Source organism: Pistacia vera, unplaced genomic scaffold (genome assembly GCF_008641045.1).
Source record: "Pistacia vera cultivar Batoury unplaced genomic scaffold, PisVer_v2 Contig225, whole genome shotgun sequence".
NCBI classification, from domain to species: domain Eukaryota; kingdom Viridiplantae; phylum Streptophyta; class Magnoliopsida; order Sapindales; family Anacardiaceae; genus Pistacia; species Pistacia vera.
The window spans coordinates 1,394,184-1,466,272 of NW_022196030.1; the positions used below are offsets into that span (position 1 = coordinate 1,394,184).

The 72,089-nt window shown below is 37.8% G+C and overlaps 1 protein-coding gene and 1 non-coding gene across 2 annotated transcripts; one reads left to right on the forward strand and one right to left on the reverse strand.

Annotated features, from left to right (window-relative positions):
- The first annotated feature begins 30,079 nt into the window (after positions 1–30,079).
- On the forward strand, positions 30,080–32,981 carry LOC116130738 (G-type lectin S-receptor-like serine/threonine-protein kinase At5g35370). The gene has a single exon (XM_031416450.1). It carries the CDS (start codon positions 30,214–30,216, stop codon positions 32,818–32,820), a length of 2,607 nt encoding a protein of 868 aa, XP_031272310.1. The 5' UTR covers positions 30,080–30,213; the 3' UTR covers positions 32,821–32,981.
- Positions 32,982–61,466: 28,485 nt separating this feature from the next.
- Positions 61,467–61,573, reverse strand: LOC116130900. The gene has a single exon (XR_004128146.1). It is a non-coding gene; the product is annotated as a small nucleolar RNA R71 (small nucleolar RNA).
- Positions 61,574–72,089: the final 10,516 nt, after the last annotated feature.

Genomic DNA, 72,089 nt, shown 5'->3' on the forward strand with positions numbered 1-72,089 from the left:
CTTCGACCTTGGAACATCAAGTATGATCCCTTACCACCTTTGTCTAAGACGACACAACCGAGGTCAATTGAGTCTCCACCAGTCTTAGAGTTGAAGGCCTTGCTTGATACTCTAAAGTATGTTTTCCTAGGACCCAACAAGACCTTACCCGTGATCATTGCCGCCAACTTAGATAGTGAGCAAGAGGAGAGATTAGTGGCGGTTTTGACAACACATAAGGAAGCAATCGGTTGGTCGGTAGCTGATTTGCGAGGGATTAGCTCTTCTTTGTGCATGCATCGCATATTTTATGAGGAGAATGCTAAACCGGTGCATGAAGCTCAAAGAAGGTTAAACCCGAACATGAAGGAGGTGGTGAAGAAAGAGGTGATCAAATGGCTTGATGCGGGTATCATTTACGTTATATCCGACAGCCAATGGGTGAGTCCAACCCATGTTGTACCTAAGAGGAGTGGCCTCACCATTGTTGAAAATGAAAGAGGTGAGCGAATTCCTACTCGTACTCCCACAGGATGAAGAGTTTGCATTGACTATAGGAAGCTCAACCTAGCCACTAGAAACGATCATTTCCTGCTCCCATTTATTGACCAAATCCTAGAAAAACTTGCAGAGCAAGCTTTCTATTATTTTCTGGATGGCTATTCCGAATATAACCAAGTACCAATTGCCCCCAAAGACCAGGAAAAGACCATGTATACATGTCCTTTTGGTACGTTTGCCTTTCGTCGCATGCCCTTCGGGTTGTGCAATGCACCGGCAACATTTCAAAGGTGCATGTTATCAATATTTTCTGACATGGTGGTTCAATTCCTTGAAGTCTTCATGGATGATTTTTCTGTGTTTGATGCATCTTTTGATGATTGTCTCGAAAAACTTGAGTTGGTGTTAAAACGTTGCAAAGAGACAAATCTTGTTCTTAGTTGGGAAAAGAGCCATTTCATGGCTCAAGAGGGAATTGTCTTAGGTCATGTAGTTTCCAAGGAGGGGATAGCAGTGGATAAGGCAAAGGTCGGTCAAACAAATTAGATCTTTCCTAGGCCATGTAGGATTTTATAGGCGTTTCATCCAGAATTTTAGCAAGATCTCCAAGCCTTTGTGTGATTTGCTTCCTAAAGATGTGCCATTTGCTTTTGATGACTCTTGTATGATTTCCTTTACCATTTTAAAGGAAGCATTGACCATAGCACCCATCATGCAACCTCTTGATTGGAACCTACCTTTTGAAGTGATGTGTGACACGTCAGACTATGCCATTGGTGCAGTCCTTGGCCAACGGGGGAATAAAAAACCCGTTATGATCTACTATGCAAGCAAGACCCTCTCCGATGCTCAATGTAATTACACCACTACGGAGAAAGAGTTGCTTGCAGTAGTGTTTTCCCTTGATAAGTTCCGGTCTTATCTTCTTGGGTCTAGGATAGTTGTCTTTACAGACCACGTTGCAGTTAGGTATTTGTTAGCCAAGAAAGACACTACAAGCCTGACTATTCGATGGATTTTTTTGTTGCAAGAGTTTGATCTAGAAATCAAAGATAAAAAGGGTAGTGATATGTGTCACCGACCCTTGTCTAGACTTTTATAGAGTATGTCCCTGGTCAATGTTTGAATGAATCTTTCTCGGATGACAACTGTTTCGATATCCCAATCCAAAGCACCTTGGTATGCCCATATATTCAATTACTTGGCCGTAGGACAATTACCATTAGGGTGGACCAAAACTCAGAAAGATCATTTCTTTGCAACCATCAACATTATTTTTGGAAACCCAGACCTTTTCAGGGTGTGTGCAGACCAGATAGTTAGAGATGTGTTCTCGACCATGAGTTAGTAGTGTACTTGCATTTTGTCATTCTTATGCTTGTGGTGGTCATTATAGTGGCAAGAGGACCGCTTTAAAGGTCCTTCAGTGCGTTTCTATTAGCCCTCTCTTTTTCGTGATGCATTCTTTTATTGTCGTGCTTGTACTTCATGTCAAAAGTAGGGAATATTGGTAGACGAGATATGATGCCATTGAATCCTATTTTGATTATGGAAGTGTTTGATGTGTGGGGTATTGATTTCATGGGTCCATTTCCCTCATCTTTTGGCTTTAAATATCTCTTGCTTGCAGTAGATTATGTGTCTATGGGTAGAAGCCATTGCCACTAGGACCAATGATCATAAGGTGGTCGTCAACTTTGTTCAATCGCACATCTTTAGCCATTTCGGACATCCGCGTGCCATCATCAGTGATGGTGCTCACATTTCACCAATAGGCACTTTGGTCACTATTGAAGTACCCAATCACCCATCGAGTTTGCCACACCTTATCACCCTCAAACTAGTGGACAAGTGGAACGTACTATAGGGAAATTAAGACTATCTTAGAGAAAATGGTACGCCTGATTGTAAGGATTGGTCAATGTGTATGAATGATGCACTTTGGGCTATCGAACCGCATATCGTACCCCTATTGGCATGTCCCCTTATTGTTAGTTTTTTGGGAAAGCATGCCATTTACCTGTAGAACTTGAACATAAGCATATGGCCACAAGAAATTCAATTTTGATATGACCACGGCCTGTGACAATAGGAAACTCCAACTTTTGGAGTTAGATGAGCTAAGACACAAGCTTATGAGAACTCTGACATCTCTAAGAGAAAACTAAGCTTTTCATGATAAACACATTGTTAGGAGTCATTCTCACCTAATCAAAAAGTGTGGCTCTTTAACTCTAAGCTTCGCCTCTTTTTGGGGAAGCTTCGGTCATGATGGGATGACCCTTTTATTGTTTCTATGTTTTCCCTCATGGAGCTGTTGAAATCCAACCCAAAAACGGGACAAGTTTTTAGGTGAATGGCCAAAGACTTAAACCTTATGTCGATGGCATTAATGAGGGAGAGGTGATTGAGGAGTGTTCTTTATTAGAATCACTTAGCCATTTAGTGTACTGAGTCCGGCTGAAGACTTAAACTTAGCGCTTGTGGGAGGCAACCCACCTTGTAAATATGTTTTTACTGCTTTTTGTTTTTGTTGTTTTTGTCTTCGCAGGATTGTCATGTTTGGAAACTCATTAACTAGTCCAGCTACGCTTATGCATGCTCCACAAACCTGTTGCCGATAGCCCCACCATTGTTCCTTAGGTTGTATCTCTCCACCTTACATGCTTTATTGTTAGATTTCTTGTTTCTCAATATGTTGGACAATTTTAATGTTATTGATCATATTGCCATTTGAGATCATTTGATGCTAAGTTGGGGAGGATATTTGTAGTTGTGGTCATTGAGGACAATGAAATTTTAGTTGGGGAGTGTTGATTTGATTTTATTTTTTGTGAAGCGTTGTTGATGATGCTTTTGTGGAGATTGTGATATTTTTGGAAGTTTGTTGATGATGCTTTTGTGGAGATTGTGATAGCTTTGTGAAGCGTTGTTGATGATGCTTTTGTGGAGATTGTGATATTTTTGTGAAGTGTTGTTGATGATGCTTTTGTGGAGATTGTGATACTTTGTGAAGTGTTGTTGATGAGACTTTTGTGGAGATTTGCTTAAATTTTTGTGGCATGATGATGTTTTTGTTGAAAATATGTTGAATCTTATTCTTGTAAGTCCAAAAGTGGTTAAAGTGAACTAAAGTGAGTTATTTTTAAAAATTTTCATGAATTCATGCATAATCACCATTTTAGAAGCAATTAAAGTGCTAGTTGAAAGTTTTGTGAGGTTTTTGAAAATTTTTTGTGCAACATGGTTTTAACATTGAACTATTGGTTCTGTTTTGTGCTAGTTTGTCCATAATTGTGGTTAGACACTGTTTTGTGTAAATGTCATGTGTTTTAGTGTTTATGCAAGTCTCCTACATACTTTACATGCCCATGGAGCAAAGTTTCATTTTTATCTTTTGTGTGTTAAAATTGCTTAAATGTTGCTTGTTGATGTTGGTTTTGATTTGTAGCCTAGTTGACTCGTGAGTATGCCCGAGGGGTGTTCTATACCTAATCCCCTAAAGCTATCTAGCTTGGGAGTGGTTGGCCTAAAGCTCGTTACAGGGTCCTCTAGAAAGCTTAAGAAGTCATTACATAGATCACGAGCTTTATGAAAAAAGAAATAAGAAATAAAGTCTTGACTTGTAGCCTAGTTGTTCGGTGAATAAGTTCGAGGAGTGTTCTACACTTAGTGTCCTATAGCCATCTAGTTTGGGAGTCATTGACCTATGGCCCTTTACATGGACCTTCCAGAAAGCTATAGAGTTAAGATAAAAAAAAAAAAAATACAAGTGATGAATGAAAAGAAATTATATGTCAAAATCTTGTGTGGAAAATGAGCATTATGTTGATGTACATAAGTTGGGGAGCTTTGCATGACATTTTAACTTTGTGATATGAATATGAAATGTGTGTTTGAGAAGCTTGAATGGAGATAGGCAAATCTTGATAGAAACCTTAGTTCTTTATTTAGGATTGTGTTGTTTGCTTGTTATGTTCAAATTCTTCACTTTACCTTTTGATGAATATCTTGGTTGTTGATGAATATGATTGTGTATGGTTTTGTGAGAATGTTGAAAGAGTTCTTTTAACTTTACTCGAGGACGAGCAAAGAGTAAGTTGGGGAGTGTGTTAGAGTCATGAAAGTGACTCTAGTTTGGTGATAAAAATTCTCCACGTGTGATTAAATTGAAGTATATTGAGACAATTAAAGAATTTATGAATTTATTCACGAAAATCGCTTCCTCATATTTTTCTTATGAATTTAACGTGTTTGGAATGATTTTGGAAAGTATATGAGTTGATATTAGGTTGTGGTTTATGGATTGGGGGTGATTTTGTCTCATTTATGCTGTTTAGGGGGTAAAATGTCATGTTTTAAGGGGCTAATTTTGTCACTTTTCAATTGTGTAGGGACTAAAGTGATATTTTGTAATTTGTTCTATAAAAGAAAACAAAATTTCGCGTGAGCCAGGGGGCGCTGTTCAACCATTTTCCAGAGACTCTTCGTCTTCCATTTCTGGCGACCTCCGGCGACTCCTCGTCTTCCTCGTGCACAGAGCTTCAACTTTCCGTCAACTCCACCGCAAGCCACCACCGCAAATCAAGGAAACGCAGCCGCGACGCTTCATCTTCCACTACTGTGACGTTTCATCTTCCAGGCCAGTTTTGGCCGTTTTTCGACGACGTTTTAGCTCCCCAAGAGTCGATCTTCATTCCCCACGGCTGGATCTACAGTTCCCAAGCTTCAGCCGCCGCGAAAACAGTCAAAATCCGCTCCTTTGCCGCCGCGCCTCTTCATCTTCCAGCCCAGATCTTGCTCATTTCCGATGACTTCTCACCTCCCCAGGACCTGATCTGAACTCCCCATCACTAGAGCTTTCCATCAGTACCTTCGGATCCCATTTCTGCCACCGTTTTCCGGAAGACCCGTCGAAAAATTAATGTTTTCCGATGAGTGTGGCTGTTCGTATTCCAGGCTGTCCGTTGGTCGTTTTCACCCCTTCTTCACATCATATCGATGTCGGTTACCTCTTCTCCGCCATGGTCAGCTTCGTTTCCACCATTTCGGCCTTCATCATCACCACCATGAGCGGCTAAGTTCCCGGTTGTCTATTACGACATAGGCGAGATCGAGATTGACTCCGCGACTCTCCTCATCAGCTCTCGACTAGTTGGATGAGCCTGATTATAGGACATTTGGTAGTATTGTGCTTCGGATTATATTTGTTTCCGTTTCATGTTTGATTTCAATACTTTAATATGATTTGAGCATAACTTGTGATGAATACTATTGTCCATTATGATTTAATGTTTTCATAGAACTTGCTGAATGATAAACGTTGGTTTGAAATAATTAAATGATGAATAATGCTTTTCATTACTTTGCATCGATTGTAATTGAGTTGTGTTCGGATTTAATTTAATTTCTATTATTGTTGCGTTTATTGTGAAGTTGGTTGATTGGATTATATGTGTTGACAAATTGTATTTATTAATCGCATACCAACTAGTGGTATTGCCTTGTAGCGTTTATCGGTGTTCAATGATAGTCTTTAACCAATCGAACTTGAGTGATCGGGTGAGACAGGATAGATTATACCTAGAGTGTCGGGAAGCCATTTCATTGATTTACCTTGCCTTGTAGGTTTAGGGGATCGTAGAGGGTAGAGAAGAATTGTGTGAGTCGGTCTCGTGTTGAACCAAAACCGTAATGGCAACATTTTTATTATAAAGTCTTTATTAGTTTTAATTTCACTATTTCATTATTTGCATTTAGTCTATTTAGTTTCATTAATCAATTGCTAATTTCATTTCCGCTACTCAAAATACATTAGGTTGTTAGTCTTGCTCCCTGTGGATTCGATCCTACTTACCGCTAACTACGGTATTTAGGTTTAATTTTGTGACTGTGACGACTGGTCTAACAACCACATAACTCTGGCCATCATTTTTATCATCATCATGCCCCTCTAGACTACAATAAACCTCATCATCCTCTTCTCCTCGTTCCACAACATGGATTGCTTTTCTAAGAGGACAATCGCTCGATCTATGACCAAGTTGGTTACATTTGAAACATTTCCCAGGGATCGGTTTCGCATAGGGATTTGCAGCTTTCTGCCCTTCCTTCCTTTTCTTCTCTGAATCGATCATTGCATGCAGGAACATCCTAACTTGCCTTATTCTTTTCATTGTTTGTTCTATAATTCTCCCTGTTATAATTCTTGCGTGAATAGTTTGGTCTACTCTTCTCTTGCAACAACAGTTCAGCCTTTAATGCAAAGTTTCGTGCCTCCGCTAAATTCCGCATTACCTGCACCCCTATTTTGTCTTTGATAACTGTTTTCAAACCCTCTAAATATCTTGCAACCTGCCGGCCTTCAGTCTCCCTCAAGTCATTCCTTTCCACCAACCTCATAAACTCTGCGGTATATTCATGCACAGATTTTTGTCCTTGATGACATCTCTGGTACTACTAGAACAAGATCTGTTTGTAATTAGGAGAAAGAAAATCCTTTTGTAACAGTTGCATCATTCTATACCATGTTCTAATTGGTGCTCTTCCCTCACGAAATCTTTTGGCCTATAATCTTTCCCACTATGCAGAAGCTCCTCCTTTCAATCTACATGCGACTAGTTTTACCCTTCTTTCCTCTAGGATCTCCATATATTAAAAAAACCTATCTACTTCTGCCAACCAATCCAAAAATGCTTCAATATTTAAATTACCATTAAAGCAAGGAATATCTACCTTTAATCTGAATTCGTTGGGTTCTCTGTCACCATACTGATTTCTGCCATACCCAACGTTCCTTTCAGGCTCTCCATAATGATCATCTTCTTCGTCTGACTCTTCCACGTAAATTGGCTATCTACATCTATTTGCAAAAATAGGTATGCCAATAGGCCGTCCGTGAGTGGCATCATCCCTTATACGTTGCCTTTCGTCATTCCTATTTCTGTTAGCATCTACGCTCAAAGCATCAAGTCGATCTACAATTTCTTCAAAGCATCGTTCCAAACGTTGGAATTTGAGATCCATTCGTTGCTCCAAAGCTCTCAATGCCACCCCTTGCGAGTTCTCAGCTCTTTGATCTTCGTCATGAGAACCGCCGCCGCCTACAACTTTTTCACCTGCCATTAGATTAGAAGAATTTTGCCTGCTCTGATACCAACTAACGCAGCAAGTTAGCATGAATAAACAAGGGTAGCACTCAACTATAGCTTTAGAACTAATAAACAAGTCTCAATCCAGAAACTTAAACTGTGAAATCTGAAGAAAAATCTGAATATTGCATTGAATATTCTCCAAAACGAAAAATAAGTTTATGTAGGGTGACAACCAACCCTAATAAGACTCCTAATTACAAAGGAAACAAAAACTAAATCAATTAAAGCAAGAAAATCCGAAATAAAATAGGAAAAAATGCGCAAATAACTAAAATAGCCCCAAAACACACCAAAATGGTGGAATTTGACCTCAAAAATGACCTATAATCGGCTGAATCTAGTTTCCATGTTGACAGGAATGAAATAAGCTTTCCAACGATATCTTAAAGGCCCCGTAACTCTTCCCGGATAAAAAGTTATGACCGTTTGAACGGGGCTTGCTTATTTAAGCCCTTTGGGCTTTACGCATGGACTTCTGACATTCAGCTCGCCGCATGAATTCATCCGCCAGACGTTCTACGTTAGTTTGAGCCCAAGAAATATTATGCTTCAGTTCCTATCATGACTGCAGTAACTTCACTCCACTCAATTCATCGGTTTCAATCATTCTGGACAAATCAACAGAAACTAATATGCTCGGAGAGCTAGAACCCATGAAGTAACCCTTGTCTAAAATGAATGGCAAGAAATCATGACTTTACCACAGAGTGTCAAGCTCTTAAGCAAGCAATTGAAGACCTCATCCAGAAAGGGCACTTCAAAGAGTATATGAATGGTCCAACTCTCTTGAGAGAGAAAGACCAAGATGACGGCAGGGAAAGGCATAGAGGTCACAAGGGTCTCTACTTGGTAGGGACCATCATAAGGGCACCTCATATCGTAGGGACCTCTCGGCATGCATAAGATAAGTATGCCCGAGGAGCCCGATATGAGCCCTTCAATGTGCTTTATCTGGAACCGCGACCAAGCAAGCTACGTAGAGAAAAGGAGATTACCTTCTCTGAGAAAGATGCGAAACAAGTGCACCACACTCATGAGGATGTACTTGTTGGCGTGGCTAATATAGGAAGGTGTGAATTCCATAGGATGCCGGTAGACAATGTGAGTGTCGTGAATATCTTATTTCAGTGAGCTTTTGAGAAGATGAAGTTAGAAGATATATACTTGAAGCCTGTAGTTGCTCCTCTTTATGGTTTTACCGGGGACCATCTAACTACCCGAGGAATGATTTCTCTTCCACTCACTTTGGGAGATCCTCACGAAGTGACCAAGATGATAGAATTTCTAGTAGTGGATTGTCCTTTAGCAATCAATGGCATTCTCGGACAACCTCTACTATGAAACTTCAAGGCTGTCACCTCCATCTAGCATCAGAAGATGAAGTTCTTCACTTCGACAAGGTGTGGGAAAGTTAGGGGATCACAACGTGAATCTCACAAATGCTATAATAGGGCAGTCTAGATGGCATGTAAAAGGAAAGGGAAGCTCGAGGGCAACCTCAAACAGGTAAAGGTGATCAACAGTGGGCCGGTTGAGACTTTGTTTGAGGTACCTGTAGATGAGCATGGGCCAACTCGTGTGTTGAGAATCAGAAGTAACCTCAGCTCTCAGTTCATAGCCAATTTAGTGAGCTTCCTTAGACAAAATATCATTTTCTTTTGTATGGATGCATGCTGACATGATCGGGATCAACCCCGATGTCATATGTCATGCCTTTAACATCAACAATGAGTTCAAGCCAGTTTGCCAGAAAAGAATTGCTACAGACCTAGAGCGTTATGCAACTCTTAAAATTGAGGTGGACAAGCTCCTCTCAACTGGGTTCATTCGGAAAGCTAATTACCCTAGTTGGGTCTCCAATTCTGTTTTGGTGAAAAAACTCAATGGTAAATATCGAACTTGCATTAATTTCACAGATCTCAACAAAGCCTGCCCAAAAGACAGTTTCCTTCTGCCTAGAATAGACCAACTTATTGATGCCATTCTGGGCACGAGCTATAAGCTTCATAGATTCCTATTCGAGATACAATCAGATCTCAATGTTCACGTCTGATGAGGAACACACCTCATTCATCACAAATTAGGGGCTTTATTACTACAAAGTTATGCCCTTCAGTGTAAAAAACACAAGGGCAACCTACCAACGTCTAGTTAACCGTATTTTTTTCGAGCAAATAGGGAAACAATAGAGGTCTATGTTGATGACATGTTGGTTAAGTCATATGTCACTTCAGATCACATAGCCCACCTCATAGAAATGTTCAATATACTTCATAAATACAAAAGGAAACTTAATCCTCTTAAATGTTCATTCGAAGAAGCTTCAGGTAAATTCCTAGGGTGCATGGTTAACCATCAAGGAATTGAAGTCAACCTCGAGAAAACCCAAGCTCTCCTAGTTATGAAGAGTCTCCCAAATTGTAAGCATGTCAGAGCTTGAATGGGAGAATAGCGACTTTTAGTCGCTCCACATTGAGAGCTACAGATCACTGTTTGTCGTTCTTCAATATACTAAAGGCCAACAAGAAATTTGAATGGACTTTAGAGTTTGAGCAAGCTTTTTAGAGCATAAAAGAGAATCTTGGATAGTCACATCTTCTATCCAAGAGACTTCCCAAAGAAATTTTATTTCTCTACCTGTCAATTTTTCAGTATGTGGTCAGCACCACTCTTATTCAAGAAGAAAAAATAATTCAATAGCCTATGTATTACACTAATAAATAGTTACTGGATGCCGAGTCAAGGTATCCAAAGATGGAGTGACTAGCTTTTGCCTTAGTAGTCATCTCCAGGAAGTTGTGACCTTATTTCATGCCTATATCGTCCATGTTTTAACCAATTACCCACTCAGACAGGTCCTTTAAAAACCATACGCCTCAAGAAAATTGCTTAAATCGGCCATGGAATTAAGTCAGTTTGATCTGCCTTATAGACCGAAAGTAGCAATCAAAGGGCAAGTTGTGGCTGACTTTATATCAGAGTTCTCCTATAAGCCAGTCTTCTACTCATCATTCTTGAGGGTACTTGCATCTATGGAGCCCTTAGGTTTGGATTCAAAGCCACTAATAATGAGGTCGAGTATGAAGCACTATTTATTGGTCTGCAACTAGCAAGAGAGATGGGGTTTGAAATGATCGACATCAATAATGACTCCCAACTGGTAGTCAACCAGATATTGGGAGAGTATCAAGCCAAGGCTACACTCGAGCCTTTCAAGTACTATACGATCAAGGCAATCCTAAGAGATAGCAACTTTATTGGTAATGTTTTGGTGAAGATAGCTTCATCACTGGACTCCAATGTGCTGGATAGTATCCTGGTCAAATACATCAAAGTTCCCAAAATCAACTCACCTGACCAGACAGTGGCTACAACTGAATCTGTGTCTTGGATGACTCCCATCATTCAGTATCTCAAAGAAGGGGTTCTTCTTAATAGCAAGACTGAGGCAAGACTCCTACAAACTGGAGCTGCTCGTTACACCCTAATCGGAGATTAATTATACAAACAAGGATTTAGCACTCCTCTTCTCTGATATGTGACAGATGAAGATGAGAGGATCTGTGGTAATCACATTGCCGCATGATCTCTCACCAATAAAATTATCCGTCAGGGATATTATTGGTCTTTGCTTCACCAAGACACCAATTGTGAAGAAGTGTGACAAATGCCAGAGATTTGCGAACGTACTGATAATCCTAGGATTATACTATTTTATCTAGGCTTTTTGGTCGGATTTTGGATACTTCTTCTTTCGTTTGTGCCTGAATTGCAACTTGATTTCATATATTTTATGTTTCAGGCTAAAACGTGCAGTTAGAGCAAATACTAAGTGGAATTGAGTTTCTGGATCCATAAGCAAGCGAATCTTAGGATTCTGGGAAGTTCTGATACGGATTCGAAGCACTATGACACTTGTTCCTATTGAAGATCACTAAAGATTGAAAATTCAAGCAAGGAAGCTAGCGGAGGGCAGTTTCGTAATTTTAGAATAGTTCAGAAAAGTTTTCCGCAGCGAAATTCTTTCTTCGCTACGGCGATAAACTCTCAGGTCAAATAGTGAATTAGAAGCCAACTCGATGCCGTGGCGAAGTTTAATCTTCGCCTTGGCGAAGTCTGCAATTTTCAGTTATTAAAATCGTGTGTTTTAATTGTATTGAGAGAGTCTTAGGGTTGAGGGATCGACTATAGAAGTGGGACTTAGTCATTTTAGAAGGGTTCGACTTTGTTTTGCAAAAAAGAGGAGAGAAATTGAAGATTAGACGTTTTGGGTTCATCAAATAAGGAAGATTCACTCTCTTTTCATTATTCCATCATGTTGAATTCTTTGTTTACAGCTTTTATTTTGATTTGCTTTAATTTTAGTATGAACTAACTCACTCTTGGGTTAGGGTTTTGATGTAATTGGGATTTTAATGTCTAATCAATAAATTGATGTTGCTTTAACATTCTATTGCATGGATTGTGTAATTACTCTTGTTTTTATTGAAATTACTTGTTGAGCATGATGAGACTAAAAAGTGAATCATGTATTAGCTTCTTAGGGTAATTGCCATTGATTTATTGAACGCTAGAGATAGGTTTTAGAATCAATGAAATCGATTTAGGATTCCTTTTAGCTTAACGGACTTGGAACTATTAACCTTCAATTTGTTGGGTGCGGAAGCTTAATAGGTATAAGTAGGAAAAAATGGCCTGAGAAGGTATGTTTTACATGTTAAGGTGTCCGATTTATAATCCGTGCATGTGAATGTAGAAGTAACAGAATTCGTAGATTAATTCATAAAATCCTAGTGAAGTCAAAACCTAACCGCTTTGTCTTAATTGATATTTTTCTTGAATTAATATTGTTTTCATTATTTAGATTTTAAATTACATAGTGAGTTTTGTTTTAATCTTAGCTTAATTGTCTCCCACAAATCTAACCATTTTTCGTTGCTCCAACTTGATACAATACTAGGAAAATCAGTGCTTAACATGCAATCCTCGTAGGAATGATACTCTACTTATCACTTTATTGCTTTTTGCGACTAGTGCACTTGCTAAACATTGCATGTTGTAAATTCAATGCATTAAGTTTTTGTCGTACCGTGAGCTCCTTCCCACCAATTGACAACGATGACCAGTCCTTGGCCATTCGTTATGTGGGGAATTAATCTCATCGGTCCTATGCCAACCGGTAAAGGTGGCATCAAATATGTTGTGGTTGCAGTAAATTATTTCACTACGTGGGTCAAGGCAAAACCTTTGGCCGCGATCACCATAAAGAAGCTCAAAGACTTCGTCTTCAAGAATGTAGTATGTCGCTATGAAATTCCTCATACACTTATCTCAGATAATGGAAAACAGTTTGACAATAAGGAGTTCAAGCAATTTTACGAAGAGTTATGGATTCGTAAGAAATTTGTCTTAGTAGCAAGACCACAAGCTAATGGACAAGTTGAAGCTGTCAAAAAACCATTAAGCACGCTTTGAAGGCCAAGCTTGGCGCAACAAAAGGTAATTGGGCCGATGATCTCCCAAAAGTTCTATGGGCATATAGAACAACTCTGAGAACTTCTACTTTAGAAACACTATTCTTGCTAGCATATGGCTGTGAAGCAATGGTCCCAGTTAAAGTAGGGACTAGTTCTCTTCAGAGAGTATTTTATAATGAGGCAAACAATGAAGCACTTATGTGTACAAGTCTAGACTTTGTTGAAGAACACCACAACAAAGCTCGATTAAGGATAGCTTCCTATCAACAATGAGCTAAGAGGTTCTTCAACTCTAAAGTCAGGAGAAGAGACTTCCAGGCCGGTGACCTGGTCCTCAAAGAAGTCATTCTCGATACAAGAGAGCCAAACGCATGGGTATTGGGGCCTAACTAGGAAGGTCCCTGTCGAGTTGCTAAAGTGATACGACCTAGGACGTATCATCTCAAAAGACTCAATGGTTCTTAGGTACCGTGAGCTTGGAATGCTGAACATCTACGACCTTATTACCAATAAATTCCAAGCTCTTGTGTGGTTTTTTATGATATCTTTTACTTGTAATTTTCATCAAAAAGATTATTCTCATTCTTCCCTAGGAATTACTTGTGTTGTAATCTCAAGTTTTTATAATGTTGTTATTTACAATGTTTTACAAGTTGTGCGATTAAAAAAATTGTATTCATTTAGTAAAGTACTTAAACTCTAAAAGTGCTATCACAAATGATAAAAAGTCTTGTATGTATATTCAAAAAATATGTACATGGACGATTAGAGAGCTACATCAAAAGTAAAGAGAAAAAAGAGATTTTTCTAAAGCAGGCAGAAGGGAAGAAGATCAATTCTCTTGAACTTTAGGATCCCTGACTTCAGTTGCTATGACCTCAGGTTCGATAGCTTGGTCTTCAGGATTCTTTGTTTCTTAGTGATCCCCCTCCTGGATAGTCTTCGGGTGTTCTTATTTTTCAACAGACTGCATTGATGCGGGGGCTACTTGATATTCCTCACGAAGGCTAAAAAAGTCTAAATTTGGGTTGTACTCTCACAAGCTATGAATAACTTATAGTGACCACTACCCAACCTTCTTTTCCACCTCAACATTGAGTTGAAATGACCTACTTACAAGACACGTCGAGCTCTGTATCTTTCGCTCTGATCTTTTTCTCTGTGTTCACCCACAATGAAGCTCGAGATTCCTCCATTTCTTTCTCACAACTTAAACTCTCTTGAAGCTTTTCTCTCTTTTTTGAAGGTCTTGCTCTTACGAGCTTAGATCTCTAGTAAGCCTTGCTACTATTGTCTAAAGCTCTTTGACTTGGTCATCCTTCCTTGAAACTCTTGCTTCTGGAACTCTACTGCTCGCAGAGCAGATTCTTTTTCTGCTAGAAACATGTCTACCTAAAGTTGCGCTTCCCTTGCGACTTCGTTGGAATCTGTAACGGCTTGCTTCAACGTGACAATCTTTTCCTTCATTTCTTGGAGTTTTCCTCCGAAGTTGATCTTTATCTTGTTGTGCGTAATATTCAGAGCAAGAACGGACTACAAAATAAAATGAATAAGAGTTAGTTTTTTTTTTTTTAAAGACTAAAGAACTCGATCAGCATTCAAAGAGATCGCAAAGAGAGATTTGTTTTACCTGGTTTTCCAGTGGGAGCGCAATGACCAAAAGTTCAGAAGGCTTGGATGTCATGTACCTGTCGAAGGTCAACTACAGTTGGCACTCAAGCATGGTGAAGATGACCGACCTCAAGTAATTGGGAAGCTTCCTGAGAATGTCCAGGACGGACTCCCGACCTCTCATGTTGGGAATTTCCTCGGTCTATTCTTGGCTGGCCTCACCTTCTTTCCCTTGAGTGGCCTTGCCTTCCTTCCCTTGGGTTGCCTCTGGCACATCCTTTGGAGGGGCCTTCGAAGTAGAAGCGATCTGGGTAGGTAGCATTCCGAGGTCGCTAATTCAGACTTCGACCACTCTACCGTTATCACCTTCCTCTTCTTCGTACACATGGTCTTCTTCTTCATGGGATGTGCCACAGCAAACTGGGGAGGTTTTCACGTCGCTCGACAATTGGGTGTCTTTCGACACCAATTTAGGTCCCCACTACAAGGACATTGACTGGAGTTGCTCCAGCTTGTGATTCTTGGAATAGTTTGGGGAATTTAATTTCCACTGATCGTTTCGTTCTCTTTCGCTGCATGGCTGTTGAATTGCAATAAAAAATGATCAGCGAACAAAGTCTAAAACAAATAATAGACTTGGGTTTTTAAGCAAAAGGAAAACTTACAAGCTGAACCGTCCAAATATGTGTCGAAGGGAAAAAATCTATACTTCTAAAGGTTCTCTGTCATCATGAGCAGTTTCGTGTCACGACCTCTATTTGAAAGTTTGAATGCAGTTGCGATCTGTCAACGACTACAATCTGGTCATTTTGTTTTCTGCACAAGAAAAGAGCTCGTTAGTCTATATCTTGAAAAAAGAAACAAGTGAAAAAGGGAAGGGATCTGAAATTAGTGGAAAACCTACCTAGTTCCTGAAATTTATAGACCCCGTCATACTTAAAAAAAAAAAATACTTGGTTTTGTAAGGTCCTGCATTACTAGGATAACCAAATATTCCTCCCTTGATCGTTGATCGCTTGGAGAGGTAGTATGAATCCTTATCTTTGCTCTTCTTCAAAACATAGGCACATGCAAGCTCTAGCACCGTTGGCTCTTTAAGTTCATGCTCACAGAACGATATATACATAGCAATTGCTATCATATATATGTTCGGCATCAACTGGAACGGTGCGACCTGGAAGCGGTCGAGAATCGACCTAATGTAGGGGTGGAATGGAATTCTCACTCTGCATTTGAAAATCGCTTCAGAGATCACAACCATTCCCTCAAGAGGATCTTGAACCGTGTATTGCTTCTTTCATAATACTTCTTTCGAAATCGCTTATTGGTCCAACGCCTTCTGTATTTCCTCTAGCGTGATTGTGGACCTTATCAACTTTCTGATGTTAGAGTAGGTGCCCTAGAGCCAATCAATTATTGTAAAATTGATTCTGTAATAAATGTTTATTTATCAATAAAATACATATTCTTCTATATTGTGTATGTAATGATATATGTCCTTAGGATGGTAGAACCGTGAAGAGTGTATCAAGTGTTTCAAATCTTGTTAGTGAGAACCCTATGATCACATATGGTGGCCATTCTAGAACCGTCTGTGTGTAGTGGCGATACTACACACTGACGATATGATGAGGAGCCTACGGGTCACACACTTAGAAGATAATTTAAGAATCAATTTGTAAGAAAGGGTATTTTCATCATTTAGGATGAAAGGGTATTTTGGTAATCTCACAGTGTAATTAAATTTGTTGAGGTTGTTGCCTGTATTTAATTTTAATATTAAAATTAAATTAGTGAGATTATATTTAAATATATCTATGTATATATTTAAATGAATTATTATTATTTAAATGTTAATATATTATTATATATTAATTGATTTTAATTATAATAATAATTAATTAATTAAAATACCATAAAGGCTGAGTTTGGTTGCAAGGGTGAACTAGGGTTGGAGCCCATGGCTATTCCCAAGTGGAATACGGTTTTAATTGTTGCACTATATAATTGCAACTTAAAATTAAAACCCTAGCCACCCTATCTCTCTCTCTCTCTCTGAAGAAGAAAACTTTTCTTGTTATTCTTTCTTGATTCTTGAAGCCCTTGACTGTTCTAGCAAAATAATCAAGGGTTTTGCGGATTATCTTCGTGTGGAATTCCGTGAGTGCGATCCTACTTTGAATCGATTGGCGAAAAATCATGTGAACAGTAGACAGTAAATAGTAATCGTGAACAGTTGACTATTAATAGTAATTGTGACTAGTAACAGTGACCAATAACCGTGAACAGTATTCCTGTTTGAAATCAGAGACATTCGAAGGAGCCTCCAAACGTACGTAAGTGTTCTAATCCTTGAATGGATTTACTTTATACATATTTTTGTTTATAAATATGTAAACGGTATAATCTATACTCGGATCTAGACAAAGAAAGGTAATTGATTTACCGATTGAATTTTTGTTTTTGGCTGCGTATGGTAGATCAATTACTTACAGCCGGGTCCTGCAAAGGTACTTGGTTGGTGGACCTTTCACTGCCGGCTCTTCTCATTTCAGGGATCTCCATGGGCTCTAGTGTCTGTAAAGGTATGACATTCAAGGGAGACTCAAACCCTAAGAAATCCACTTCATACAACGACTTAGAAGAAGTAGAGGAAAGCTCTATGGTGTCTGCCATGGCCGTCTGATTTCTAAACCTAAAAAACTCTTAAAAATGGTCCTCCGGGACTCTTTACCATGAATTTTTAAGCTTTTAGGTGTCTCTCTCGAGCACTACCCAGAAATACTTCTTTCCTAACCTACCAGATACCCATAAACCACCATGATTGTAAAAAAATCATAGAAATGTGAAAAAAAAAAGAGCAAAAGAAAGAAATTTCTTTACCTCACAGTCGTTGGAAATGGGTGCTTTGACGTAGCGTTGGGTTCACATGAACTGGTGGAGGAGAAAATAGTTTTTTTAGAGCAAGAAAATTGTATTTTCTCTCTGAAAAAATTCAAGTTCTTTGAAACTTAGGGCAAAATTAGGGTTTTTATGCAAACAAGATGATGGTACAGCCTCTTGTTCCATCATTCAATGACTTAGATTGCGACCACATGTCATCGATCTATGGGAAGAGTAACTTCCATGCCTCATAGATACCAAGCGACATTGGCCTTTATTGAGAACGTCAATCACTGGCGTAATTATCTCTTCCGCATTTAATGCACCCTCATCCACATTTATTGCACCTCAAGAGAATGTCGTTTCAGCATGGTTAGCATTTAATTCATGGCTGATACTTAATGTGCACAGTAACACATTTGTCAGATAAAGGTTACTTTATTGATTGAGCCAACTGTCAAATACAACAAATAATATCTGAATAGGTTGTTCAAAATAGGGCATTTATTCACAATGCCAAACATGAACACCAAACAAGATGGTTCAAAAACTTTAGCCATAGGAAAATCTAAGTTTCCCAAGTCGGGAGTGACAGTTAAAGTTCATGACCTACCTCCAATTTGCAAGTCAAGACAAAATTTCAGAAATCAGATTGAGCGACTAGCATCAGGTCATCCACAATAATATGATTGCCCCTTAGCTCTCAGCTCGAATCAACGTCTTTGAAATCAAGTTAGGTTGCAACATAATCATGAACTTCTCAAGGTCCAATTCCTTGAATCTCAAGAACTGAGGAGCTTCTGTTATGCCTAAAAAATCAGGATTGACATAAGCTGATGTCAGCAAGCACCAATCAAAGTTTAGGAAGGCTTGAGCCATCCAGAGTCTACCATGTCACCCAAAATAGAAATAACATAGCTATCAACAACCCAGCCAACTCAAGTTTTGTCTATGAATGAATTTGATTCGCACACCTATCCACCATTTAATTTAAGGATATTTCTTAAGTTATCAGCCAATGGGATGCTAGGAGAGATCTGTACGACACCAACCCACTTGCAGATATGTAATCATTACCTTGAGCTTAGTGAGTATAACTAGGAAACTCCCCCTCACAAAATAGGGATCAGACATTCTGAATTCAACAAAACAAATAGCAAAAACACACTAGGGGAAATAGACTAGCTTGATATTCTGTAAGAACAATTAAATCACCAAGCACCTATAAGTCAGATCGCAGTTTGTGACCTCTTGTAATCTTGGCTAATAACTAGGAACTGACCAATATATAAGAAAACAGTTGATGTAGAAATCGCTTTAAGCATCCGAACCACTATAAAATCTTTTATTGTCTCATCTACTTTATGTCTTTGCATGCTACTATGAGAATAGTACTTTATTCAACTCACATAATTCTTCACGTGTAATTTATAATGCTCTCCTAGCACTTTGCACGTGCAAGGCCGTGGGTGTTAAAATCAAGCATCAACAGTCACCATTACCAACCATGATTGAATCAAATCCCATATATAGTTTTAAGTTAGAAAGTGCATCTGGATCATCAAAAATATGGGCGATAGCTCCATTGTGTGGTAGCCATTCACGATCATCATATGGATTAAGATGAAGTGCAGCGAGAGCTTGAGGGACATGACCATCTTGATAACTATTATCAAAATGATGCCAACAATTAAAAGCATTATTACCTTTCTTGTTGCAAATTTGACATTAAAAAAGGGATGAAGTCAAGTCTTCCAGGTTGTGAAGATTGTGTTGTAGGTTTGCTTGGCTGAGAATTATGTTGACTATGGAAAGGATGTGAGCTTGATTGAGTAAAATGTCGTCCTTGTGAGGTAAAGGATGGATGATTTTCATGCTTGTTTTGGTTACGTGATTTGGAATAATGTCTAACGAATGCAAATATAGGATTAGCATGTTCAGGCATGTGAGATTTGTTAAGCAACTCATGACTATGCAAGAATGGAATTAAGTCATTGAATGATGGAACAAGAGTCTTAAGCATAACAATAGAAAAAGATTTGTACCATGGTCCTAGCCTGTTGGAAAGCCAAAATACATTTTTCTGATCTGGTACAGGTTTGCCAATAGCATTGAGCTATCACATGTTAACTTTAAATCTCTGATGTAGTCCTTCAGTGACATAGACTCTTTCTTATTTTCTTGAAGCTTGAGGAGTAATTCAAAGTCACGCGCTTGAGAGGCTTGTAAAGTTTCATTGAGCCAAACTTCAAACGAAGTTGTCAAACCAACAACAATTTTGAGAGCTTCTTCTAACGGTAGTTGTGATTCAAGCTTTAACCAATAAATATCTGTGCGTGTCCATTCTGCAAATTATGGGTTCAGCATTTTGTCTTCATCTCAATTAGTCTCAGCTTCAGAACATGATATCTTTCCAGTGATAAAACCAAGTAAATCTTGACTTTCAATCAAAGATAATACTTGTGTTTCCCACAACATGAAATTTGAGGATGTGAGTTTGAGAGATAACGAAATTTGCTACATTCAGATTAGCAGGATATGGGTATTCGGAAGAAGATTGTGCTGCAATAACGAAATTTGCTACATTCAGATTAGCAGGATATGGGTATTCGGAAGAAGATTGTGCTGCAACCATTTGATTGTTTGTAGTAAAACATAAACGATAGTACTCTTTCGTGTTTAGTGGTTCTGATACCAACTGCAGTGCATTTTTCATTACAGTGTTCAACTTACATAAGAGATATACAACTGAATATATTGAAACCGAATATCCATAAGAATGTATACAAAGATAAATCAAAAAGTTAGTTATATGAGATAAAGTTTATGTGGAAGTAAAACACTACTAGCCAAGCGAAAGTTTGCTGCGAATCTGTTTGTCTGGTGTACATGCTCTATTAAAAGCCAGTTTCTAATTGTGTGTCTTCCTTTTAGTTGGATCACCTATCACGTTGTTATGACGCCACTATGGATAACATGTTTAGGGATATATAAGAGCTGATTGGGTAAAACCAACGATCACCCATAAAACAAATTATGAACCTGTCAAATTTTAATCTTAAAGTTAATTAAATTAATTTATTAACTCAATTTCAAATTCTTAATCCATGATGATTCAATTTGAATTCAAATTCTCATTTTATTTCAAAGTTGTGTTTCATATAAAATTAACCTCCTATGTAAATTAGTGTTTTTTGAAATATATACTTAACGCATATCAAGTTTATGACTATGATAAACTCTTAAGAAACTCTAAAAGTGAAATAATAATTCTTTATAAAAATAGTATGAAGTATAAGGAAGCAAATGAGCCTTAAAGATCTGGTAGTTTATTTTAGAGTTGAGGAGCAAAATAACCTCAAAGGTAGAGTAGAATGTGCCGAAAAAATTATTTCTACGGCACGTGAAGTAGAGAGTAAACCAAATCCTCATTGTTCCAACAATAAATTTTTTTTCAATGATAACCTCAGTTAAAAAAAAACTGTTTCAATAAGAATTCAAGTTCATCCTCTATTTTATTATGACTGCAATATTTATTGTTTGAACGCAATATTTTCTTCTATTTAAAAATGAAAACTAAAACAATAACTAGCACCAATCAATGCCACCACAAACACAAAACCCAATTCAAAAAGGAGAAAAATCCTTCCAAAGCCAATATGACTAAAAAAGATGATGAAATTATTTTTTTTGTCATGGTCTTTGAAGTTAACATGGTTCATTTCATAAAATAAAATGAATAATTGATTCCAGGGCCATCAAACACATGAAAAAGAAATTATTTTCGTGATTATACCCCAATGGGAGAGAGGTGATAAAATGTCTATCTTGGTGAGTTCCGATTTGCACAGATACTAGGCATAGCGAATTTTTTTTGTTAAACTTACCAATAGGAAACTCCTCTCACTAAATAATGCACTTTTTGTTCCAAATATTATTATGTAATTTGTTGTCTATTTTTGTATTGGCAAAGTTGGGTTGAAAGTGTCCTTCAAGGGTGATAAATTATTAATAACAAGGAATGAAGTTTTCGTTGGAAAATTGTATTGTCATGGTAAACTATTCAAGTTCAATGTACTCAAATTGATAATAATTGAAATGCATATTCTTCTAATTATATTGTTGATACACTTAATTTATATTTGATGAATTAGGTCATGTGTACTTTTCTTACATTAAGAAAAAATATATATATATTTTTTTGTTATCCAATATTTATATATCAAATTGCGAAACATGTGCACAAGTATACAAGCTAATCCACAAAGAAATCTTTTAAATCAAAAATTGAAGTAAAACTAAAATTTCTAGTCTAATTCACAATGACAATACATACGGCATTGGACCTATAAAATAGGTTCATAAAGTCAATTGTTATCTTGAAAGATTATCGCTTTTATATTATTAAGAAGTTATCCTTATGGTGAGATAGAGGGGTGGGATAATCCGGTTAACTGAACCGGATTATCAAAACCAAAAACCGAACCGGTTTTTTGGTTTGGAGAAAATCCAAACCGAAAATCGGACCGGTTTCGGTTAAAAACTGAATGCAAACCTAACCAAATTTTCGGTTCGGTTGCCGGTTAACCGGTTTTCAAACCGATTTTCAAATTATCCTTTAATCCTTAAAATTCTTCAATGTTTCATTTAAGTTTCTAAATTAAAATATTTATTATCTTATATATAATTTCATACTATGAAGACTAAAAATCAACATTATACAAAAGCTTTGTATTTGATTATTTGGTGGACAACATTAACGTTCTCTCAAGGAGAAACTTGGCTTTGACTTGAAGTTTCGGGAAAGGCAGAGACAATCTTCATAATTTTACCAGGCCTGTGAAAATTAGAGACCATTGGATTGCTACATAGTGAGGACCATCCATCGGTTTCAGAAATCAGAAACAAGTAAAATTAGTAACAAAATACGCCGAAAATGTAAAATTAAAGGATTATTAATAATATTTGTTACATAAGCTCCTTAATTATGAGCTTTACATCTCTAATCCATATTTAATAGCCTTAATCTCTTCAAATGTAGTGTAGGGTTAACTTTACCAAAACCTAATCTAACAACAAAATTTCTAGAAAACCATATCACAAAATCCCAAAATCAACAAACAAAAACCCCCAATTTCCTTCACACCACACCACCATCACCATAGTTCCTTCTAACAAGTGCAAAGTATCCCAAAGGCCAAAACAGCACAAACAGCAGCCACAACATTNTATATATATATATATATATATAACGTGACAGTGTCATTTAAAAGAAGGTTGTGAGATAGGGTTATAAACGTAGCATTTTTTCTAAACTTAAACTTGTCAAAACAAAAACACATTTACAAGTGAGGCATATTGATCAATTTGATGGGGCTAAAAATCACTTTCTTAAAAATAAAAAGACAAAAGTAACCCTAAAATATGAGAAAACTAAATAAAAACCCCTTTTACTTTTGACAAGTTAAATATGACATATTTTTTAACTAGTTTTATAGATAAGATATTTCAGTTACTTTTGTACCATTTTTACCTATTTATAAGTTTCATACACCTTCACTCTAACAACTCTAGCGCTAACCTGACTCTAGCATTATAGTCACTAGAATTCTTTTTTTAATTATTCTCCAAATTAGTGTTAAAAAAATTAAATATCAAAATGTTTATAGTCACAATTAATAGATTAGTTATATTTTATTAACAAAATTGAGAAATAAAATACATTATTTTGAAAAGGAATAGTAAGCGTATATAGGAATTATTTTAATTTTCTAAAAATAAGAAATTTAAAAAAATTTTAATTTTTTTTTTCTTTAGTGCTAGAGTCAATTGGACTCTAACGCTAGAGTTGACTAGATTCAGGCACTAAATTAGTTTTTTCTAGCGGTTAGAGTAAAGAAGGTAAAAGTGAAAAGAAATTGGATGAATGTTCTTATCTACTAAACCAATTAAAAAGATATCAGACTTTAATTTTGACTCTTAAAAAATGGTTTTTTAAGTAATTATCTCTTGTAATAAAAAGGGCGAAGCACCACACTATAATAAAAAAATGCATAGGAGAAATCGTCTAAAATTCATTCAAAGAATTTGATTAAATAATCCCTCTTAGACATGGCTATTATACTAGGTGGTGGGAACGTTGCTACTCCTTTCACGTCAGGCAGATTTTAGATTTCTCTTTGTTGTAGAATGATTAATTGGGCCTAAAACGTCAAACCCATTTGTTAAACTTAATTGTTGTTTGAGTAGTAAAAATATTGAATAAACGATTTTTTCTCACTCAAACAATGACTTAATGACTTTTTTACCCACAAATTTTTAAAATATCATTTTATTATCCAAATTTATATTCCGTTTCTAATTTCGGCATCGTTGCGACCTTACACCATCATCATTCTCTTCCCCGATCATCACTCACTAAAACCCCTTAAATCATACTCCTATCGACCCCGTCAATTGCCGACAATCGAGCAATTAATGTTTGCACAACCACCCCTCGTAAGTCAAATTTTGATCAATTTGAACTACCAAAATCCAACCTTCTACCACCAAAAGACTCATTGGTCTCTTTTCTTTAAAAATCTCAATAACCTGGATCGAGTTTGTTCTCTATTTGTCGTTGGAATATAAATTTGGATAATAAAGTAGTATTTAAAAGTTTGTGGGTAAAAAAGTGTCATTAAACCATTATTTGGGTGGGAAAAAGTTGTTAACTCTTAAAATATTACATTAAGGTTGCGTTTGGTTCGGGGTGATATAAGATTAATCATGTAATCTTTATTTAATTTTCAAGATTCACTTGTTTGGTTGTCAAGTAATAAAATATTACGTAATCTTTTATTGCAAATAGTGTTTACTGTTGGTAATATTGGGGGTAATCAGATTACCTTCCCGAGGGGTGTTAATATAAGATTACCGATGTAATCTTAATTTTGATCCTATTTTGCCCTTAATTGTTTATCATTTTAGACACATTTGCCCTCATATGTCTACCAAATAACAATTACCCAGACCCCTTACATTTGAAAATATAGCTAAAATAGCTCAACCACAAAAAAGTTTAAAAGTTAACAAGATACTCTCAGCCATCCAAGACCATCATCGGCCGCTAGCCACCACCATTGGCCACTAGTGAAAGTCATCATATCGGGGCAAGACTGACGAGATCTTATTGGTCGTGTGCCGATAAATACGTTTCCGGCCATGGATTTGTGATCCATGGCCGGAAACGACCATATCTGGCCGTTTCACGACCAAAGATGTGGCCGTGAAAAGACCATATTCACGGCCAAATCTAGCCGTTTTTGGCCATGAATCTTTGATCCATGGCTGGATTAGGCTTTACCAGGGCACGACTAGCCAGATCCGGTAGGTTGTGCCCCATTACAGTAGTTGTCGGCGATGGTGGCTAGCTATCGACAGTGGCTTGGGGTAATTAGAGATGATTTTGCTACAAATTAAAGTTTTATATGACTGGGGTGTTTTAGCAAACTTTCAAATATAAGGGGTTAAAAGAAATAATTTAAAAAATAATAGAATAAAATAATATTATATTATTATTTAAAAATGAGGATAATTTAGTAATCTATATAATATACCCACTCATTTATCCTTTCAACCAAACATATTATTATAACATACCTACCAATCTATTCCAACCAATTAAACATATTTCTTTAAAGATTCCCTAATAATCTATATTTTCAATAATACAATATTCTTCCGTAATACAATATTCCCTGAACCCAATGTACCATAAGTTTCTACCATCTACACACTTTTTATATTGTTTCATAATCAACTAGGTAAAGTAATATTGACGTTTGACAATATTAATATGCTTTTTACTCTAATGTTATGACTTCGTGTAGTGTAGACGCCGAATGTCTAGCATTAATATTTGTTTAGTTGACAAACGAGTGATTAGGCAAAGCAATAATAAAAGCTGTCAAAAGTCGTGTAATAGTTCATTAAAGTCTTCGTCTCAATTAACTTTACCCTAAACAATTATTGTTCATGAAGAACTAAAACCACGCATTGTATTAAATTTGTACCCCTGGACCAAAAACTTAAATGTTTCACATCTAATCTGTGCAATACAAGCAAATAAGACTAAGGTGGTATTTTTTTTTTTTTTTGTCTGAAAGCTTAATATACATGTTATTTAAATTATACAAGTCTGATCAATATATTTGTTTTTTTTTTCTTTTTTTACATAAATATTGAATGATATGTATTTTTTTTTTTTTTTTTATATAGTGCAAACATCTTAAAAATTAGTGTTTTGATTTATATGTCCTTATTAAATATAATATAGTTTTGTATTTTACATGTTTTAAACAAATTTAAATGATCAGATATATGAAAATTAAAACTAAACAAATTTATATAAATTAAAGATAATTATGTTATTATATTGTTTGATGTAATTTTTAAAAATTCATTATAACAAAAAAATTAAAATAATACTAAAAATTCATAATTCATAAGAGTGTTGTCAAAATTGGAATTATCTAAAATTAATAAGGGTATTGTTGCCAAAATAAAAATTGTATTGATTAAGATGTTTTTATATTTAGATAAAAGCCAAATATTTTACCTTCTTACTTATATATGACGATAAACAGACATAAGTTAAAAAAATAAATAAACCTAAAATTAAAGATTTATATAATAAAAATGAAAATGGCCATAATTTTGAGGTTGTTTTGAAAAATAAATCATATTATATAATACTGTAATTCTTACATTACAGTATCAACGTGATTATTACATTACAAAATACCATTTCTTTTACAAAGTGGAATCAAGATTCATGTGAAAAGAAAATGGTACAACATTAATCATTAAACTATTAGAGAATGTGCAAGCAACTTCACATCTTTAATTATTATTATATAAAAATTAAATGCATTGAATTGCCTTACAAATTTTATGAAGTTGAAATATTGTGCGCGTGTTTTAGTGTTAAGGATACTATGTGCAACCTTGATTATGGAGTCTATAATCAAATATCATTCTTATATTTAATAAAAAGAAACACAAAACACTTCAACAATTTAACTTGTGGAATATAACTCAAAATTGCAAATAAAATAAAAAGACCAAAATACCCCTAAAATACAATGGCCGAAGCTCCAAACTATTAGCAAAAATGCATTGGAGAAATCGTCTAAAATTCATTCAAATAATTTGATTAAATAATCCTTTATAGACTTGGCCACCTCCAACATTTGAAAATTTTCTCTTTGTTATAGATACATTTAACTGGGCCTAAAACGCCAAACCCATTTGTACATTTTATATTGTCTCATAATCAACTTGGTAAATAATAATATTGACGTTTGTCAGTATGCTTTTTCCTCTAATATTATGATATGAAGCTTTTTTGTTTAGTTGACAAGCAACTGATTAAACAATAATATGAAGCTTACAAAAGTCATGTTACAATTCACTAAAGTCTTCATCTCAATTAACTTCACCATAAAAGCACTATAGTTATTGAATAACTAAAACCACCCATTGGATCATTAAACATTAATGTGCAGCATATGCAATAGATGGTGGACACTTTTGCCATTCTAAAATTAGTTAAATTACATTTGCAAAGTTCATATTGGAAATAGATTATTTGTCAACTTCATATTAAAAATGGATTATAATAATAAATGATATAATTATTTCAAATAAACTGTCAATTCATATTAACGATGGATTATGTTGATAGAGGAACGTAAAATTAAAATTGCAATTGTTCTAATAGGCTGAGATATTGTAGTTTATTGGGGTTGAATTATTTCAAAGTGGGTTGGATTGAATTGCAGTATACATAATGTTGTACTATGTTTAGTGTTTTTAAGTCTACTATGTAAAAGTTTGTTTTACCCTTCATCAAGTTAGAATTGGTGACTAAAATAGACAGCAAGTTTGTTTGTTTGGTAGTGTTTGGAATTTGTGGGTCGTAAATGTTATTTTTTAGAGTTACAGGGGGTCTGATGACCCATGTTTAGACAATGATCCTCTCACTTTATCATTAATTGATACTCAAGTCAAAGCGGTTGCGGATTTATTTTCAACCAAAAGTGCGGTGCTATGTTACTTAAATAATAATACTATGTACAAACTCTCTCATTTAATCTAATGTAATATTAAGTGAATGAATGATTTTGTACACAAATCAATTTCATAAATGTTGCATTAATATAGATCAATGATATAGCCATCAAGCCATAAAAGAATTATACCATATCGTGGCGTTTGTTTAGGTAAATTTTTTATTACTGAAAATATAAGATTACTACTGAAATAGATTACCTTGAAGATTGATGGGAGAATATTATACTAATATGTTTGATTAGATTGGTGAGTATAAATAATTAATATGTTTGGTTGGGAAGAATAAAATATTATTGAAGGGGTTTTTATTGAATTGCCCTTCCTCGTTAATATTATTATTTAGAACATTTTCTTAACCCCATACATTTGAGAATTTAGCTAAAATACCCCAACAACAAAAGTTTAAAATTTAACAAAATATACCTAACCACGCAAGACGACTGTCGGTCGCTAGCCACCATCATTGGCTACTGTCGATAGTCGTCAAAATGGAACACGACCGACCGAATCTAGTCAGTCGTGCATCAATCTGGCTTAAAAAGCCAAATCCATTATGGCCATTAACGGCCATATATATTCTGGTCGTTAACGGCTAGATTTGTGGCCGTTTACAACCATGGATCTGGCTGAAAATGGTCATAATGGATCTAGTCATTTTTTGTTAGATCCACAGTCATCTAGCCATTTCCGGCCTTCGATCTAGCCGAAAATGACTAAATCAACGCATGGTCGACCAGATCCGATCGATCGTGCACCGTTATGACGACTACCGACGGCGACCGACGATGGTGGCTGATGGTTGGCATCGTCTTGGGCGGATGGAGGTATTTTGGGTATTATCCATGTAAATAGGAGGGTATTTCTGTCCAAAAAATTAATAAATGAGGTTAAAGAAATCATTTCGCACATTTGGGTTAATTGTTATTTAGTAGACATATGAGGGCATTTGTGTTCAAAATGTTTATTAATTCAGGGTAAAATTGGTATGAATGGTAATGGAAAAATAACACACTCTCAGATGGTAATTGAATTATCATCGTTTTTACCTATAATAACCACTATTGGCATTGAAAGTTTACCATAATATTTCATTACTTGACATATAAACATAACAATTACCGAAAAATAAGATAGATTACTAGTGTTGTCTTTTATGCCCCCCAAACAAATTTACACTATAAGTTTATATATATAGCATCACTTATTGTTTAAAAATCAATATTATAGACGCTTGTAAAGTAAACGGAAAAATGGATTAGAAGATAAGTGTAATTCCCATAATATAGTCCTATCCTATACTGGTTACAAAAAATATCCTTTTAATTTGCTAGGGAATGGACTAATAAATTAGTCCGTGGATAGCCCTTTCTTTTTAGTCACCAACCAGTATTCATCATTTTGTAAAGAGTAAACAAGATGTTCCCACGCAAAGATTAGCGAAATTCAAAGTTCCACCCATGGTTTCATTTATTCCACATTTCTACCCTTAAATTAACAGAAAATCATTTAATGTAATAGTGAATGGTAAAGGTGAAAGGATAAAATTGTCATTTGAATTGCATTAAATCTTAAACAAAAATAAAATTTCAAAATAACCCTTTATATCTCAAATTTCTCTTACAACCACCCCTCATCACTCTACTCCTCGCGACTGTCAAAAAAATCTAAATTTGGTCGGATTTCGACGTCGTTTGACATTACTGCCACCACACTAGCTTCGCCCACTCATCCCCAACAAAACCCATCCATCCTCCAGTCTCGTTCGCCTCCATTTGGCCAGATCTGAGCCTTTTCTCCTTATTTTCCTCTCCCTTGCAACTGTTGAAAAATCCAAATCTATTTGGGTTAAAAAGTAATTCATTGGTAAGGACAGCTTGGTAACAACATTCTCCATATTGGTTTAGAACCCAAAAATCATTAACAATGTTAATTTAAGGATAGGTATCTGGAATAAATGAAATTAGGGATGGAAACTTGGATTTTCTCTAATCTTTGGGTGGGTACATGTCGTTTACTCTTTTGTAACATTCGAAGCATGTCAGCAAAAAAAGGAATATTGTGTTATGTGAATGATTAAGCAAAAAAGAGTAGCAATGTTGTATTATCCTAATAAAGGAAAGTGAACAAAGATAAAAAAGATAAAAAAAGGAGATTGATATAAATAAATCAAAGCATTTTAAAATTGAACGTGACATCATGCATCCAAAGTCCAAACATTTGAGCAACTAGTCTAAATTTTTGTCTGTAAGGATTATTTTGTGCAGAAGCCCAGGATTCCCAGCTCATCTTCCCCCTTTCTGACCCCACCCCCACCCCCACCCTTCCCTCCCTACTGGGCTGAGTCTGAGACATGTTTGTTTCCTAAGTCAACGCGTATCTTCATCACTGAGAACAAGAAACAGCCCAACCAACTACCCCAAACCAAATTATGATCACACAATTCCATTCTTAACACAACATTATTCCAAACAATTCCTTTTCTCTTCCTCTGCATGGGCTCCTCTTCGTTCTTCATCTTCTTCTTTTCATACGCCATTCTTCTTCCACTTACCTCTTCAGCGCCTATTCTCACCAACTCCATCTCCCCAAATTTCACCGCCTCTTCTCTCCAATTCATCGATAACTCTGGCGCTTTCTTGCAGTCTTTAAACAAAACCTTCAAGCTCTCCTTTTCACACCCCAACTCAGAACTCTCTCAGTACTATCTATCCATCATCCACTCTCCTTCCAATCTAATCATCTGGACTGCAAATCCAAACAAACCCATTTCCGATTCTTCCAAGTTCACTCTATCCCTCAACGGTCTCTCCATCACCAACGATGATGGCCGCCTTGTGTGGTCCACTCCTAAGCTTGACTCTCCAGTTTCGGTCATGCAGCTTCAAGATTCTGGAAATCTTGTTCTTCTTGATGCCCAAAACGTTTCTCTTTGGGAGAGTTTCGGTTCTCCAACGGATACCCTTGTCATTGGACAACGCTTATATCTCGGTCAATCATTGAACGGTGCCGTTTCCGGAAATGACTTGTCGGTTGGTGATTACAGATTGGTTGTTACTGACGGTGACGCGGTTCAGCAATGGAATGGGTTGAATTATTGGAAGTTGTCCATGTATACTTCAGCTTTTAAGAACTCCAATTCTCCGGTGTCGTTTTTGTCAATGAATGGGACTGGGTTGTATTTGTTTGCAAGTGATGGATCAACGGTGGTGATTCAGGTGGAATTGGGTTCTTCTTCTGATTTTAGAATTGCTAAATTGGGGACTAACGGGAGGTTTAGTGTTAGTAAATTTGTGAGTGATAGCTGGGTGGAAGAATTGGCTATTCCTGTTGATGAATGTAGAATTCCTTTTATTTGTAACAAAATTGGATTGTGTTCAAGTAGTAGTTGTTCTTGTCCATCAGGTTTTCACCCTAATACCAATGGCGATTGTGTTCCAGTGAATGCTTCTCTTTCATTGCCGAGTGCTTGTACTAATAGAGGTGAATTGAATTCTTCAATCAGCTATTTGGAATTGGGCAATGGAATGGACTATTTCACTAATGACTTTGTTCAACCTGTGAAACATGGTATCGTTTCATCAGAATGTCAAGATTTGTGCTCCGGAAATTGCTCTTGCTTGGCCTTCTTCCATGAAGAAGCATCTGGTTCTTGTTATATTATTGAAAATCATCTCGGTTCCATCATGTCCGCCTCTTCTGATAAGGACGGGGATCGTTTCGGATTCATAAAGACCAGAGTCTCATCTTCCCCGGACGCAAACACGAACACAAATGCTAACGATCAAGCGGGTAAATTTCCAATTGCAGGTCTGGTTCTATTGCCTACATCTGGGTTTTTTCTGTTAATTATATTAGTTATAGGATTTATTTGGTGGAGGAAAAATAAAAAGCAATCTAGAGGTGAAGTAGTGAAGTTAGGCAGCAGAAATTCATCTTTTGAAGAGCTTGAGTTGATTAGTATACCGGGATTACCCGTAAGGTTTTATTATGAGGAGCTTGCAATTGCTACTGATAGCTTTAAGACCCAAATTGGCAGTGGTGGATTTGGTACTGTCTATAAAGGAAGTTTACATGACAAAACTGTTGTGGCTGTGAAGAAAATAATTAGTATGGGAGTACAGGGGAAGAAGGAATTCTGTACTGAGATTGCAATCATCGGAAACATTCATCATATCAATCTTGTTCGACTGAAAGGATTTTGTGCGCAAGGGAGACAAAGGTTTTTGGTTTATGAATACATGAACAAAGGTTCTCTGGACAAGACATTGTTTGGAAATGGACCTGTTTTAGGATGGCCCGAGAGATTTGAAATCGCTCTTGGAACTGCAAGGGGGCTTGCTTACTTGCATAGTGGCTGCCAGCACAAAATTATTCATTGTGATGTCAAGCCGGAGAACATTCTCTTGCATGAAAATTTTCAAGTGAAAATCTCGGATTTTGGTCTTTCGAAGCTGCTAGGCCCAGAACAGTCCAGTCTATTTACCACCATGAGGGGTACCCGGGGATATCTTGCACCGGAATGGCTAACACACACTGCAATTACCGACAAAACAGATGTGTATAGTTATGGAATGGTATTACTTGAAATTGTGAGGGGAAGAAAGAATTGCTCATTGCAGACACACCGCAGCAGCACAGAAAAAGATAGGAGGGACGCAACTACCAGGTCTTCACCTTTGGATTCATGGTCTGTGTATTTCCCTCTGCTTGCCCTGGAAATGCACGAACAGAGAAGGTATTTGGAGCTGGCAGACCCAAGGCTAGAGGGGCAAGTGAGAAGAGAGGAGGTCGAGAAGCTAGTACGGGTGGCGTTGTTATGTGTGCAGGAAGAGCCAATGCTGAGGCCAAGTATGTCAAATGTTGTTAGCATGTTAGAAGGTGGAATGCCTTTGGGTGAACCAAATATCGAGTCCTTGCGCTTTTTGCGGTTTTATGGGCAGAGATTCACAGAGCCATCAACAATCGGAAATTCCAACGAGCAGAATGAGTTTATATTGTACTCGGAAGCAAACGGTACAAATAGCTCTGCTAACACTAACAGCGCTTCATACAATTTCTTATCTTACATGTCATCACAACAGGTTTCTGGTCCAAGATAGAGCTTAAAGTATATTCTTTATTTGGTTGTGGTCTTGTTGTAGCAAATGCATTTACAGTTTTATTTTTTAACAATTTATCAAGGAATGCAAATTCTTTCCTTCATCTGTAAATACTTGAGAATTGGTATTCTCTTGAATCTGAGAGTATTTTTATAATTATATATCATTTCATTTCATGCCTAAATAAAATATTTGTATTCTAGTTTTAAATAAAAAAAGTTTGAAGCCTATAATTTCTAATATAATATCATACATTAGGGTCTATCTCTTTAGACCCTTATTATCATTATTTTTCTAATTACAATTTTATCTCTTATTAAGATTACTAATCAAGACATGAAAGAGTTATGCCTATCTAAAAATTTTATTTTTCTTTTGATTATAATCCCTAATTCAATAAACCCTAATTCTATTTTCAAATAATGGAGACGAAATTTATGCAATTGAAAGAGTTTGATCAAGATCATATAAGTACTAAATTCATTGCTTTCTTATTTTCCTTTATTTTTTCTTCTTATGCACTTCTTTACAATTTATAAGTTAGTTTGATGCCTTCAATTTCTTAATTGTTATTCTTACAATCTTGAAAGGAAAAAAACACATATAATTGAATTTCATTTATGAATATTATATTCAAAACAAGAAGTATAAAATAATATTGCTTGTGTCATTGATAAACCATACGTGATATGATGATGATGATGAGCAAATATAATATAATTAGAAGCAAGGTTAATTTATTGTAAACTTAATTGTTTGAGTTTTTGATATTAACCATATTTCAATTGAAGACAATTGTTTTGTTATGCATAATCAATTAAACACAGAGCACGAATGTTCTTCCATAGGATAACACAAGTAAACCAAATATATATATATATATATTATATATATTATATAGATATATATATATATATATATAATGCCTGGAAAAGTAAGGCTGATGCAGAGCCTTGTCAACGTAAGTGGTCAAGCTTAGGTAAGTCCTGTAGTCATCCAGACGCAGCCACGTCACACGTTGATGCAAGCAGCATGCTCTTGCCATTGCAGTAGGTGTGCGCCAGGCTGGTGAAAGGCTGGAGGCGATCCACGTGTCCAATCCCTGCAAGAGTCAAGTAAATCACTCGAGCAGGTGAGCAACGGGACGCAAGGAAGGATTTACACGGCAATCTGACCCACTCCCTAATTTAGTAATCATTATCTCAATTCATCCCACTATAAATAGAAGGATCCTCTCCCGTTTGTGGGATTAGCTAAGTTCTCTCTAGAATAGCATATACATACGCTATCTCTCTCTCTCTTTCTCTCCCTCTCTAGTAAACTCTTGTAAGTCAGCTCGCTGAACGCGACCTGACCTCATATATTAATACGATACCAGTGGACGTAGGATTCGCTTACTTAAGCATCCGAACCATTTTAAACACTATTCTTCATCTTCTATTTAGTTCAATACCCCCTGTACACGTGTGTCTTTTGAGTCAGCTTAGCATTTCCGATGTGCGTTTAGTTGGTGTCAAAATCACGCATCAACAGTTTGGTACTAGAAGGAGGGCCTGATTTAGTATTTGTCTTTCATTAGGAGAATCTCTAACTAATCGGTCCAATAGCAAATGGCTCGCAGATTCGAATCTGAGCGACCCAATCATGGTGAGGAAGAGATCCCCTGAGTACAAGAGGACACTTCATCCGAAGTGCCTCCAGTCCCTCAAAATCTCGTGGGGATATCCCTTCAAGCTTATGGCTTGATCCAACCGTCATGAGCTACCTGGAGAGGTTCAACAACACTCTCCAAATGGTCAACCAAAGGCTGGACTGTTTGGATCGGGTCGCGGCACCCGAATCAAATGAGGTAGTGCCACAGCAAAAAAGGCCTGCAGGTCGCATAAAAGCGCGGAAAAGGGCGATAGCCCGTGTCGCGGACACTGTAGCGCATCAAAGGAAGCGAAAGCAGGTGGCAAACAACGGGCCTAGAGGCTTCGACGGACCAGTGAACACCGACCGCACCCCAGGCAAAATACCCGTGGCACGGAGACTCGGACATGTCGCGGCCCGAGCTGTCTCGTGTCACATCACGCAAGCACTCCCACAAAAGTGCAAGGCGGGGAGATTCCCATTATAGCCAAAATGACGATTCCGATCGTCGTCAGGCGGGAAGTTCCCACCGTACGCGGGTCGGTTCGTACCACTGCGGAGGTCAGGAAAGTTCCTCAGACCAGTCAGCGCCATCGCACGACTCTAGCCAACGTGTGTCAAGAGCAACTGAAACTGCCAGCCGAGGTGAGGAGGAATCCGACCTTTAGACTTTCCTCAACCGCAACCGCGAAGGGTCAAACCCGCATGGGGGAAAGCAATCCGGGAACGGCTCAGCTGCCTCAGATTGAGGAGTTACAGCGAGCTCTTTACCAGTTAAAGGCTCAGCAAAATGAGCGAGGACAGGTCGTAGAGGTGTCTCCCTTTTTTCGGCTGTGTTAGCCGCCCCTCTCCCATCCAGATTCAGAATGCCCGATATGTAAGCGTTCGATGGGAATTCTGATCCGCAGGATCATTTGTACGAGTTCAACGACCTGATAGAACTTCACCAAGTTTCTGACTTGGCAAAATGCTGATGCTTGGCAGTAACTCTTACATCTCATGCCAAACGATGGTTCAGGTTGCTCCCAACGGGATCAATCAGCTCGTGGAATCAGATGAGCTCGACATTCTTGAGACATTTCCAAGCGAACAAGAAGTTCTCAATGCCTTTGAGCTACCTCAGCAACATAAGGCAAGAGGGGGATGAATCCCACCAATCTTACATCGATAGGTTCCATAGAGAACTCCATAAAGTAGCTCATACTCCCGAAGAGTCTGTTCGGACTCTCATCATAGCGGGAGTTCATCCACAGACAGATCTGTGGAAAAAGTTGCAATCAGAGGATGATGTTTCCCTCACCCGCTTTTACAGCCTTACGGAGAAAAACCTCTGTATTGAGAACTCCATGGCGGCGCTACACCGCCACGACCCTAGTACTTCGGGCAGTGTGCTAGGTTGGGGGGAAAATATGAGGGCTGATCACCGTTGGGCTAGCGATGATCAGCGAAAAGGAAAGAAGCAGCAGTTTGAGCCCAAGAAGTCTTATGCTCCAGTTCCTCATCGCGATCGCAACAGGAATCAATATACCCCTTTGAATGCGTCTGTCTCGGCCATTCTTGACAAATCAAAAGAGGTCGGCCTGCTCGGAGAACCTAAGCCCATGAAAAATCCCCATTTAGTTAGAAACAGTAAAAAGTATTGTCATTATCATCAGAACAATGGGCATCACATTGATGGGTGCCTTGCTCCCAAGTAGGCAATCAAAGACCTTATCAAGCAGGGGCATTTCAAAGAGTATATTAATGACTCTGCTCCCGTAAGGGAGAAAAATCGAGAGGAACCGAGTAAGAAACGTTGTGATTGCAAAGGTATCTGTAGCATGGGGATAATCTTTGGGGGACCACACCTCGGGGGAAACTCGCGAGGTGCCCAAGAAAGATATGCTCGCGCTGCCCATCACGACCCTATCCGTGTGATGAACACGATGCGGTGACCATCAAAAGGTTCACAGAGAGGAGGAAATCACCTTAACCGAAAAAAACGCAGTCCGATTGCATCATCTTCATGATGATGCTTTCATCATCACGCCCCAAATAGGGCACTGCGACATCCACAAAATGTTGGTGGATAACGGAAGCACTGTTAACATCCTGTTCCAGCGAGCTTTTGAAAGAATGAAATTGGATAAGGCTGACCTGAAGCCCGCCTGTATCCCCCTATATGGTGTTAGGAAACGATCCGAGTTGCGCAGCGGAAAAACAAAAATTTTACAACAATGGATCGTTCCTTAGAACCCAAAATCAGGGCACAGTTTATATATAACAAGAATCTGCAGAAAAATAAAACTAGAGTTTTAGATCCATATCCACGTTGGAGGCTCCTTCAATATTGTCTCTGAACGTGTTTGCTACCGATCCAAGTCCACACGAAGACAATCACAAGGAACCAAAGAGGGATTTGCTAGATCCTCATTGGCCTTAAGAAATCAAGAAGAAAAGCTTTGATTTTTGCACAAACCAAAATGGCGTGGGAGAGTGTTTTTCTTTGTGTTGTGTGTGTTTTCTTTTCTCTCAAAAGGCAAATTAAAATCTTATCAAAATCACACAAACACTTTTTCTTTTATAGGCAAACTTAGTTGCCCTATTCCCATATGGAATGGGCTTGGGCTTCAACCCAAACACCCCATGTTACCAAACACTCCCAATTAGATATTTTATTTAATTAATCATTATCTCAATTAAAATCAATTAATATTTAATTAACATTTAACAATAATGATGATTTAATTAAATATGTGCGACACATATTCAAACGTAATTTCACTTATTTATTTTTCTAATAAATTAAATAAAGGCTACGACCTCAGCAAATTTATTGCACTGTGAAATTACCAAAATACCCGTTTACCCAAAAACGAAAACCCCTTCTTTCTTCCTGGCTCTTAAATTATCTTCTATGTGTGTGACCCATAGCTCTTCATCATACCGGCAGTGTATAGTATCGCGATTAACACCAATTAATCGCTCACTAATAACAGACCAAGATTGGCCCCTAGCAAGGCATCTGGCCACCCGATAGATTCGGATTTACAAAGTAGTACCTGTCAACGTATGTGTTACCGTACAATTCGATCCTTTCATCATACTATATCTCGACGAGACGAAGGCATATAAATAGTGTCAACCTCCGGTTACTCTCGATATTATGTATTCAGTTTCTAGACCAATGACCTGTATTTAAACTGGATAGAGCAACAACTCAATCCCACTGTGGCCACAGTTTTAATGTCATTGCCATATACTGAATTACGCTGTGAATAACTTTTCCCTACCCGGAGTGATGAATCCTCTCAATCCACCATAATCTTGATACACTCCGTAATGTAGCCAATCACCACCATATTGACAGCTCTGAATAGAACTGTGTTAGGCTAGTGTCAGACTGCACCAATCAGTGCACAAGCGCTCCGATGATCTCAAGTCTAAGGATCACATGGACCACCATTCGTTAGAGGATTTGTTCCATAGACACTAGGTTACCACCATATGGAATCCTCTGGTGGGTCAGTCTAGTGAACTGCTACGGTGTATTCGCTTACAACAAGCCCCATGTGTTAACCCAAGTTGTCACCAACAACCTTACAATGAGATCAGTCACTGCCTTTCGACAGGGTTGTTCAACACTATGATAGCCTTACCATATTATCTGTGCCCTTACTTCAGAATAATACTGGGGTTACGGACGTTTCTAGAATGGCCACCGTTGTGCTCATAGGTTCTCACTATCAAGATTTGAAACACTTGACACCCTCGTCACGGTTCTACCATTCTAAGGACATATATCAAAACATATTGCATAATAATGATTTATGCGACATAGAATAAAATGCCTTTTATTGATTAATGAACATTATTATAAAGAGTCAATTTTACAATAATTGTTGGCTCTAGGGCATCTACTCTAACAATCTCCTACTTGCACTTAGCCAATCATTCAGTATGTGTCAGGACTTCTGATGAACCGTGGTTCCCTGGCTTGAGCAATTGCTCCATTGTTGTCACAATAGATGTCTATAGGATCAACAATCGTAGGAACCACACCAAGTTCAGTAATGAACTTCTTAATCCAGATTGCCTTCTTTGCTGCATCTACAATGCAATATCTTAACCTCCATTGTGGGGTCCGCTACAAAGCTTTGCTTGAGCTTTTCCAGCTCACTACACGCCATTGAGACACAATACACAACCCGATTATGATCGATAATCATCTTTGTCCGTTTAGAAATAGCATCACTGTATCCTCTTACAGTGAGCTCATCTTCCCCTCCATAAACTAAGAACATATATTTAGTCCTCTTCAGGTACTTAAGATTTCTTGATAGCCATCCAGTGACGCTCACCTGGATCCGATTGATATCTACTACAAGTGTTCAAAGCACATGAGACATCAATCCGAGTACATAGCATGGCAACATGATAGATCCAATTGCTGATGCATATTGTGATCCTCTTCATTCTATCTCTCTCATCGTGTGTTTAGGACACAATTCCTTGAGAGATAAACACCATGTGACATCAGAAGAAATCCCTTCTTGGATTCTTCCATACTGAATCTTTTCAGTACTTTGTCATATACGCACTCTGACTTAGGCCAAGCAACCTATGTGATCTATCATGATAGATCTTTGTACCAGGATGTAGGCTGTTTCTTCTAAGTCCTTCATGGAGAAGCACTGGATAACCAAGTCTTTACCGACAGTAAGTTCGGTATATCATGTTAGTAAACGGTTCCGTATATGCAGCGGAAACAAAAAAATAATATAACAGGATCGTTTACAAGAGCCAAGATCAAGGTATAATTTTACAATTTTATCATAATAAGAATCTGCAAAAATATTAAATATGAGTTAAAGAAACAAACGCTCATTGGAGGCTCCTCCAAATTTGTCGATAAATGTTTTGCACCGATCCAAGTGTAGGATCGAACCTGCGTAGTTCACACGAAGACAATCTCAAAGAACCAAAGAGGATTGCTAGATCCTCTTTGGCTTCAAGATTAAGAAGAAAACAAATCAATTGAAATTGATTTTAGGCCAAAAAGTTTCTGCCGTGGAGTGTATTAAAAAAGGGCTGCTGTGTGTGTTTTCTTTTAAAAAGAAATCAATAAATTATTCAATTAACACACACTTTTCTTTTTATATGTAATCAATTTTCCTAATCCCATACGGAATAGGCTTAGGCTCCAACCCAAACGCCCCATGTTGCCAAACACTCCTAATTTAATATTTATTTTTCCATCATTATCTCAATTAAAATCAATTAATATATATTTAATATATATATTTAACATGTAACAATAATGATAATATATATTTAAATATCTGCGAACACACTTTAAACGTAATTTCACTTATTTAGTTTTTCTAACAATTAAATAAAGGCTACGACCTCAGCAAATTTAATTGCACTGTGAAATTACCAAAATACCCTTTCGCCTTAAAAGACGAAAACGCCTTTCTTTCTTCTTGGATCTTAAATTGTCTTCTATGTGGTGACCCATAGGCTCCTTATCATATCGATAGTGTATAGTATCGTGATTAACACCAATTAATCGTCTCACATAATACACAGACCAAGATTGACCCCTGTAAGGCATCATGGCCACCCGAATGATTCAAATTCAGCAAAGTAGCTACCTGTCAACGATATGGTTACTGTGCAACTCGATCTTTTCATCATACGTTATCTCGATGAGACGAAGGCATATAAATAGTGTCAAACTTTGGTTACTCTCGATATTATGTATTCAGTTTCTAGACGAATGACCCGTATTATAAACTGGATAGAGCAACAACTCAATCCCACTGTGGCCACAGTTTTAGTGTCATTGCCATATACTAAATTGCGCCGTGAGATAACTTCTCCCTACTCGGAGTGATGAATCCTCTGTCAATCCACCATAGTCTTATACACTCCTCGATGCAGCCAATCACCACCGTATTGATAGCTCTGAAAAGAACTGCGTTAGCTAGTGTCAAACTACACCAATTGGTGCACAGGCGCTCCGGTAATCTCAAGTCTAAGGATCACAAGCACCACCTTTCGTTAGAGGATTTGTTCATAGACACTGGGGTTACCATCCATATGGAATCCTCTGGTGGGTCAGTCCAGTGAACTTGTTAAGGTGTAATCGCCTACAGTAAGCACCCATGTGTTGCACCAGGTTGTCACCAAACAACCTTGACAAGTGAGATCAGTCACTGCCTTTCGATAGGGTCATTCAACACTATGATAGCCTTACTGTATATCTGTGCCCTTACTTCAGAATAATACTGGGGCTACAGACGTTTCTAAATGGCCACTATATGTGCTCATAGGGTTCTCACTATCAGGATTTGAAACACTTGATACTCTTGTCATGGTTCTACCATTCTAAGGACATATTTCAATACATATTGCAATAATAATGATTTACGCGATATAGAATAAAATGCCTTTTATTGATTAATGAACATTATTACAAAGAGTCAATTCTACAATAATTGATTGGCTCTAGGGCATCTACTTTAACATATCATTCCTGATCAGAATATAGTCATCGACAACAACACGAGAATGCTACTCGCGCTCCCACTCAATTTCTTGTAAACACAGGGCTCATCTTCGTTCTTGATAAAACCAAATTCTTTTACGGTTTCATCAAAACGAATGCTCCAACTCCTTGAAGCTTGCTTGAGTCCATAAATGGATCTCTGCAACTTGCATACCTTATAGCTTGACTATCAAAAATGAAACCATCAGGTTGTGTCATATACAACTCTTCCTTAAGTTTTTCGCTCAGGAAAGTAGTTTTGCCATCCATTTGCCAAATCTCATAGTCATGATTGCTCAATTGCAAGCATAATCCGAGGATTTAATCATGGCAACCCGACAAAGGTTTCTTTCATAGTCAATGCCATGATTTGTGAACCTTTGGCAACCAGTCTGCTTTATAAGTATGTACGTTGCCATCCTGTCATCTTCTTCTTGAAGACCCATTTACACCCTATGGGTTTTACCCCTTCAGGTGGTTCCAACAAGACCACACTTGTTCTGGTACATGGAGTCCATCTCAGATTCATGGCTTCAAGCCATTTGACGAATCTGGATCTGATATAGCGTCTTCGTAGGTTCTGGTTTCATCGTCTTGGTAGACTAGTACGTCACCATGTTGAGCTGAATAACCGTATCTTTTAGGCTCATGGCTACTCTCCTAGATCTACTAGCTCCTGTGCCACCTGAGGTGTTTACTTTGTTCCACAAGTTGTGGAGTAACCTTCTCATGATGGTCAACCCACTTCCTGTGGCACTATCCCGTCTTTGTCTATATATCTTGTGGTTCTAGAACTTCATTGAGTTCTACTTTTCTCCCACTAGTACTTCTTAGAAAATATTCCTTTCTAGGAAGACACCAATCGAGCAACAATTTTTTTGCGCTCTTATGGGTCGTAGAAATAGTATCCTTTGGTCTCCTTTGGATACCCCACAATATACATTACAAGATTTTGGGCTCAGCTTGTTCAAGTCAATTTCTTAACATAAGCTTCGTAACCCCAAATACTAGATAAGACAATGTGGGCTTTCGCCCACTCCATAGCTCATATGGAGTCTATCTACAGACTTTGACGGCACACGGTTCAAAATGTGAGTTGTAGTGTCAGGGCATAACCCTAGAACGATGCAGGTAAATCACTAAAACTCATCATGGACCTAACCATGTCAAGTAAGGTCATGTTCCTCCTTTCTAACACTCCATGTGTGGGTGTATAAGGAGGGGTGAGTTGTGATACTACACTATTCTTTCATGTACTCTGAAAACCCTGAGCTTAAGTGTTCACCTCCTCCATCCGACCGAGAGCTTTAATACTTTGCCCAACTTTCTATACTTCATTTCTAAATTCCTTGAATTTATTATAGGCTTCAGATTTATGTCTCATAAGGTAGACATACCATATCTACTGAAATCATCAATAAATGTGATGAAGTATGAATATCCACCTCTGGCCTCAACTGTTAGTAGACCACATCCATCACTATGATGATGCCTAACAGCTCAGTAGCCCTTTCACTTTGTCCTGTGAAAGGAGACTTGGTCTCTTGCCTAACAGGCATGACTCGCATACCTCAAATGACCAAAAGTCAAAAGGGTCCAAAACTCATCCCTTTGAAGTTTTGCAATGCGAGTCTATTCACATGACACAATCTACAGTGCCAAAATATGTCTGGTTTTGATCGCTATGTTTAGCTTTCTTGGCTTCAAATTGAGAATATCTTTATTGTTTAAATCAAGAACATATAATCCATTATATAACCTTGCAATTCCAAATAGAATACCATTCAAACTAAAGGACAAACAATCCATTAGATACTCAAAATGATACCCTATATTATCCAAAGCGGATACTGAAATAATATTTCTAGAAATAGAGGTTTATGATACAATTATGTAGTTCCAATAACAAGCCCGTAGGCAAAGATAAACAATAAGTCCCTATAGCCATGCAGCCACATGTGCTCTATTTCCAACTCGTAGGTCCACCTTCCATTGGCAGCACTCTACTCTCTGCCTTAGTCCTGCACATTAGTAACATGTGAGTACCATATCCCGTGTCAATGACTCAAGATGTTGAGGGAGAGAAATTAATCTCAATCATAAAATACCTAAAATCATAGCCATGACTTCTTCTTGCTTGCGAGGAAAGCCTTGCAGTGTTTCCTCCAGTGGCCAGACTTGCCACAAAAGAAGCAGACTATCTTGCCCTTCTTATGCCACTCTCAGGCCCAAGAGCAACTTGTCCTTTGGCTTGGGCTTGGGCTTGGGTTTGGCCTTGGCCTTACCATTGCCGTACCTTTGCTTTACTGGCAGTACCTGTAAAACGGCTTGGACTTTTTCAAGTCCTGCTCTGCAGTCCTCAGCATGTTCAAAAGTTCTAACAGGGTTTTCTCCATCGTGTTCATATTGAAATTCATTATGAATGAGCATAAGAGTCAGGCAAGGATTGCAAACTAAATCTATTTGTATTCTGCATCCAAGCCACATCCCAAAGTCTCAAGCCTTTCTATGTGCTCGATCATCTTGATCACATAAGGACCAACTTGGGCTCCCTCAATTAGACGACTCCCAAACAGTGCTTTCGACACCTTATACCTCTCATGTCGAGCATTTGTTTCGAAAAGCTCCTTGAGGTGTAGAATAATGGAATAACCATCCATATTCTCATGCTACTTTGCAGCATAGGTGTCATCGATGCTAACATCAAGCATTGAACGCTATCACAGCATCATCAAAGAACTTTTGATAAGTCTTTAACCTTCCTGAGTGGCATCAAGATCAGGCTCAGCCATGTATGGCTTTTCAAGGATATACAATTCTTTTCTGACTTGAGTATAATCCAAAGAATACGATACCAGTCTGAGAAATTGGATCCATCAACCTGTTTTCTTTCTCGATTATCGGTCAAGGTTCATAATGCTCATTTTGGTGAATCTACAATTGCAGAAAAGATAAGTTATTATAAAGTTCATTATTATTTAATATGGTCTTTTATTAAGCGATGCTCCCACTATTTTACTCAAGCCAATAGCCCTCACTATTAACTCGGGAAAGCCCGTTGACTTTCCTAGTGACCGAGATCCCATCTTGCCCATTTCAACCTTCACTTTGGCGAACAAGCCAAATAGTTGATTAGGTAGGCCAACAAACTTAATCTACACGTTGATAGCTCCCACTATCAACCTCAAATGTGAAAAAGCCAACAAGCCAATCACACAATCCAAGGCTCCAACCATTGTCCTCAATGTTGATTCTCATATCGTAGAGTGACACTACATGTCACCACGTACACTAATATGTTGTACTGTTCTACTATGCCTAGTGACGCGTTTATCAACCTTCGCTTTGGTGAACAAGCAAAACCGTCATTTTAAGTCGACCCTCACCATTAAGGAAAACTCCAATGCATTTTAACCTCCCACTGGTAGAAGTGTACCCTTCGCTTTGGTGAACAGTTTCGACGAACAGTGGTTTGATTAACCATGGTGACGAAGCTTACGTGACTTAATATACTTTAGTTGAGGGTTTGCTATTTTAATGTCTCATCAGATTATTATCTTTGTTAGAATGACATTGTTTGGCATGTTATTCAACATTCAACCTTAGCATGCATTTTAAGCAAAAATTTAAACGTGTCGGTACATAGCCCAACTAAAACCGATTTCCTCGAGCCTAGAGGAATAGGTGGGTCACCTAGGGGTCATGTAATAAAAACTTGAGTTTTCAAGTATGATCGTCTCTTCCTTGATCCATCTTCAAGTACATTACAAAAGCATCATTCTAAATTTATTATAAAATTAATCTAAAACTAATTTTACATCAACAAATTTAGAAACCTCGATTTACATTCGAGGGGAATAAGATGAGAAAAGAATGTACATTGAGAAGAGGAGAGAAGGCAGGACATGCATGCCCTATTTAAAATATTACAACCATACATACCCAAAATAATTTAAAACATTCACCCTTAGGTCTAAAGCTCATGTACCGGGCACCATGCAATATACAAACAAGCACATAGCATACATTTCAAAAAAAATGAATTTTTGAATTGGGTGGGTTATTTATTAATTACCCTTTTAAATGTGCAGAATGATTATTGGCTTTATAGGTTATTAAAACTGCAGTTCGGTCCTGTTCAAAAACACAGATTGGGGTAGTATGCACGTCGCTGCGGTGAAGGTTTTGCGGCAAAAATTTCCAGAGAGAACATCGCCATGGCGAAGATGAATCTTCGTCGCGGCGAAACCTGGAAATCCCCAATTATGAACAGTTCACGTTTTTTGCAGTTTTTGTGTAAAAACACGAATCCAAATCAAATCAAACGCACACACGTTCAACCAGGATATTTACCAACCAATATAACATTCATCAACATTATTAAACCAATTTATCAGTTGATTCATTCAATCTACAGTAGATTTACAAAATTTTTAGATTTAACAAAAACTAGGGTTTTCATGGCAGATTCATCAAGGCAACATGTTATCAACAAATACATGTAATCAACCATTCATAGAAACTATAAAATCTAGTACCCTAGGCTCTGATACCACTGTTAGGAAACGATCCGAGTTGCGCAACAGAAAAACAAAAAATTTACAACAATGGATCGTTTCTTAGAACCCAAAATCAAGGCACAGAAATTACAGTTTATATATAACAAGAATTGACAGAAAAATAAAACTAGAGTTTTAGATCCATACCCACGTTGGAGGCTCCTCCAATATTGTCTCTGAACGTGTTTGCTACCGATCCAAGGGTAGGATTGAAACCACAAAGACAATCACAAGGAACCAAGGAGAGATTTGCTAGATCCTCCTTGGCCTTAAGAAATCAAGAAGAAAAACTTTGATTTTGGCACAAACCAAAATGGCGTGGGAGAGTGTTTTTCTTTGTGTTGTGTGTGTTTTCTTTTCTCTCAAAAGGCAAATTAAAATCTTATCAAAATCACACAAACACTTTTTCTTTTATAGGCAAACTTAGTTGCCCTATACCCATATGGAATGGGCTTGGGCTCCAACCCAAACACCCCATGTTACCAAACACTCCCAATTAGATATTTTATTTAATTCATCATTATCTCAATTAAAATCAATCAGTAAGCACCCATGTGTTGCACCAGGTTGTCACCAAACAACCTTGACAAGTGAGATCAGTCACTGCCTTTCGATAGGGTCATTCAACACTATGATAGCCTTACTGTATTATCTGTGCCCACTTCAGAATAAACTGGGGCTACAGACGTTTCTAGAATGGCCAATTATGTGCTCATAGGGTTCTCACTATCAGGATTTGAAAACATTGATACTCTTGTCATGGTTTACCATTCTAAGGACATATTTCAAACATATTGCAATAATAATGATTTACGCGACATAGAATAAAATGCCTTTTATTGATTAATGAACATTATTACAAAGAGTCAATTCTACAATAATTGATTGGCTCTAGGGCCTCTACTTTAACAAATCATCCTGATCAGAAGTATGTCATCGACATACAACACTAGGAATGCTACTACTGCGCTCCCACTCAATTTCTTGTAAACCAGGGCTCATCTTCGTTCTTGATAAAACCAAATTCTTTTACGGTTTCATCAAAACGAATGCTCCAACTCCTTGAAGCTTGCTTGAGTCCATAAATGGATTCTGCAACTTGCATACCTATTGCTGACTATCAAGAATGAAACCATCAGGTTGTGTCTATACACATCTTCCTTAAGGTTTCGCTCAGGAAAGTAGTTTTGCCATCCATTTGCCAAATCCATAGTCATGATATGCATCAATTGCAAGCATAATCCGGATGGATTAATCATGGCAACCGACGAAAGGTTTCTTCATAGTCAATGCCATGAATTTGTTTGAAACCTTTGGCAACAGTGGCTTTATAAGTATGTAGTGCCATCATGTCAGTCTTCTTCTTGAAGAACCATTTACACCCTATGGGTTTTACCCCTTAGGTGGTTCCACAAAGACCACACTTGGTCTGGTACATGGAGTCCATCTCAGATTTCATGGCTTCAAGCCATTTGACAGAATCTGGATCTGATATGAGTCTTCGTAGGTTCTGGGTTCATCGTCTGGTAGACTAGTACGTCACCATGTTGAGTCATGAGATAACCGTATCTTTTAGGCTCATGGCGTCTCTCTAGATCTAAGTAGCTCCTGTGCCACCTGAGGTGGGTTTACTTTGTCTCACCAAGTGTGTGGAGTAACCTTCTCATGATGGTCAACCACTGTGGCACTTATTCGTCCTTTGTAGTAATCTTGTGGTTCTAGAACTTCATTGAGTTCTACTTTCTCCCACTAGTACTTCTTAGAAAAATTCCTTTTCTAGGAAGACACCAGATCGAGCAACAAAATTTTTGCGCTCTTATGGGTCGTAGAAATAGTATCCTTTGGTCCTTTGGATACCCCACAAATTACATTTACAGATTGGGCTCAGTTGTTCGAAGTCAATTTCTTAACATAAGCTTCGTAACCCCAATACTTAGATAAGACAAGTTGGGCTTTCGCCCACTCCATAGCTCATATGGAGTCTTATCTACAGACTTGACGGCACACGGTTCAAAATGAGTTGTAGTGTCTAGGGCATAACCTAGAACGATGCAGGTAAATCACTAAAACTCATCATGGACCAACCATGTCAAGTAAGGTCATGTTCCTCCTTTCTAACACTCCATTGTGTTGGGGTGTAAAGGAGGGGTGAGTTGTGATACTATCACATATTCCTAGTACTTGAAAAAACTGAGCTTAAGTTTCACCTCCCATCCGACCGAAGAGCTTTAATACTTTTGCCCAACATATTCTATACTTCATTTCTAAATTCCTTGAATTATTTATAGGCTTCAGATTTATGTCTCATAAGGTAGACATACCATTCTACTGAAATCATCAATAAATGTGATGAGTATGAATATCCACCTCTGGCCTCAACTGTTAGTAGACCACATACATCACTATGGATGATGCCTAACAGCTCAGTAGCCCTTTCACTTTGTCCTGTGAAGGATGACGTTCATCTTGCCTAACAGGCATGACTCGCATACCTCAAATGACCAAAAGTCAAAAGGGTCCAAAACTCCATCCCTTTGAAGTTTTGCAATGCGAGTCTTATCACATGACACAATCTACAGTGCCAAAGATATGTCTGGTTTTGATCGCTATGTTAGGTTTCTTGGCTTCAATATTGAGAATATCTTATTGTTTAAATCAAGAACATAATCATATATAACTGCAATTCCAAATAGAATACCATTCAAACTAAAGGACAACAATCCATTAGATATCTCAAAATGACCCTCTATTATCCAAAGCGGATACTGAATAATATTTCAGAAATGAAGGTTTATGATAACAATTATGGAGTTCCAATAACAAGCCCGTAGGCAAAGATAAACAATAAGTCCCTTAGCCAATGCAGCCACATGTGCTCTATTTCCAACTCGTAGGTGCCACCTCTCCATGGCAAGCACTCTACTCTGCCTTAGTCCTGCACATTAGTACAAATGTGAGTACCATATCCCGTGTCAATGACTCAAGATGTTGAGGGAGAGAAATTAATCTCAATCATAAAAATACCTAAAATCATAGCCTAGATTCTTCTTGCTTGCGAGGGAAAGCTTGCCAGTGTTTCCTCCAGTGCCAGATGCCACAAAAGAAGCAGACTATCTTGCCTTCTTATGCCACTTCAGGCCCAAGAGCAACTTGTCCTTGGCTTGGGCTTGGGCTTGGGTTTGGCCTTGGCCTTACCATTGCCGTTACCCTTGCTTTACGGCAGACCTGTAAAACAGGCTTGGACTTTTCAAGTTGCTCTGCCGTCTCAGCATGTTCAAAAGTTCTAACAGGGTTTTCTCCATCGGGTTCTATTGAAATTCATTATGAATGGAGCAAGAGTCAGGCAGGATTGCAGAACTAAATCTATTTGTTATTCGCATCCAGCACATCCCAAGTCTCAAGCCTTTCTATGTGCTCGATCATCTTGATCACATAAGGACCAACTTGGGCTCCCTCAATTAGACGACTCCCAAACAGTGCTTTCGACACTTATACCTCTCATGTCGAGCATTTGTTCGAAAAGCTCCTTGAGGTGTAGAATAAGGAATAAGCTCCATATTCTCATGCTACTTTTGCAGCATAGGTGTCATCGATGCTAACAAAGCATTGAACGCTATCAGCATCATCAAAGAACTTTTGATAAGTATCTTTAACTTCCTGAGTGGCATCAAGATCAGGCTCAGCCATGTATGGCTTTTCAGGATATACAATTTCTTTTCTGACTTGAGTAATCCAAAGAATACGATACCAGTCTGAGAAATTGGATCATCCAACCTGTTTCTTCTCGATTATCGGTCAAAGGTTCATAAGCTCATTTTGGTGAATCTACAATTGCAGAAAAGATAAAGTTTTATAAAGTTCATTATTATTTAATATGGTCTTTATTAAGCGAGCTCCCACTATTTTACTCAAGCCAATAGCCCCACTATAACTCGGGGAAGCCCGTTGACTTTCCTAGTGGACCGAGATCCATCTTGCCCATTTCAAACCTTCACTTTGGCGAAAAGCCAAAATGAGTTGATAGGTAGGCCAACAAACTTACATTACACAGTTGATAGCTCCCACTATCAACCTCAAATGTGAAAAAGCAACAAGCCAATCACACAATCCAATGGCTCCAACCATTGTCCTCAAGTGTGATTCTCAGTATCAGTAGAGTGACATACATGTCACCACGTACATAATATGTGTACTGTTCTACTATGCCTATGCGCGTTATAACCTTCGCTTGGTGAACAAGCAAAACCGTCATTTTAAGTCGACCATCACCATTAAGGAAAACTCAATGCATTTTAACCTCCCGGTAGAAGTGTACCCTTCGCTTTGGTGAACAAGGTTTCGACGAACAGTGGTTTGATTAAAACCAGGTGACGAAATGCTTACGTGACTTAATATACTTAGTTGAGGGTTTGTTTCTAGAATGGCCACCGTTTGTGCTCATAAGGTTCTCACTATCAAGATTTGAAACACTTGATACCCTCATCATGGTTCTACCATTCTAAGGGCATATATCAATATACATTGCAATAATAATGATTTATGCGACATAGAATAAAATGCCTTTTATTGATTAATGAACATTATTATAAAGAGTCAATTTTACAATAATTGATTGGCTCTAGGGCATCTACTCTAACAATCTCCTACTTGCACTATAGCCAATCATTCAGTATGTGTCAGGACTTCTGATGAGACCGTGGTTCCCTGGCTTGAGCAATTGCTCCATTGTTGTCACAATAGATGTCTATAGGATCAACAATCGTAGGAACCACACCAAGTTCAGTAATGAACTTCTTAATCCAGATTGCCTTCTTTGCTGCATCTGACAATGCAATATACTTAACCTCCATTGTGGGGTCCGCTACAAAGCTTTGCTTGGAGCTTTTCCAGCTCACTACACCGCCATTGAGACACAATACAAACCCTGATTATGATCGATAATCATCTTTGTCCGTTTAGAAAGTAGCATCACTGTATCCTCTTACAGTGAGCTCATCTTCCCCTCCATAAACTAAGAACATATATTTAGTCCTCTTCAGGTACTTAAGAATATTCTTGATAGCCATCCAGTGACGCTCACCTGGATCCGATTGATATCTACTACAAGTGTTCAAAGCACATGAGACATCAATCCGAGTACATAGCATGGCATACATGATAGATCCAATTGCTGATGCATATGTGATCCTCTTCATTCTATCTCTCTCATCTTGTGTTTTAGGACACAATTCCTTTGAGAGATAAACACCATGTGACATCAGAAGAAATCCCTTCTTGGATTCTTCCATACTGAATCTTTTCAGTACTTTGTCAATATACGCACTCTGACTTAGGCCAAGCAACCTATGTGATCTATCATGATAGATCTTTGTACCAAGGATGTAGGCTGTTTCTTCTAAGTCCTTCATGGAGAAGCACTTGGATAACCAAGTCTTTACCGACAGTAAGTTCGGTATATCATGTTAGTAAACGGTTCCGTATATGCAGCGGAAACAAAAAAATAATATAACAGGATCGTTTACAAGAGCCAAGATCAAGGGTATAATTTTACAATTTTATCATAATAAGAATCTGCAAAAATATTAAATATGAGTTAAAAGAAACAAACGCTCATTGGAGGCTCCTCCAAATTTGTCGATAAATGTTTTGCTACCGATCCAAGTGTAGGATCGAACCTGCGTAGTTCACACGAAGACAATCTCAAAAGAACCAAAGAGGGATTTGCTAGATCCTCTTTGGCTTCAAGATTAAGAAGAAAAACAAATCAATTGAAATTGATTTTAGGCCAAAAAGTTTCTGCCGTGGGAGTGTATTAAAAAAAGGGCTGCTGTGTGTGTTTTCTTTTAAAAAGAAATCAATAAATTATTCAATTAACACACATACTTTTCTTTTTATAGTTAATCAATTTTCCCTAATCCCATACGGAATAGGCTTAGGCTCCAACCCAAACGCCCCATGTTGCCAAACACTCCTAATTTAATATTTTATTTTTCCATCATTATCTCAATTAAAATCAATTAATATATATTTAAATATATATATATTAACATGTAACAATAATGATAATATATATTTAAATATCTGCGAACACACATTTAAACGTAATTTCACTTATTTAGTTTTTCTAACAAATTAAATAAAGGCTACGACCTCAGCAAATTTAATTGCACTGTGAAATTACCAAAATACCCTTTCGCCTTAAAAGACGAAAACGCCCTTCTTTCTTCTTGCATCTTAAATTGTCTTCTATGTGTGTGACCCTTAGGCTCCTCATCATATCGGCAGTGTATAGTATTGCGATTAACACCAATTAATCGTCTCACTAATACACAGACCAAGATTGGCCCCTAGCAAGGCATCATGGCCACCCGATAGATTCGGATTCAGCAAAGTAGCTACCTGTCAACGATATGGTTACCGTGCAATTCGATCCTTTCATCATACGTTATCTCGACGAGACGAAGGCATAGAAATAGTGTCAACCTTCGGTTACTCTCGATATTATTTATTCAGTTTCTGGACCAATGACCCGTATTATAAACTGGATAGAGCAACAACTCAATCCCACTGTGGCCACAGTTTTAGTGTCATTGCCATATACTGAATTGCGCCGTGAGATAACTTTCTCCCGTACCCGGGAGTGATGAATCCTCTGTCAATCCACCATAGTCTTGATACACTCCTTGATGCAGCCAATCACCACCGTATTGACAGCTCTGAAAAGAACTGCGTTAGGCTAGTGTCAAACTACACCAATCGGTGCACAAGGCGCTCCGGTGATCTCAAGTCTAAGGATCACATGCACCACCATTCGTTAGAGGATTTGTTCCATAGACACTGGGGTTACCATCCATATGGAATCCTCTGGTGGGTCAGTCCAGTGAACTTGCTGTGGTGTAATCGCCTACAACAAACACCCATGTGTTGCACCAGGTTGTCACCAAACAACCTTGACAAGTGAGATCAGTCACTGCCTTTCGACAGGGTCGTTCAACACTATGATAGCCTTACCGTATTATCTGTGCCCTTAGTTCAGAATAATACTGGGGCTACGGACGTTTCTAGAATGGCCACCATATGTGCTCATAGGGTTCTCACTATCAAGATTTGAAACACTTGATACCCTCGTCACGGCTCTACCATTCTAAGGACATATATCAATACATATTGCAATAATAATGATTTACGCGATATAGAATAAAATGCCTTTTATTNCTCCGGTGATCTCAAGTCTAAGGATCACATGCACCACCATTCGTTAGAGGATTTGTTCCATAGACACTGGGGTTACCATCCATATGGAATCCTCTGGTGGGTCAGTCCAGTGAACTTGCTGTGGTGTAATCGCCTACAACAAACACCCATGTGTTGCACCAGGTTGTCACCAAACAACCTTGACAAGTGAGATCAGTCACTGCCTTTCGACAGGGTCGTTCAACACTATGATAGCCTTACCGTATTATCTGTGCCCTTAGTTCAGAATAATACTGGGGCTACGGACGTTTCTAGAATGGCCACCATATGTGCTCATAGGGTTCTCACTATCAAGATTTGAAACACTTGATACCCTCGTCACGGCTCTACCATTCTAAGGACATATATCAATACATATTGCAATAATAATGATTTACGCGAATATAGAATAAAATGCCTTTTATTGATTAATGAACATTATTACAAAGAGTCAATTCTACAATAATTGATTGGCTCTAAGGCATCTACTCTAACACAATTTATTCCAACCCACCAAACACATTACTCTAAAGATTCCCTAGTAATCTATCTTTCCAGTAATGCAACATTTCTCAATAATATAACATTCCCTGAACCAAACGCACCCTCTATATTACCAACAATAATTACTATTGGTTTTAGAAGATTACTATAATCTTATATTACTTGACAACCAAACGTGATAATAAAGTAATGTAAGATGACATTACCTTAGTAACGGGGGATTACCCCAACTAAACACACCCTAATTTTTTTTCCCTCTCTCCTTCATTCTCTCTCTTTCCTTCTCTCTCTTGTCATCTCCCTAACTAAAACAACTGTCGCTTGATCCATGCATTGGTGGCAACGCACAATCGCTGGCAGCAGACTGACCCATCGACGATTTTCTTGTTAGTCAAATTTTTTTTTTTTTTTTAAAAGAAAATGGGTTGTCTTGTGTTCTTGGTTTTTTCATAATGGGTTTTTGCATTTAGGTCTTGGTGTTAATTCTGTAGTTTATGAAGTTGACGAAGAAGATGAAGTTGGTGTTTTAGCTGAACTGTGTTTAACAAAAAGGGTAATGGGAATGATCAGAATGTTCAGTTTCTAGTTGTGCTTATTGGAAGGAAGTTGTTTGGGGATTAGATGGGAGGTTCGTGTTGAATGGATTGAATTTTCTAGAAGGAGTAAACGACATGTTCCGACCCAAAGATCAGCGAAATGGCAAGTTTCGACCCCCAGTTTTGTATATTTCATATTCCCACCCTTACATTAACACTGTTTGGATTCATTTAACAGTTAAAGGCTAAAATGGTCATTTATCATAATTTGAAATTAAAATATGAAATAACCCCAACATCTCCTCACCTCAATCATCAAAACCCTATCATCTGCACCCTACAATGCCATCGTCGCCACCGAAAATCCCTCTCGAGACCACCATCAACTCATTAGCCTCCCACCTCCAAAACCCCCTAACATCCCCCTCATCGATTGGTCACCATTCATTGAATTCCTCTCTCCCTAGGGTTCATGATTTTGGAGTATTTTTGGGTTTGATTGGGTTCAATTGGAGGTTGTTTCTAAGGAATTGGAATGAGATTGTGCTTTGGAGATTGGTTGGGACTTTTTTCAGAGTGATTTGTGTTGTTTTTTTGGGTTTATGAATCATTTTCAACGTTGAAAATCAGGGTTGTGAAGTTGGCCCTCCACCTACTCAACAAAAAGCCTAAGTCATCTTGCCAGCGCTCATCCTAAAACCAGTAACGCACCAGCCTCTCTCTCGCGCGCACTTGCACGCACAACAACATTTGTGTGCAGCACAACATTTGTGCACAGACAGTAGCATCTCTGCTGTTTGTGCGGTTTGTTGGCTGACGGTGGTGGTGGATTTTGTTGATTTTTGTTTTTTCATTTATTTTAATTTTTTTATAAATGAAAAATGGTAGATTTAAAAAAAAAAAAAAAAAAAAGGCTAGATGGTGGTAGTCGCTGGGTGGCAGTGGCATCTGTGGCTAGGTGGTGGTGGCAGTGGCAATGTTTGGGTGGTTGGAGATGAGGATGATGTGAATGTTAAAGAAGAGAGTGTAATTGAAATAAATTTTATAGTAAGATGGTCATTTTCTAATTCTACTAATTTGAGTGTTAAAAAGTAATTTATTAATTTATTTGTCAAGGGCAGTATGGTAATTTACCTTCTGCATCTGTGTTAAAACCTCAAAATTGCTAATGATGTTACTTTAAGGGTATGAATCTGGAATGTATGAAACCAAGGGTGGGAACTTGCCATTTCGCTGAACGTTGGGTGGGAACAGTTTGTGTGCTCTTCTAGAAGTGTTCATGAGTTTTTTTCAAAATAAATTTACCGTAAAACCATTACTTGCTATCTAGATTTGAAGAATTTTGGGTGTGAATTTTCTCAAGATTTGGGGAGAGAATCTTCTCAGAAAAATGTGATGAAAAATGAAAGAGAAAGAAAATAATTTTTTTTTTCTAAATTAAATTGATAATACTATTAACAAATTTACTAAGTTACCAGTTGAGTAAGCAATTGCTTCTTCATAAGATAAGGATACTATGGTCTTTTCAATATTTAAATTGTTATTTTAGTTCAAATTTTAATTATAATTTGATTAATTTATGAAATATGCATCATTCATTCTAACTAGTCAATTTCAATTGAATTCATGGAGAATTAAATTAAAATTTTCATAAATCGACTATGAAATCAATTCTTTTTATTAAAACATGATTGATTTAAGAGAATGATTTATTTATTTAAAAAAAAAAAAAAGATAGGTAAATGATGCATGGTTTTTTTTTTTTTTTTAAATATGGGTAAATGATGCAAGGATGTAAATTATTAAAAGGGTAAAATGGACTTTCACAAATAAATTAAAAGAAAAAAATTATGGTAAATGATGAAAAGGGTAAAATAGTCTTTTCTAATAAATTGGAGAAATCCTAGAATTTAACTGACAGCAGGGATATTTGATCCTTTTCAACTAAACTGGGTCTGCTTAACATTAACAGATCTCTCAAGGGGTGGATAATAAAACCCTTATTATTTAAGATGCCAATTTAAGATGTATTTTTGTATGTGTAACCTTACTCAATTGTGTAAGGAGAATTGATTTGAGATCCACGTTGCCCAAAGAAAAGCTTTGATCTTGCAAAGTTTGTATACTAATCAGGATCTTGAACTTGAATATTGATGATGAAAGACTGACGGTCAAGGAGGTTTGTTCCCTTCATTGACTTCTTGCATTTGAATCTTGACGTTACTTATCACAGTCTGACTTATCTGGTCCTTTGGACTTATATGGTATTCAAATTACTCTGAAGATTTGTTGAGGTACACGCAAACTGAACCGAACACCCCAGTTAGCAAAAAAAAAAAAAAAAAAAAATTTGCTAATCACCCAACGTCTTATAACTATTACCTAAGAGACCTCTACACCCTTCAACTGGTTTACACCCTGTTTGTTTAACTTTTCCAACCCTATTCTATTCTACTATCCTATCTTAAAAAATGAAAAACATGTTTGTTTTAATATTGTTCAAAATTCAATCATATTCTATTCAACTTAAAACATTTAACAATTATTTTCTCAATAAAAGTTTATAAATTAACAAAAAACACCCCCACCCACCCAAGCAACAATCACTTGCCAACAACCACTACTAGTCGCCGTCGCTGCTACTGCCGGCTGTTGGTGCCGAAACGACGCACGATCAGTTGGATTTGACCTATCATGCGTTAATGGATCTGACCGGAAACGAACAGATCTACGGCCAAAGATCTGGCGGTTGACGATGATCATATCTTACCTGTCGTTGATGGCGAGATTTTTGGCCATCGTTTGACCGTCAACGATGGCCAAGATATGGCCATGATCAATGACCAGATCTTTGGTCGTAGATCTAGCAAAAAAACGGCTAGATCGGCACAAAACCAACTAGATCTAGTCGGGTGTGCGCCATTTCGGTGACTTCCGATCACTGTCCGATGGTGGTGGCTGATTGCCGGCAATCAGTTGGGTGGTGGGGGTGTTTTTGTTATTTTATAAACTTTTATTGGGGGGGAGAGGGGGGGGGTGTTTAGTAAATTAACAAATTTATAGGGTTAAAAAAATCTATATATTTTTAGAAAATATTTTCCAAAAATGTAAAAACACATTCTTAGAATCTTATCTTCTTCGATTAGATGATATCTTATCTTATTCAAAATAGGATATTATTAAAAAAAAAGTGTACCAAACAAAGTAGTAAAGTTTTTGCCATGTGAGATGTAACGTGGCCTTCACGTCAGTTGCCAAGCGTGGCCTCCGTGTGCTCTTAAACATCATATAGGGGCAAATGATTAAAAGGCCATATTGGCTTTGAATTTAACTAAAAGGCCATCTAGTTCTTTAGTCTTTATTAAATGGCCTTATTTTTTATTAAGACAAACTAATGACAATTAAACACTAATCATGGCTTAATTAGGATTAATGAAATATTGTGTAATCTTTTAAAAATTATAATATGTCCCTAAAAACCTGAAATTCTTGCAAACAAACCCAAACATAACATCTTCTTCTTCTTCCTCCGGCCATTAACGTATCCCTCCCCTGGTTGCTGTTTATTCTAAGCTTCGTCTACATCTTCTTCTTCCTCCTTACTGTACATCTTCTTCTTCCCACCATTAACACTATCTTCTTCCTCCGCCATTAACATCTTCCCCGCCACAGATCCTCTTCCTCCTCCTCCTCCTCCTCCTGACATTTCATCCAGGTATATATATCTCCCCTTTCTATTTTATATTTCGATTTACAAAGATTTAATGATGGATTAGGTTTGGGTTATGATTTTGATTTAGTTGTTTAGGTTGTTGGGTTGTGTTTATGTAATGCAAGTTGAAAGGAGTGAAATTTGTTGAATATTTTCTTGCATTGTGGGTAGCTGGGGGTGGTAGCACCGATTGTAGGTGGAGATGACTGAAAATATGTTCTGGATATGATGGATCGCTTAAGCGATCTGGTATGTCTAGTATAATGCAGCAGATCGTAGATCACTTAAGCGATCAGACTTATTTATACCAGATCGCTTAAACGATCTAGTAAGTGATATACCAGATCACTCAAGCGACTTTGCAGATGCTTTTTAAAATCTTTCAACCCTTAATACATTAGTTAATAATATTTTTTTTTCGTGCATTACAGGTACTTGGCTATTATTAGACGTGGGAAAAGTTGTTTTGGGTATTGAATATTTTGGTGAGTGGGTGGAGGAACAAAGTTGCTGAAAATGGATTGGGAAAAGCAAAGAAGTTATACCAATCGCTGTGAGCACAGAGGTTGGTTTTGATGAGTTGATTGATGAAATAATTAGAATAGGTGATTTGAGTTGCTCACGTAATGATATAGTTGTGAAGTATGTTTTAAGCATAGTTCTTGAACATTATAAGGTACCTCGTGCTATATTAAAGTCGGATGAAGGTGTGAAGTTATATATGATTGATGTGGGCGATAATGGTTTGAGGTTGATTTTAAAGGTTTCTTTTGTAGATAAATCGTTGGAAGTTGGTTCAAAGGAAGGGGATAATGAGGAAGTTGGCAAAGAGAATGCTAGTTTTAATTTGAACTACGAGGGCATTGATTTCTTAGTTGAAAAATCAAGAGTAGGCAGTGATTTGGGTGGTGAGGAGGACACTGTAGAAGATGTTGGTCATGTGCGGCAGAATGAAAATGTTAAGGAGGAGGACCCTGTACATGTATTAGAGTCATGAAAGTGACTCTATTTTGGTGATAAAAAGACCCTATGTGTGATTAAAATGAAATCATATTGAGATAATTAAAGAATTTATGAATTTATTCACGAAAATCGCTTCCTAATATTTTTCTTATGAATTTAATATGTTTGGAATGATTTTGGAAAGGGTATGAGTTGATATTAGGTTGTGGTTTATGGATTGGGGGTGATTTTGTCTCATTTATGCTGTTTAGGGGGTAAACTGTCATATTTATAAGGGTTGATTTTGTCACTTTTCAATCATGTAAGGACCAAAGTGATAGTTTCCACTTTGTGTATAAAAAGAAGACGAAGCGTCGAAATCTAGCAACGCCGACACCCATCCACAGTTTTTCTGGCGACTCTTCCTCTTCCATTTCCAGTGACCTCCAGCGACCTTTCATCTTCCATTTGCACCGACTAACACCACCACAATCACGCTTGCGCCGCCGCGACGTTTCGCATTCCGCCACCACGACCTTTGGCATTCCAACAATGATTTTGCCATTTTTCGATGACCTCTAGCGACAATTGGGCTCCCTGGTGGTTGATCTAGCCTCCCCACAGCCGGATCTATCCATTCCACTCTTCATCTACCGTCGAAACCACTGGAAACCACCGAAATCCACCATCATCGCCGCCGCATCTCTTCACCTTCCAGCCACGATCTCTCCCATTTTCGGTGACCTTTCGTCTCCCCAGGACCTGATTTGTACTCTCTATCACCAAAGCTTTCCATCGGTACCTTCGGATCCCATTTCCGCCACCATTTACTGGAAGACCCGCCGAAAAATTAACGTTTTTCAACGAGTGCGACTGTTCATATTCCAGGTTGTCCGTTGGTCATTTTCGCCCCTTCTTCCATCATATCGTTGTCAGTTACTTCCTTTCCGCCATGATTAGCTTCGTTTCCACCGTTTCAGCCTCCATCGATACCACCATGAGCGGCTGAGTTCCCGGTTGTCTATTACGGCGTAGGCGAGATCGAGAGTAACTCCACTACTTTCCTCATCAACTCTCAACTAGTTGGATAAGCCCGATTGTAGGACATTTGGTAGTATTGTGTTTTGAATTATATTCGTTTTCGTTTCATGTTTGATTTCGATACTTTAATATGGTTTGAGCATAATTTGTGATGAATATTGTTGTCCATTGTGATTTAATGTTTTCATAGAACTCGCTGAATGATAAACGTTGGCTTGAAATAATTAAATGATGAATATTGCTTTTCATTACTCCGCATCGATTGTAATTGAGTTGTGTTCGGATTTAATTTCATTTCTACTGTTGTTGCGTTTATTGTGAAGTTGGTTGATTGGAAGATACGTGTTGACAAATTGTATTTGTTAATCGCGTACCAACTAGTGGTATTGTCTTGTAGCGTTTATCGACATTTAATGATAGTCTTTAACCAATCGAACTTAAGTGATCGGGTGAGACAGGAAAGATTATACCTAGAGTGCCGGCAAACCATTTCATTGATTTACCTTGCCTTATAGGTTTAGGGGATCATAGAGGGCGGAGGAGAATTGTGTGAGTTGGTCTCGTGTCGAACCAAAACCGTAATGGCAACATTTTTATTATAAAGTCTTTATTAGTTTTAATTTCACGCTTTTATTATTTGCATTTAGTTTGTTTAGTTTAATTAATCAAATTGCCAATTTCATTTCTGCTACTCAAAATACATTAGGTTGTTAGTCTTGCTCCTTGTGGATTCGACCCTGCTTATCGCTAACTACGGTATTTAGGTTTAATTTTGTGACTGTGACGACCGGTTCGACAAAATTTTGGCGACGTTGCCAGGGAGCAACGTGCTTTTGACTTTGTGTGTTTGGGTAGTCATTAGTTTTTATTCTAGGTTTATTTTAATTGTTGTTTTTGTTTGTGTTATTTTCTTTGTAGTGATTATTTGTTTGGGTGAATTGTTTAATTTTTTGCTCCGTTTAGTTTGTCTCTTTGCATTTTGGTTAATTATTTTCTTTTTAGGTTGTTGACGTAATTTCATTTTTACTTTGTTTATTTCATTTTCATTGGAATAGTTTCATTTGTGTTTGTTTTTGTTTTGCCGGAAAATTGCAATTGGGAAAACGCTGCAGCGTGTTGTGAGTATTGAAGATCTAGCATGACCCGATTGTGAAATTCTCTTAACTTTGTTTTTTTTTTAGTCATTTTGATTAATCAGTAATAGCTTTTGCCTTATTTTGCATAATTTTTTTTTTTATTCTTCGGATTTAATTTTTGTTCTAAGTATTAATTTCTTTTAGGTTGCATTGATAACTTTAGTTTTGATTAAGCGTATTTGTTGTGTGAAATTTTTTTGGATATAGTTTTATTAGATTTTATATTTGTTTTAGTTTTGTTTCGTGTGCTTATTAAAATTTGTTTATTAGGATTTGCATTTAGCTAATTTTTTTTGAGATTGTTGTTGCGTTACTTGTTGAGCCTTTTGTGTGTTTGATTGATTAATGCAAACTAGAGGGTCTTGTAAGAAGAGTTATTACATTTAAATCTTGAAATTGAATGCACTTGTAAGAGGAATAGAAAACAAGCACGTAGGATGGCTGACCAAGATGAACCCGCACATGTGCCCCTTAGCCAACATTTTGCACCCACCACCTACACTTCAGCCTCATGTATCCGTATCCCCAATGTCCAGATACAACACTATGAGATCAAAACTAGTGTCATCCAATTGCTGCCAATTTATTATAGGAATTTAAATGAGGAGCCATAAACACTTAGATGAATTTTTAGAGGTTTGCTCCACAGTTAGACTTTAACATGTGAATGAAGATGTCGTGCGCTTAATTTTATTCCCATTCTCACTTAAGGAGCGAGCCAAACAGTGGCTCAATTTTTTGGCAGCAGGGTCCATTATCTCTTGGGCCCAAATGCAACAAGGATTACTAAAAAAGTATTATCCCATTGCTAAAACCAACAGCATAAGACGAGTCATCACTAGTTTCACTCAACTAGATGGTGAGGAATTTTATAAGAGTTGGGAACGTTTGAAGGAAATGCTTAGGAAATGCCCCCATCATGCAGTCCCTAGGTGGCAATTAGTTCGTAGTTTTTATGACGGACTGACTGAGAGGCATAGGAATATGGTAGATGCCTCTTGTGGAGGAACATTTATGCACAAGGACGAGAATGAGTTATGGCAACTCTTCGAGACCTTAAGTGAGAATTCAATGCACCACATTTCTGAGTCTAGAATGCCTATCTCAGGACAGCCATCCAAGAAAGGTGCCATGTATGAGGTGTCACGGTTAGATAACATTAGTTCCAAGCTAGAGGTGTAGTTGGCCCACCGGTTTGACAAGTTTGTATCTATACAAGAGCAACCCTCTACACAAACATCTCAGAATAGGGCAAACCAGGATGTTTTTGCCATGCACTCCACTCTTGACCATCCAATTGAGGAACTCGCCCCTGACCCTTTTGAGGAGCAAGTGCAGGTTGCACAATACTTCCAGAGACAGAGTGATCCATACTTGAACACGTACAATCCTGGGTGGCGTAACCACCCTAATTTTTCATGGAAGCCACAACCACCTCAGAATGTCCCCAATAATATGTCATACAGGAACAATCCTTCCAATCAGCAAGGCAATTATAGGGAGCAACCTTCAATCCAACCACCCATCCAACCTAGGATCCCACCTCCCGTTCAGCAGTCCACTCCAGTGCCTAGTTCACTAGAATCAATGATGGCTCAAATGCTCCAAAACATGTAGGAACAAAAAGCCGACATGAATGCTAGGTTCCAAGATTTAGAGCAGAATACCCAACTTTTACATTCTCATTCCCAATCCATTAGTAAGCTAGAGACCCAGATTGGTCAAATAGCCAAAGCAGTCAATAGAAGGGAACAAGGCCAATTGCCTAGTCAAGTCATAGGTAACCCTAGTGGTTCTTCTTAGCAGAGAGGGTTTTCCGAACAAGCTAAGGCCGTGATGACTCTTCAGAGCGGTCGAAAGCTAATTGGGCCTGAGAGGGAAGTAAAAGTCTAAGGTAGAGAAGAGGAAAGTCTAGGTAAGGACCAAGCCAAAGAGAGTGAGAGTGAGCCACTGGTAGAGTCAAGTGTTCAGAGACTGGGTAAGGAGAAAGTTGGGGAGAATGAACCATCCCCTACATCGTACATACCGAGAGCACCTTTTCCTCGGTGCTTAGAGCCCCCAAATGTTCCCATTACTAGGAAAAGCGCTAGGATGGAGGAAATAATTGAGTTGTTTAAGTAGGTGCAGATTAACATTCCACTCTTAGATGCCATTAAGCAAGTACCTACTTATGCCAAATTTCTTAAAGATTTGTGCACGCAAAAGAGGCGAATGAAATCTCACACATCCAAGACTATACATTTACAGGAAAATGTAAGTGCGGTTGTCTTAAACCACCTTCCCCCAAAGTTAAAGGATCTTGGAGCTCTTATTATTTCTTGTGTGATAGGTAATGTCACGATTGATAGAGAACTCTTAGATTTAGGGCGAGCGTGAACTTATTACCCACTTCCATGTATGAATTGTTTAACATAGGTAAGCTCAAGTCTACTAAAGTCATCCTGCAGTTAGCTGACCGATCGGTCAAAATGCCTAGAGGCCTAATTGAGGACGTGTTAATTAAGGTTGAGGAACTATATTTTTCGGTGGATTTTCTTGTCTTAGACATGGAGTATACGAGCAGTGGAAGTATGCCATCGATTTTTTTAGGGAGACCTTTTCTAGCAATGTCAAATGCTTGCATTAACTGTAGATCAGGAGAGATGGAAGTGTCTTTTGGGAATAGGAAACTGAGACTTAATGTGTTTAATGCTGGTTTAGGACCGATGCGTGAGGACGATAATGAGTGTTTCATGGTTGATGCTATTGACAGTCTAGTGGAGGCTCACGCCCCACAGATATTATGTGATGATGCGATTTACACTCTTATGAATCCGTTTGTTGAGGAGATATGTAGCTTGAGTGTCGTGTCTGAGGTTCAAGAGGTTAGTGCGTATATGGCTAGGTCGCCCACTCTAGAGGGTCGACCTTGGAACATCAAGTATGAACCCTTACCACTTTTGTCTTAGAGTTGAAGGACTTGCCTGATACTCTAAAGTATGTTTTCCTAGGACCCAACAAGACCTTACCTGTGATCATTGCCGCCAACTTAAATAGTGAGCAAGAGGAGAGATTAGTGGCGGTCTTGACAACACAAAGAAAGCAATCGATTGGTTGGTAGTCGATTTACGAGGGATTAGCCCTTTTTTGTGCATGCATCGCATATTTTGTAAAGAGAATGCTAAACCTGTGCATGAAGCTCAAACAAGGTTAAACCCGAACATGAAGGAGGTGGTGAAGAAAGAGGTGATCAAATGGTTTGATGCGAGTATCATCTACCCAATATCCGACAGCCAATGGGTGAGTCCGACCCATGTTGTACCTAAGAAGAGTGGTCTCACCATTGTTAAAAATGAAAAAGGTGAGCGAATTCCTACCCGTACTCCTACATGATGGAGAGTTTGCATTGACTATAGGAAGCTCAACCTAGCCACTAGGAATGATCATTTCCCGCTCCCATTTATTGACCAAATCCTAGAAAAACTTACAAGGCAGGCTTTCTATTATTTTCTGGATGGCTATTTCGGATATAACCAAGTACTAGTTGCCCTCGAAGACCAGAAAAAGACCATGTTCACATGTCCTTTTGGTATGTTTGCCTTTCGTCTCATGCCCTTCGGGTTATGCAATGCACCGGCAACGTTTCAAAGGTGTATGTTATCGATATTTTCTGACATGGTGGGTTAATTCCTTGAAGTCTTCATGGATGATTTTTCTGTGTTTGGTGCATCTTTTGATGATTGTCTCGAAAAACTGGAGTTAGTGTTGAAACATTATAAAGAGACAAATCTTGTTCTTAGTTGGGAAAAGAGTCATTTCATGGTTCAAGAGGGAATTGTCTTAGGTCATGTAGTTTCCAAGAAAGGGATATTAGTGGATAAGGCAAAGGTGGAGTTGATTTCTCAACTGTCACTGCCTTCGTTGGTCAAACAAATTAGATCTTTCCTAGGCCATATAAGATTTTATAGGCGTTTCATCCAGAATTTTAGCAAGATCTCTAAGCCTTTGTGTGATTTGCTTGCTAAAGATGTGCCATTTGTATTGCCTTTACCATTTTGAAGGAAGCATTGACCACAACACCCATCATGCAACCTTTTGATTGGAATCTACCTTTTGAAGTGATGTGTGACGTGTCGAACTATGCCATTGGTGCAGTCCTTGGCCAACGAGGGAATAAAAAGCCTGTTGTGATCTACTACGCAAGCAAGACCCTCTCCGATGCTCAATGTAATTACACCACTACCGAGAAAGAGTTGCTTGCAGTAGTATTCTCCTTTGATAAGTTTCGGCCTTATCTTCTTGGATCTAAGATAGTTGTCTTTACAGACCACGTTGCAGTTAGGTATTTGTTAGATAAGAAAGACACTAAGCCTAGACTAATTCGATGGATTTTGTTGTTGCAAGAGTTTGATCTAGAAATCAAAGATAAAAAGGGTAGTGATAATATGGTCACCGATCATTTGTCTAGACTCTTTACAAAGTATGTCTCTGGTCAATGTTTGAATGACTTTTTCCCAGATGAGCAACTATTTGCAATATCCCAATCCAAAGCACCTTGGTATGCCCATATAGTTAATTACCTGGTCGTAGGACAATTACCATTAGGGTGGACCAAAACACAGAAAGATCATTTCTTTGCAACCATCAAGCATTATTTTTGGGAAGACCCAGACCTTTTCAGGGTGTATGCAAACCAGATAGTTAGGAGATGTGTTCCCAACCATGAGTTTAGTAGTGTACTTGCATTTTGTCATTCTGATGCTTGTGGGGGTCATTATAGTGGCAAGAGGACCGCTTTAAAGGTCCTCCAGTGTGGTTTTTATTGGCCCACTCTTTTTCGTGATGCATTCTTTTATTATCGTGCTTGTACTTCATGTCAAAAAGTAGGGAATATTGGTAGACAAGATATGATGTTCCTAAATCATATTTTGATTGTGGAAGTGTTTGATGTGTGGGGTATTGATTTCATAGGCCTATTTCCCTCATCTTTTGGCTTTGAATATATCTTGCTTGCAGTGGATTATGTGTCTAAATGGGTAGAAGCCATTGCCACTAGGACCAATGATCATAGGGTGGTCGTCAACTTTGTTCAATCGCATATCTTTAGCAGTTTTGGTCATCCGTGTGCCATCATCAGTGATGGTGGCTCGCATTTCACCAATAGGCACTTTGGCTCACTATTGAAAAAGTACTCAATCACCCATCGAGTTGCCACACCTTATCACCCTCAAACTAATGGACAAGTGGAACTTGCTAATAGGGAAATTAAGACTATCTTAGAGAAAATGGTACGGCCCGATAGTAAGGATTGGTCGGTGCGTCTGAATGATGCACTTTGGGCCTTTCGAACCGCATATCGTACCCCTATTAGCATGTCCCTTTATCGGTTAGTTTTTGGGAAAGCATGTCATTTACCTGTAGAACTTGAACATAGAGCGTATTGGGCCACAAAGAAATTCAATTTTGATATGACCACGGCCAGTGACCGTAGAAAACTCTAACTTTCGGAGTTAAATGAGCTAAGACACGAAGCTTATGAGAACTCTCGCATCTCTAAAGAGAAGACTAAAGTTTTTCACGATAAACACATTGTTAGGAAGTCATTCTCTCCTAATAAAAAAGTGTGGCTCTTTAACTCTAAGCTTCGCCTCTTTCTGGGGAAGCTTCGGTCACAATGGGATGACCCTTTTATTGTTCTTAATGTTTTCCCTCATGGAGCTGTTGAAATCCAAAACCCAAAAATGGGACAAGTTTTTAAGGTTAATGGCCAAAGACGTAAACCTTATGTCGATGGCATTACTGATGGAGAGGTGATTGAGGAGTGTTCTTTCTTAGAACCACATTAGCCATTTTAGTGCATTGAGTTTGGCTAAAGACTTTAAACTTAGCGCTTGTGGGAGGCAACCCACCTTTGTAATTATGTTTTTATTGCTTTTATGTTTTTGTTGTTTTTGTCTTTGCAGGGATTACCATGTTTGGAAACTTATTAAATAGTCCAAGGCTATGCTTACACATGCTCCACAAACTCCGTTGGTGACAGCCCCACCATTGTTCCTCAAGTTGTATCTCTCCACCTTATATGTTGTTATTGTTAGATTTTTTGTTCTCAAATATGTTGGACGATTTTAATGTTATTGATCATAGTGCCATTTGAGATCATTTGATGCTAAGTTGGGGAGGATGTTTGTAGTTGTGGGTCATTAAGGACAATGACATTTTAAGTTGGGGAGTGTTGATTGATTTTTATTTTTGTGAAGTGTTATTGATGATACTTTTGTGGAGATTGTGATATTTTTATGAAGTGTTGTTGATGATGCTTTTGTGGAGATTGTGATTTTTATTTTTCAACATGATTGATTTAAGAGAATGATTTATTTTTAAAAAAAAAAGATAGGTAAATGATGCATGATTTTTTTTTTTTTTTTTAAATGGGTAAATGATGCAGGATGTAAAATATTGAAGGGTAAAATGGACTTTCACAATAAATTAGAAGAAAAAAATTATGTAATGATGAAAAGGGTAAAATAGTCTTTTCTAATAAATTGGAAGAAATCCTAGAATTTAACTGACAACAGGGATATTTGTCCTTTCAACTAAACTGGGTCCGCTTAACATTAACAGATCTCTCAAGGGGTGGATAATAAACCCTTATTATTTAAGATGCCAATTTAAGATGTATTTTTGTATGCATAACCTTACTTAATTGTGTAGGAGAATGATTTGAGATCCGGTTGCCCAAAGAAAAGCTTTGACTTGCAAAGTTTGCACACTAATCAAAGATCTTGAACTTGATATTGATGATGAAAGACTGACGGTCAAGGAGGTTTGTTCCCTTCATTGACTTCTTGCATTTGAATCTTGACGTTACTTATCACGTCTGACTTATCTGGTCCTTTGGACTTATATGGTATTCAAATTACTCTGAAGATTTGTTGAGTACACGCAAACTGCCCGAACACCCCAGTTAGCAAAAAAAAAAAAAAAAAAAAATTTGCTAATCACCCAACGTCTTATAACTATTACCTAAGAGACCTCTACACCCTTCAACTGTTTACACCCTGTTTGTTAACTTTTCCAACCCTATTCTATTCTACTATCCTCTTAAAAATGAAAAACATGTTTGTTTTAATATTGTTCAAAATTCAATCATATTCTATTCAACTTAAAACATTTAACAATTATTTCTCAATAAAGTTTATAATTAACAAAAACACCCCCACCCACCCAAGCAACAATCACCTTGCCAACAACCACTACTAGTCGCCGTCGCGCTACTACTGCCGGCTGTTGGTGCCGAAACGACGCACGATCAGTTGGATTTGACCTATCATCGTTAATGGATCTGACCGGAAACGAACAGATCTACGGCCAAAGATCTGCGGTTGACGATGATCATATCTTACCTGTCGTTGATGGCGAGATTTTTGGCCATCGTTTGACCGTCAACGATGGCCAAGATATGGCCATGATCAATGACCGATCTTGGGTCGTAGATCTAGCAAAAAAACGGCTAGATCGGCACAAAACCAACTAGATCTAGTCGTGTGCGCCATTTCGTGACTTCCGATCACTGTCCGATGGTGGTGGCTGATTGCCGGCAACAGTTGGTGGTGGGGTGTTTTTGTTATTTTATAAACTTTTATTGGGGAGAGGGGGGGGGTGTTTAGTAAATTAACAAATTTATAGTGTAAAAAAATCTATATATTTTTTAGAAAATATTTTCCAAAAAGTAAAACACACTTCTTAGAATCTATCTTTTATCTTCTTCGATTAGATGATATCTTATCTTATTCAAAATAGGATATTATTAAAAAAAAGTGTACCAAACAAAGTAGTAAAGTTTTTGCCATGTGAATGTAACGTGGCCTTCACGTCAGTTGCCAAGCGTGGCCTCCGTGTGCTCTTAAACATCATATGGGGCAAATGATTAAAAGGCCATATTGGCTTGTGAATTAACTAAAAGGCCATCTAGTTCTTTAGTCTTTATTAAATGGCCTTATTTTTATTAAGACAAACTAATGACAATTAACACTCAATCATGGCAATTAGGATTAATGAAATATTGTGTAATCTTTTAAAAATTAAATATGTCCCAAACCTGAATTCTTGCAAACAAACCCAAACAATACATCTTCTTCTTCTTCCCCGCCATTAACGTATCCCTCCCCTGGTTGCTGTTTATTCTAAGCTTCGTCTACATCTTCTTCTTCCTCCTTACTGTACATCTTCTTCTTCCCACCATTAACACTATCTTCTTCCTCCGCCATTAACATCTTCCCGCCACAGATCCTCTCTCCTCCTCCTCCTCCTCCTCCTGACATTTCATCCAGGTATATATATCTCCCCTTTCTATTTTATATTTCGATTTACAAAGATTTATAGGATTAGGTTTGGGTTATGATTTTGTTTAGTTGTTTAGGTTGTTGGGTTGTGTTTATGTAATGCAAGTTGAAAGAGTGAAATTTGTGAATATTTTCTTGCATTGTGGGTAGCTGGGGGTGGTAGCACCGATTGTAGGTGGAGATGACTGAAAATGTTCTGGATATGATGGATCGCTTAAGCGTCTGGTATGTCTAGTTAATGCAGCAGATCGTAGATCACTAAGCGCCAGACTTATTTATACCAGATCGCTTAAACGATCTAGTAAGTATATACCAGATCACTCAGCGACTTTGCAGATGCTTTTTAAAATCTTTCAACCCTTAATACATTAGTTAATAATTTTTTTTTTTCGTGCATTACGGTACTTGGCTATTATTAGACGTGGGAAAAGTTGTTTTGGGTATTGAATATTTTGGTGAGTGGGTGGAGGAACAAAGTTGCTGAAATGGATTGGGAAAGCAAAGAAGTTATACCAATCGCTGTGAGCACAGAGGTTGGTTTTTGATGAGTTGATTGATGAATAATTAGAATAGGTGATTTGAGTTGCTCACTTAAGGATATATTTGTGAAGTATGTTTTAGCATAGTTCTTGAACATTATAAGGTACCTCGTGCTATATAAAGTCGGATGAAGGTGTGATTTATATATTGATGTGGGCGATAATGGTTTGAGGTTGATTTTAAGGTTCTTTTGTAGATAATCGTTGGAAGTTGGTTCAAAGGAAGGGGATAATGAGAAGTTGGCAAAGAGAATGCTAGTTTTATTTGACTACGAGGGCATTGATTCTTTAGTTGAAAAATCAAGAGTAGGCAGTGATTTGGGTGGTGAGGAGGACACTGTAGAAGATGTTGGTCATGTGCGCAGAATGAAAATGTAGGAGGAGGACCCTGTACATGTATTAGAGTCATGAAAGTGACTCTATTTTGGTGAAAAAAGACCCTATGTGTGATTAAAATGAAATCATATTGAGATAATTAAAGAATTTATGAATTTATTCACGAAAATCGCTTCCTATATTTTTTTCTTATGAATTTAATATGTTTGGAAGATTTTGGAAAGGGTATGAGTTGATATTAGGTTGTGGTTTATGGATTGGGGGTGATTTTGTCTCATTTATGCTGTTTAGGGGTAAACTGTCATATTTATAAGGGTTGATTTTGTCACTTTTCAATCATGTAAGACCAAAGTGATAGTTTCCACTTTGTGTTAAAAAGAAGACGAAGCGTCGAAATCTAGCAACGCCGACACCCATCCACTTTTTTCTGGCGACTCTTCCTCTTCCATTTCCAGTGACCTCCAGCGACCTTCATCTTCCATTTGCACCGACTACACCCACCACAATCAGCTTGCGCCGCCGCGACGTTTCGCATTCCGCCACCACGACCTTGGCATTCCAACATGATTTTGCCATTTTTCGATGACCTCTAGCGACATTGGCTCCCTGGGTTGATCTAGCCTCCCCACAGCCGATCTATCCATTCACTCTTCATCTACCGTCGACCCCTGGAAACCACCGAAATCCACCTCATCGCCGCCGCATCTCTTCACTCCAGCCACGATCTCTCCCATTTTCGGTGACCTTTCGTCTCCCAGGACCTGATTTGTACTCTCTATCACCAAAGCTTTCCATCGGTACCTTCGGATCCCATTTCCGCCACCATTTCTGGAAGACCCGCCGAAAAATTAACGTTTTTCAACGAGTGCGACTGTTCATATTCCAGGTTGTCCGTTGGTTCATTTTCGCCCCTTCTTCCATCATATCGTTGTCAGTTACTTCCTTTCCGCCATGATTAGCTCGTTTCCACCGTTTCAGCCTCCATCGATACCACCATGAGCGGCTGAGTTCCCGTTGTCTATTACGGCGTAGGCGAATCGAGAGTAACTCCACTACTTTCCTCATCAACTCTCAACAGTTGGATAAGCCCGATTGTAGGACATTTGGTAGTATTGTGTTTGAATTATATTCTTTTTCGTTTCATGTTGATTTCGATACTTAATATGGTTTGAGCATAATTTGTGATGAATATTGTTGTCCATTGTGATTTAATGTTTTCATAGAACTCGCTGAATGATAAACGTTGGCTGAAATAATTAAATGATGATATTGCTTTTCATTACTCCGCATCGATTGTAATGGAGTTGTGTTCGGATTTAATTTCATTTCTACTGTTGTTGCGTTTATTGTGAAGTTGGTTGATTGGAGATACGTGTTGACAATTGTATTTGTTAATCGCTTACCAACTATGTGTATTGTCTTGTAGCGTTATCGACATTTAATGATAGTCTTTAACCAATCGAACTTAATTGATCGGGTGAGACAGGAAAGATTATACCTAGAGTGCCGGCAACCATTTCATTGATTTACCTTGCCTTATAGTTTTTAGGATCAGAGGGCGGAGGAGAATTGTGTGAGTTGGTCTCGTGTCGAACCAAAACGTAATGGCAACATTTTTATTATAAGTCTTTATTAGTTTTAATTTCACGCTTTTATTATTTGCATTTAGTTTGTTTAGTTTAATTAATCAAATTGCCAATTTCATTTCTGCTACTCAAAATACATTAGGTGTTAGTCTTGCTCCTTGTGGATTCGACCCTGCTTATCGCTAACTACGTATTTAGGTTTAATTTTGTGACGTGACGACCGGTTCGACACAAATTTTGGCGACGTTGCCAGGGAGCAACGTGCTTTTGACTTGTGTGTTGTGGGTAGTCATTAGTTTTTATTCTAGGTTTATTTTAATTGTTGTTTTTGTTTTGTGTTATTTTCTTTGTAGTGATTATTTGTTTGGGTGAATTGTTTAATTTTTTGCTCCGTTTAGTTTGTCTCTTTGCATTTTGGTTAATTATTTCTTTTTAGGTTTTTGACGTAATTTCATTTTTACTTTGTTTATTTCATTTTCATTGGAATAGTTTCATTTGTGTTTGTTTTTTGTTTGCCGGAAAATTGCAATTGAAAACGCTGCAGCGTGTTGTGATATTGAAGTCTACAGGACCCGTTGTGAAATTCTCTTACTTGTTTTTTTTTTTAGTATTTTTGATAACATAATAGCTTTTGCCTTATTTTGCATAATTTTTTTTTTA

What these genes read in the sequence shown, in the direction of transcription:
- LOC116130738 (XM_031416450.1), top strand. Translation starts at nt 30,214, where the DNA reads ATGGGCTCCTCTTCGTTCTTCATCTTCTTCTTTTCATACGCCATTCTT.